Source organism: Macaca nemestrina, chromosome 14 (genome assembly GCF_043159975.1).
Source record: "Macaca nemestrina isolate mMacNem1 chromosome 14, mMacNem.hap1, whole genome shotgun sequence".
Lineage (NCBI taxonomy): Eukaryota > Metazoa > Chordata > Mammalia > Primates > Cercopithecidae > Macaca > Macaca nemestrina.
Window position 1 is genome coordinate 77,758,415 of NC_092138.1, and position 67,805 is coordinate 77,826,219.

The 67,805-nt window shown below is 42.4% G+C and overlaps 1 long non-coding RNA gene and 1 pseudogene across 4 annotated transcripts; both read right to left on the reverse strand.

The window, feature by feature from the left end:
- Positions 1-18,066: 18,066 nt before the first annotated feature.
- On the reverse strand, positions 18,067-60,620 carry LOC105481033 (uncharacterized). 4 transcript variants are annotated; one of them, XR_011613089.1, is made up of 5 exons: positions 60,406-60,611; positions 60,021-60,098; positions 53,956-54,361; positions 52,163-52,366; positions 18,067-18,965 (listed from the first exon to the last, which is right to left on the reverse strand). It is a non-coding gene; the product is annotated as an uncharacterized lncRNA (long non-coding RNA). The 4 variants fall into 4 exon arrangements; XR_011613088.1 differs by lacking the exon at positions 18,067-18,965 and having other exon boundaries at positions 50,922-52,366; positions 60,576-60,620; XR_011613087.1 differs by lacking the exon at positions 18,067-18,965 and having other exon boundaries at positions 50,922-52,366.
- Positions 32,259-33,999, reverse strand: LOC105481035 (importin subunit alpha-1 pseudogene; annotated as a pseudogene).
- Positions 60,621-67,805: the final 7,185 nt, after the last annotated feature.

The window sequence follows — 67,805 nt, forward strand, 5'->3', positions numbered from 1 at the left end:
TGACCTTTGGGCTAGTTGCTTAACCTCTCTGAGCCTCAGTTTCTTTATCTGTAAAATTTACACAAGAATGTTGACTTGCAAGTTTGCTGTAAATATTAGGCAATAAAATGTGTAGAATGTTTCAAAAGAGTACCTGGCACCCAGTAGGTACACAGCCAACAGCATCTAATAGGAATAGAACTCAAAAGAACACAGAATATGTGGAGTTAATATTGGTGACACACTGTAACCACTAGGGGGTGCTCAAAAACCCCTTTCACTCTGTCCCGAAGGAAAAATATCTAATCTTTGTGAGACTAAGATCACAATTGGACATTGCCTAGGAGATTAAGTCTTCAGTGGAAGGAATAGAAAAGTTTAAACCTTCTATGTCAAAGCTTCCATGTCAAGAGATCTGGGTCTCGGATCTCTCTTTTGGGTGTCTTTTCTCGATCCCCTCCCATATGGCTGGAGTAGTCAGAGACCCAGCGCAGTGGTGTGCTACAGACCAAGGACTGTTACATTTTCAGGAATTCTGTTTAACAGCTATTATTAAATACTAAATCATATAAATTTACAAGTAACTAAATCATTATAACAAGAGTAGTAAATACTCAAAAATCATTATTTCACTGTGTTTTACTGTCAGCTCTGATGTTGAGGTCACGTGTATTGTATCTTTATGGTGGAAATATTACATAATACTGTGCTACTGCATGTCTTCCCAGCCCAACATTCAGTGAGGTCATGCTGGTAACTTGAAATTGGCCATGGTGGGAGTATTTGCACCACAGAAATTGGCAAACACTACAAACCAGGGCTTGATTTATTGTTCTGTTGATTATTTCGGGCAGGGGCCAATAAACTACATTCCATGGGCCAAATTTGGCCCACTGCCTGTTTTGTAGAGCCAACTGTGAAATCACAGGCTAGCACTGTGAGCTGCAGAGACTAAGCTGGACATCCCCCTCTGCTCTATTTCCCCTTTGCTCCCAGCACCTGCCTCTCTGGCTGGTGACCACACATCACCACTGCCTAGGATCTATGCTGGTTGCCATCTACACATTGGAGACTGCTGTTGGCAACTGCTGAGCACGATGCAAGTAGAATCTCAGGCTGGGAGTTGGTAACTTGGCGAGTCACCCCACCTCTGATCAGCTGCGCAAGCTGAGAAGAATGGACTCTCTGAAAGAAGAAAAGGGAAAACTGGGATCTGGATGTCACTAGGGCAGACGGTGAGATTGATCTTGGCAGTCAGCATGAGCTGCTGCCCTTGTTGCGGGCAAAGTCCTTGTGGAGAAGCATTGCTCCTGTGTTGGAGGATGGCCTCTGGCTGGGAGAAACATGGTCCAACAGTGACTACAGTTGGTTTTCTGAAGCTCTGAGAGTAGCTCAGGCTAGCAGGCAGATAAATTGTAACCAAGTGAGTGAGTGCTATTAGGGACTCCCTAGGAGCTGTGAAAGTACACACAAGGGAACTAAAACACAGCCTGGGGTGAGGAGAGGCCAGAGAAGATGTCTTGAGAAGAACTCTCAGCTGGAGCTGAGAGCTGGGAGAAGAACAAGAGCTAGTGAGGCAGTTGAGAGGTAAGAGTGTTTGGGGTAGAGGGAGCACTCAGGCAAAGAAACGGGAGTCAGAACATTGCGGTCCATGACCAGGGGACCTCAAGGTGATCTGTGCATGAACAATAGGTGCCTGCGGGCGTGGAGACAAAGGATTGGCAGATCATACAGATCCCATGTCTTTCTTATTCTAAGAAATTTGGATCTTAAAGTATGATGGGGAGTTTCTCCAAGTGGATTTGAATTTTAGATATATCCCTTCAGCAGGAAACGTAAAGCAGGGGCCCCCAACCCCAGGACCATGGACCAGTAACTGTCCATGGTCTGTTAGGAACCAGGTTGCATAGAAGGAGGTGAGCGGCAGGTGAGCGAGCATTACCACCTAAGCTCCAGCTCCTGTCAGATCAACAGTGGCACTAGATTCTCATAGGAGTGTAAACCTTATTGTGAACGGCACATGCAAGGGATCTAGATTGTCTGCTCCATATAATAATCCAGTGCCCGATGAAACCATTCCCCACTCCCCTGTCCGTGGAAAAAATGTCTTCCACAAAATGGTCCCTGGTGCCAAAAAGGTTGGAGACCACCAACGTGGAGGACTAGTGTTGGGGGGAACACTGGAGTTAACGAGATCATTAAGGAAGCTGTTGAGTAGTTCTAATAAGGGATGCAAAGACTCCATAAAATTGTGTGACAAATGAGGTAGCATTGCTTATTGGTTGGGATACAGGCTAAGCTATTATAAGAAAGAGGTCCAAATACAGTGGCTTAAATGAGATATGAGTGTATTTCTTTCCCACAATTCTGGCCAAAGCTAGGTGGGTGGCTGACGGTGGGCAGACATCTCTGCTTTGCAAAAGCATCCAGAAATCCAGCTGGCTAGCCCGCTCTGCCAAACCCAACATGTGGCTGCCATTGCTGGATCCAAAGCTGCTACTGCAGTTGTTGCCATTCCCCAGCCAGCAACAAAGGGGAGAGAAAGTCCAGGGCAGCAAGCAGCCTTGGCTTGAGGGAGATGTGGTTGTACATATCACTGCTGTCATGCTTAGCTCCAGGAAAGTCTAGGAAATGTAGTCCATGGCAGGGTGGACATGTGCCCAGCTAAAACTCAGGGAGTTCTATTATCCAAAGGTATATGAGGGGAATAGATTCTGGGGTGGAGTTGGCAGTCTCTTCACCACGGAAACAGAGAAAAGATGTCAGAGTCAAGAGATATGTTAAAAATCAAATCAACAAGATTTTTCAGTCTGGATTCTCAACTGCAAGCAAGAGAAATGGACTCAGACGTAAGCAGAAAAGGTATTTAAGAAAAGAAACATTGGATGTTTACAAATCACTGGGAAGGCTAGAGAACTGGTTCAGAAAATTGGCAGGCGCCAAGGACGGCTAAGCAGACAAGATATTCAGGAATAGGTGCTGCCCGAAGTGAAACGCACTGCTGCCAACACCAGGTATGGGGTGCTGTGCACCAGCGCTGCACGCCAGATGCTGTCATGGGCACCATTGCCACCACCCGTTCCCTACTTCTTTGCATCACTTGAAAAAGTTAAAGCCAGGTGCAGTGGCTCACATCTGTAATTCCAGCATTTTGGGAGGCCAAGGTGGGAGGATCACCTGTGGCCAGGAGTGTGAGAACAGTCTTGGCAACATAGCAAGACCCACTCTCTACACAAAATTTTAAAATTTGCCAGGCATTTTGTGCTCACCTGTAGTTCTAGCTACTGGGGAGACTGGGGCAGAAGATTGCTTGAGCCCAGGAGGTCAAGGCTACAGTGAGCTAGGATTATACCACTGTGCTCTAGCCTGGGTGACAGAGTGAGAACCTATCTCAAGAAAAACTAAAAGTCGGGAAAATGGGGAGCGTAACTCCTCACTCCTTAAGTACATGTATGGCATGGAGACTTCCTTCCAAAGAGTACAGCATGGAAAGGGGGGCAATGGTTTGCTTTGCAGTGGAAAAGCTGAAGAATCACAGAAAGTGAGGTGTAAGGACAAGGTAGGAGTTAAGGTAATGCCCAGGTTACTGACTCAGGATACTAAGTGGATGGTGGAGCCATTCCATAAAATGAGAAGCCCAGCAGTAGAAGCCACTAGAGGAAGAAATATAAGTTCCACTTTGGATATGTTGAAATTGGGGAGTTCATGGAAATGTCCCATAAGGAAATAAATATATGCATGCGGATCATGAAGAAATGGTCAAGGCTGAAGATGAGATTTTGGGAGTTACCAAAGATTGGAGTGAACGAGATCCCTAAGGAAAGCACATTGAAAGTAAAGAGACGCTGGGTGCGGTGGCTCACGCCTGTAATCCCAGCACTTTGGGAGGCTGAGGCGGGTCGATCTAGGTCAGGATATCAAGACTGTCCTGGCTAACACGGTGAAACCCCATCTCTACTAAAAATACCAAAAATTAGCCGGACGTGGTGGCGGGCGCCTGTAGTCCCAGCTACTCTGGAGGCTGAGGCAGGAGAATGGCTTGAACCCAAGAGGCAGAGCTTGCAGTGAGCTGAGATCACACCACTGCACTCCAGCCTGGGTGACAGAGCGAGACTCCGTCTCAAAAAAAAAAAAAAAAAAAAAGAAAGAAAGTAATGAGAAAGCTGGAGACCCAACTCTAAAGAAATCAACATTCAAATCCTGAGGAGCGGGAAGTTCACAGTCCCTTGGAAAAAATGAAACGAGGAAAAGATGGATAATCAGGACACAGGAGTGTCACTGAGGCCAGTTGAGGGGACACTTTGAAGGAGTGAGTCGTCAACACTGTCCATCGCTACAGAGAAGCCAAGTCACCTAGAGTTTGGGGAGGGCTCACCAGGTCTGGAAATGGCCAATATTCAAATGGAATATTTCAGATGAATTCCTTTGCAGGCAACTGCGGTGAGTTGAAACCCTAAGAGACTAGATAACCCTTGCCCAAAGTCTGGCTATGAAGGAAAAATGGAAATGGGTGTTTCTAGAATGAAATATCAGCTTGAACGAGGATTTTTTAAATTAGAAAACACCTCAATAAATTCTGTGTCGAGAAGGAAAAGTTGGTAGAGGAAAGAAGTTGAAATATAGGAGAAAATAAGGTGAGATGCTTGCTGGTCCTGGAAGAAGGGTCGGCAAGTGGGCACTGGTAGAGGAAATGGTCTTCCAAGGTGATATGGTTTGACTCTGTCCCCACCCAAATCTCATCTTGAATTGTAATCCTGTTGTATTGACGGAGGAGCCTGTAATCCCCATGTGTTGAGGGAGGTGATTGAATCATGGAGGCGGTATCCCCCATGCTGTTATTGTGATAGTGAGTTCTCAGGAGATCTGATGGTTTTATAAGTGACAGTTTCTCCTTCACAGGCTCTCTTTTCTGCCACCTTGTAAAGAAGGCACTTGCTTCTTCTTTACCTTCCACCACAATTGTAAGTTTCCTGAGGAACTGTGGGTCAATTAAACCTCTTTCCTTTCCTAATTACCCAGTCTCTGGCGGTTCTCTATAGCAGTATGAGAACCGACCAATACACACGGGATGAAAGAAACTTGTTTCCCAGAATCAGGAGGGAAACTAGGCAGAAAGGCTGAGAACTCTGATGAAGTCACAGTTGAGGATGGAAGGAGGATGTTGGGGGGGGTTTCTTCTTCGATTTTCTTGGCAAAGCAGAAAGGAAGGTCTCAGGAAGAGTGGGAAAATTTGGGGACAGCCCCTGTGGGGAATGGGAGAGGTTTCATGGAAACCTAGGCCACATGGACAGCTTCCCAGGAAGTCCTAAAAGCCCATTGGAGGTTGGGGATCATGACTCCATAGGAGAGAGCATGCCAGTGGCTGGCTGGATCCAAAGGCAGGGCTAGCGAAGGGGAAAGCCACCAGGGAGAGTGGACACGGGGTTCTCCATGGAGTTCTCGTCTGCAAGTCACGTGGGCCAGGCCCCAGTGTTCAAAAATAAGCACTGTCTCAGAAGGAATGTTCTTTTCCCCATTTTGGAGGACAGCACAGGATGCTGGAATTGGGCCAAATCCTGGCTTTGTCTCCCTTCCCAGGACTAATTAATGGCCTCCTAGAAGTATTTTTGCCCGATACCTCTCTGACAAAACCATGTGAGGGTTCCTAATAAAGAAACGGAAGCAGAAGGCCTCCTTCCACAGGAGGGTTTGTTGACCAGGAGAAAAAAGCTGGGCTGGTTCATATTCTTCATGGTTCTGTAAAGCCATTATAAAAGCCCAGGGCAAACTCCAGGAGACTTGGGAGTGAGAACCTAGCCTGCCCACGTCTCAGAAAGGAGAGTAATTACCTTCTGTTTTGAATATGCTGCACTTCCTCTTCCTTATAGCCTGGAAACAACCCTTTAAATTGGCGTTATATATTTCCACACTTACCTAGCTTGGCATGGAGGAAGGAGCATGAATTCTAAAATTAGATCCAATGTACCTCCACCGTTTGCAAAATCCTATATAAACTGTTTCTCATATCTCAGACTTCAATTTCTTCATCTGTAAATGGGGGTTCATTAAAACTACCTGGTGGGGCAGCAGTGAAGTTGAAATGAAATAATACATGAGAAGCCTGGGATGTGCAAAGCGCTTGCTACATGGTATCTATGTGAGCTGGCTCACAAAAGCCAATTGTGAAATATTCAGGAACCTTGCCAGCCGGTGGTTAAACCATTAGTAGCCTGAAATCAGCCATGGCGTGAGTCCTTATACCATAGAAATCAGCAAATGCAACACATCAGGACTTTTCCTTTTTTCTGGAAATCTAGTTTAAAAACCACTATTATTATAATTATTATTATTATCCTTCCTCTTCCTTATACCCTGGAAACAATCCTGTGAGGTAGTATTATACCCACTTAATGGAAGAAAAATGAGGGTTAAATTAAATGACGTGCCCAACATCAACAGTAAGTGAGAAATATCTGATTTTTTGTTTGTTTATAAATCTTGTGCAGCCTCCAGTCCACCATGGCAGTGTGAATTCAATGCAGTGCCATTCTAAGTAGGCACAGATTCTGTGTTGGTTTCTGGTTCCCCTCTTCCAGCCACTTTAGTGGTCATGTGACCTTTCAGGACCTGCAGCTTTCCCCTGGACAACTTAGTTACATCAGAAAGCCAGAGCTCTGTGCCTACCACAGAAAGACCCAAGGAGTTTCGCCTCATCTTCAAGGTTTCGCATTTGCTATTTTCACCAGGTACTAATCACTGCATTTCTATACACACTTCACTCTCTAGATGGCATCTTTATGTAAGTGGCTTTAGGGGCTCCAGAAACACGAGCTCATTGTCCCTCAGCATCCCGATAGTGGAGAGAGTCAGAGATCAGAGAGAGCCCTTATTTTTTTATGGGGGGAGGGGTATTAAAATTTGCTTTGATTATTGATGATCTCTTTACATTTAGAAATCGAAGGGGTACATATCAAAAAGCTTTTGAGACATAAGAGACAAGTGGTGGGTAATAAAGACAGGGGTGGAGGGTGTAGAATGTAGTCATTATGTCAGAAATACTCTTGAGTGAGGGCCCTGGATGTGGGCACACACTTATTTCAGAGGTTCCAGACAACAAGGGCAAAAGACACACACAGTAAGCCACATAGACCTCATTTTTCAGTAAAAAGGAATCATTGGTTTGAGCGTCAGTCATGTCAAGCAACATTTGAATAAAGTTTCAATGGCAATTTTGTTAAAAGGGCAAAGACCTTGTTCATAAAGGCCAATTCTTATTCTGGCCTTTACCAGTAAGTTGAGAGATCAGAGCCCTTATTTAACAACTGAGAAAAGTGACTTGGCCCAGGTCACCTAAGGAATTGGAGGAGTGGCAGCCAGCTTTTCTGCTCCAGCCAAGGCTGGTCCACTCGCCTGCTCCAGCCAAGGCTGGTCCACTCACCAGCAAAGGGCTAAGCAGCAGCTGTAGCCTCTCTCCTGAAGGAAGAGAAAATGTCAAGGGCTATTAAGACTCTAGCTGCAGGGCATAAACTCATTACCAGCTATGGTTAAGGATTAAAAAAAAAAAAATCTCTGTATGATATACTACCATCCAATTATGAGCTTCACCCAGGCTTGAAGCAGTTGACATTGTCCACAATAAAGATTCTAAACCGAGTCTGGATGAGAACATGGTTTGCATTCTCTGGCTACAGGGTGATACTAAGATAGATTTGGAAAAAAAAAAAAATAATAACATGGAGAGAGTTTCACACTGCCAGATTATTCGAGCTGACATTATTACTATCACGCCCAGTGATTAAGAAGAAAATAAAGGCAGAGTCCCACTTGTCTAATTTGATTACCAGAAAACCTCTGTGTTGATTACTAACGTCTGCTTGCAATTGGGGACAGAAAAAAAAGGTATCCAATCAGCTGAAAGCCGGGAAATCACACACAGGAGCCTGAGGTCTGTGTAAATGAAATTTAATAATAAATGGGATGTGCTCCCAGATAAAGAGGTAAATAACAGGCAGAGAAAAGGGAGGTTCATACTGTTTAGGCAGGAAGGGGATTCTCAGCCAACCTGGAAAATGTGGAGAATTGGTGTGCATTGAGAGGGGAAGACACGCTCAGGGCGGGAGCAAAGTGAAGGAGGCAGAGGGATGGAAAGGAAGACAATGAATTAGAGATGAGACTACAGTGTGGATGTGGTCTCAGGAGAGGTGATTATAAGTACTGTTGAGGGTGTTGTACAAGAAGGCTTCTGTGTATACAGGAGAAAAAATGTGGCCAAACAAGGAGAATCTCGGAGCCAAGCGGAGGAAGATTGCATGATGAAGGGCCAGCATCCAGTTGAAACCCACTGGCGCATTGCATAGGAAAGAAAGGGGCCAGCTCAGAGGCTGCTCAGTTTCAACATTCAGGAAAGAACCAAAGCAGCTGGAAGGTAGGAAGGACCTAGCGGTCCTAGGTTGGGTACCTAGCAGTTCACAGCCCTGCACAAAGGCTCTAGCGGTAGCCATGCCATTGCCTGAAGATATTTACATGTGCACAATCAAATGGCCCCAGTGGAAGCACTTGGAACTGTTGAAGTGGTGCTGATACTAGAGGCAGGGGGAGAAGCTAGGCTTGAAGTCAGAAGACCTGGCTCTGTTCCTTCCCACCTGTAAAATGGAGATAACAATATAGTTCGCCCTTAGGGTTGAGGGAATGGGGGAAAAAGGCAATTTAAAATAAGGAGACTGAGGTAACCTTCTGCAGATTAAAACTGTAAAATCAACATGTTACAGATCAAAGCAGAGATAAGCAAAGTCACATGAAAGAGACAGAAAAGTGCCCAGGCTGAGCAAGAGTTTGATTAAAAGTATTAAAAAGGCTAGGTACGGTGGCTCCTGGCTATAATTCCAGCACTTTGAGCAACTGAGGCAGGAGGAGCTCTTGAGCCTAGGAATTTGAGACAAGCCTGGGCAACATAGTAAGACCCTATCTCTACAAAAAAGTTTAAAATTAGCCAGGTGTGGTGGCACACACCTGTGGTCCCAGTTACTTGGGTGGCTGAGGCAAGGGGATCACTTAGCCTGGGAAGTCGAGGCTGCAGTGAGCCATGATCATGCCACTGTACTCCAGTCTGGGATCAAAACAAAAAGAAAAAGAGAAAAGTACTAAACAGATCCAAAGAAGGAGATGGTGCAACCAAAGGGGACTTGATGGGAAATAGCATAATGAAAAGGTGGACCAGAGGCAGTGGCTCTTCCAGTAAATTCAAACAAGTCTTACCACAGGCCTAGAGGATTCTGGTCCCATGGGCAAGATCATACCTATTGTGGCCGCTTAGGATGAGGCCATTAACTATTCCAGCCATCTAACTCCACACCTTGGTTCTGCACTCAACAACGTCACCTTGTTTTATTCTATGGGGCAAATACTCTGCTTAATGTAGAATTTCCCCTGGGTCAGCCTCCGAAGATTGTATTGTTCACTGAGCTTCTCCCAGAGGAGCAGGAAGAGAGGAGCCCTGCTGCCTGTGCAGCGAGGTTCTTCTCTGCTCTACCAGGCTCCAAGGTAGGTGCACCAAACATCTTTGCCGCCAAAGAACCTGTCAATGGGGAAGTCAGGCATACGAATAATAGAATGTGGTAAATACCTGTAAAGACCTGTAGTTAAGCCACTCTGTGCCTCTGCATCCCATAACTCTAAAATAGGTAATGATATAAATGAGTTTATACATGGAAAGCTCTTAACACTATGCCAGGCACATAGCAAGCTTCCGATAAATGCTCAACACAAGCAATTACCGGGCACAGTGGCACGTGTCTTCACTCCACTGTGCCTACTGTCCTCTTGACTTTGCAAACTTATTTCTTCATGCCATTTTAAACAGCTGTAATGCGCTTCCTTATTATTAGTAGGATATGATTATCAGGATATAAACACTATGCTACATACGAAGGAAAAAAACTGCTTTGTTCAGACTGAAACAATCCTTTATAAAGTAGGGAACAGAAAGATCTTCTAACACATTCACAGGTTATTTTAATACATTCCAAATAAATGCCAAGGAAGGCAGTGTTTATAAATAGCATTCAAAACAGCCCCCTCCACTTTCTTGGTGAATGTGCACCAGCTTGTCAATGTCCCCATTGTGCAGGGCCCAGAGCGGGATATAATTAAATCCTATTACCAAGGAAAACTTGCGGCATAGTTGGTCTGACACATTTAATGATTTATTAACTCAATATGCAAATGTAATGAGAAAAACTGTGCCTGGGAAGTGGGGGATGGATGAGATGGTATGGTGCCATCTCGGTCCTCAAAGAGCTTATAATCCAGTGGATAAGATAGATATGGAAATGGCTAAATATAGTCTCAAGCACAAATAAGTGAATACTAAGTACACCTTCAGCGGTGAGAAGCACCAAAATCTCTGAACTCTTTCAGGGCAAGGTTTTGTCTATGCCCCTTCATCTGGAGTGAGAGACAGCTGGTGCAGTGATTGGAAATCTGAACTCCGGTGTCAGACTGCCTGGGTATGAATCCAAGCCCATACCCTTGCCTATTGTATGAATTTAGTTGGGTGAGATGGTTAACTTCTCTAAACCTCTGTTTCCTTATCTTTAACATAAGAATAATAATAGTAACTATCTCAAAGAGACGGATGAAGGTTGAGATAATGAATATAAAACACATATTGTAATACCTGCCACATAAACAGTGTTCACCTTAGCTCACTTTTCCCCAGCAGCGATCATAGAGATCACCTATAGTAGGTACCACTACGGGATGTTTACAAGAATAAACAATATGTGAATAAAATAAAGAGTGAATGAATTGTTTAATTAAGGTGAATATTGTGTGGCAATAAATGTGAAAGTGGAATTATCCTCGATTAGGGAAACAGGAGGTTTCTTAGAGGAGGCAACATTGGAGACAGCCCGAGAGGCTGCAGTTTTACAGCATGGGTGGAGCGGGGTAGATGTGCATTACATGAGGTCAGAGCCTTGGAAACATTCCAAGCACTGTGTAGTACATTTTGGGGAGAAAGAAGAACCAGTAGAGGTTTTACTAGAGGGGTTTGACGTGATAGCAATTTTTTAAAGTGCTATTCAGGCCACACACAAGCAGTGAAAGAAAAGAGCAGAAGCTGGGGAGCAATCAGGAGGCCACCCCAATAGTTCAGAGACCATGGGAGTCTGCACCAGGGCAAAGGTTGTGGGAATGAGGAGAAGGAGTCCAAAGGGATGGAATGTCAGGGCCAGAGGAGAGGGAGGAGTAAATGAAGAGGCTGAAGTTCCTCACCTGGGTCATTGGCACATCCTTTATTATAGAGAGAAATCATCATTAAACCATAGAGAGAAAATGGCGCGTAAACAATTGTTCAGTTATTTCTCCTAAATCTATAATCCTAGATTATCATGGTGGATGAGACCAGTCCCCCAAACATTCACCATCTGCTGCATCAATTTTACTCATCTGCGTCCTAATTCCAAAGCAGCTTCAGGACATCTCTTATTCTTAGAAAGGTCAGCCTTACACTAAGTTAAAATCTGCTTTCCCATTATTTCCAGCCTTTGGTCCTGGTTTTAGCTTCTAGAAACACATATCAAGTTTAGACTCTCTTCTCCAAGATGCTTTTGTTTTGTTTTGTTTTGTTATGTTTTTCCTTTGGACCCATTTAGCTGGCTAAACCAGAGTGCCACCATTATTTTTCTAATTTGTCTGTAAAAACAACATGAGGTACCTCATCGAATGGTCTGCTGAAATCACAATACACTGTGTCTGCCTCCCGCTGCTCTATTAGTCTATTAAACTTGACCTTCTAAAAAATGTGGAGAGGGTCTAATTCTGTTTGTGGTGACAAACTGGACACTAATGACCATCAATTTTGGTCTAAGTGCATATGAACAATCTGTTTCATCCTCTATACTGGAATATTCCCCAAGATCACCAAGTTGATGGTCCAAGTTCAAATGCAATAGTATTGTAATGGAAAAACTCCTCTGTGAATCTCTCAGAGCCACCATCACTCTTGGGAAAAGCTTCTGCTGCTTTCGATCTTTGATCACACCATGACAGATCTCCCCAGCTGATTTTTGCATTTGCTGATTCTTCCATAACTTACTGTTTGTATAACTGGTTATTTCTTGTCACCTGGGTTTCAGCCCAAATATCCCACACCAGGGAAGACTTCCAAACCACCTGATCTAGACTCAACCAATTCCCATTCACTGTCCCATTACCCTGCTTCATTGTCTGCATAGAATTTAAAAACGATCTGAAATGGTTTTGTTCTTTGTTTGCATACCATCAAGTAGAAGCCTCTTGAGGGTAGGGATTTTGCTTTGTTCTTGTAGTACCAGCATTAAGGATGCTGCCTGGCCCAGAGCCTGTGCTGAATTAAGAACTTGCTGAATAAGTGTATAAATATCACTTCCTTAGAATTCTAACTGCCCAGCCTCCCATTCTTTCAGCTTTCACAAACCCCAGAATGACGTTGTTCTTCTCTCCTGAGGTTCATGACACATCCATTTTGCCAAACAATTTTTCCTGTTTGATCAGAATTAGGTCCAGAACAGAATTTCCCCAAGTCTCTTCTGCTTCTGGCTGAAAGATGAAATTATCAGCCAAGTCAAGCAAGACAAAATGGATCAGATGCCCTGTGTGAGGCTGAATGAAGCTCCCAGCAGTTACTGCCCCCACATCATTCCTCACAGGGAGAGGCCACATCCCCCAGCTGTCTCCTTTCATCATAGGAGCTCCCCAGCTTCAAGACGGGGCTGGATCTGCTCTGGCATTGTCAAAGCAAGTTTACCATGACCGACTGACCTCCTTCTCCTCTCTACCTTGAGTTCTTGACTCCTGGCTTTAACAACTGACATTAGGCCAGACTCTGATAGCAGTTCCAACCATGGAATTATAATCAATGTGTACCATTGGTTGCATGGGTCAGAAACCCTCAAACTGAAAAAAAAAAAAAAAAAGGGAGTAAATGAAATTCAACAGGGAGTCTCATAGATCCCAGGGCAACAGGCAGGCCACTATTGTTATTGTTATTGTCTCTGTCTCTGTCCCCTGTCCCCTCTGAGGCCACATGCTCTTGAATCCTTTTTTCTTTCTGCAGTACTGAGTCATGCTCCTTTGTTTAACAGCTGGCTTTCACTCCTGGATCATGGTTTCTCTGTTCTCCAAAAACTTTGAAGTACATGTGCTTTGGCTTTCCCTTTGTCATGTTGGAAACTTCCCCTCAAGTCTCTATGACCTTTCAGCTCTGATCCACCACTGATTTACTATAGTCTTTAGCCTGCTGGTTCAAGCCGACCAATGAATTGTCTTGTATTTTAGGTACTTATCTTTGGTCCAATCAGACATAGCTTGAGAGGCCATCATATGGTTCATAGAGATGCTCCCCACAAGAGCAGTGAGTGGGATTTTCTGAGGTAGAATGTAGGAAGGGAGATATCTCAAGACATTCTAATTCACACAGCATGATATCCTTGCTAAGGTGAGTATTTCTTGCTTGGTGCTGTTTTGTTTTCCTAGATTGGAGCCCAGAACAAACTTTTGTACATTCTAGACCCGAACCTCTCTTCCAAAGGTGGAAGGGGACCCCATCTGTGCGGCAGTTAGCAGTTCTCATTCTGCTCTTACTGCTGGATTTCAGTTGCTTCTAGAATAAGCCAAACATACTGTCATATCTACAGACTAACACCTACTGCACTAGATATAGTTGGTCTCAACCATGAGTGGTACCATCACCACAAGGGCGGTACGGAAATGTATGGGAGTAGCTGTGAATTGTCCCAATGACTAGTGTTAGCTGCTGGTCTTTAATGGGAAGGGGCCAAAGATCCTTAACCTCTTGTGGCATATAGGACAGTCCCTCTCAACAAAGATGTGCTAAAATGCCAGCAGTGTCCTTATTGAGGAACACAAGTCAACTGACAGCTCAGCCAATCATCCATGCTTATGCTCAGTACCTTTATTGTCAACTACTATGTTAGTCTAGGTATACAAAAATAAGTGTGTACACCATAGTCCCTGCTGTAGGTTCTCATAGCCTGAAGGAGAAGGGAGTCATATAAACAAACAATGCCAAATGTGAAAATGAAGGAAAGAATTATTTCTAGATTAAAAATAGTCGTATAAGAAAGGTAGCATAATTATAGTACACTATTTGACTCAGCAATGAGAGCTATGTAATCAGAACAAATATCAGTATAACTAAAAAAAGTTATATATCTATTTTGGGACTATGCAGGGAATGAGAAGCGGGGTGGACTTTTTATTAAAAAATGGGATAGTCATCTACTATAAAAGAATAGATGATTCTAAGAAATTGCAGCATAGCTGTATAAGCATATTATTTAGAAATACAGAGAAAAATTCCAGAAGACTTAACTGGAAGAACTGCATTGGCTGCCTCTGGAGGATAGATCGTAAGAACATGTTTGGGTTTTTGGTAATAAATCTTTTCAAATAATGTAATTTTTATCTATGCATATGTATTATCCTTTGATATAAAAATTAACTTTAAAGTTAATATAGAATGATAAGGGCTATCTTGGAGGAATGTACAAGATGCTATGTATATATTCTTAATGTTATTATGCCTCTGACTGGTGAAGGTATGAAAAGGTTTTACTAAGCTAAGTGTGGAGGCCTGTGAAAATATACCAGCAATCCCCAACCTAAGAATGAGTCATGTTCCGAAAGCTTATTTATGTATTCATTTATTTATTTATTAGAATCTCTGTTGGAAAATGCCCTGATTAACATACCTGGAGCAGAGAACTCCAGAAATCCCAGCATTGGCTGCCACTTAGGGTATAGAGGAAATACAATAAATACCAGAGGGAAGGGAATTTGGAGCCTGGGAGAAATCTAGGAGACAGGAGGTCAGGAGAGAGAAAGGAGAGAGAAATGCAACTCAAGAGTAGCATGCAAAGATATAAATGCCTGTGAGGCCACCAGGTGACTTTGGGGTTTCTCAATTTTCCCAGTGTAACTGGTGATTTATCTGTCTCATCTTCCTCCATTTGTAAGTTCCCAATAGGCAAGGTCCACACCTCAATCACATCTGAATCCCCTGCATCTAAGAGGGGACCCTGCCTGTGCTTCCCTAAACAGCAGAGAGTGATTGCATGTTTATTCCTGACAGATGCTATTCTAAGTATTTTCTGTGTATGAACACATTTAGTTCTGACAGACACCCGGAGAGGTAGGTATTATTATCTCTACTTTGCAGAGGATGAAACCAAAGCACTTAGAGACTCAGGAGATCTGACTGAATCACATTGAGTCCATCTGAAATTTTAGCTCTAAGTCAAATACAGCCCCCATTCTGGAGAAACTTTGTTTCTCTGATTTGCAACCTCCCATATCAATATAATTCCCTTTCTTTCTAATTCTAAAAATGTAGTGGCATGAAAGAGAAAAAAAGAGAGTTAATATTTATTGAGCATTTTTTTTATATGCCAAGCATTTTGCATGTGTTATCTAATTAAAACCTCATGATAAACATTTGAAGCAGATGTTAATATATTTCTCTTCATTTCACTGGTGAAGAAATTGAAGGTCAAAAAAATGAATTCCCAGGATCCTATACAGTTTGTTAGTTGCAGAAGTGAAGTTTGAGCCCAGGTCTGTTTAATGACCATGCCTTTCAAGGTAGCCAGCCTCCAAGATGGTCCCACAAGATCCCACCTCCTGGCATGAACCTTTATGAAGTCTGTATTAGTCCATTCTCATGCTGATATGAAGAAATACCCAAGACTGGGTAATTTATAAAGGAAAGAGATTTAATTGACTCACAGTTCTGCATGGCTGGGGAAACCTCAGGAAACTTACAATCATGGCAGAAGGCACCTCTTCACAGGGCAGCAGGAGAGAGAATGAGAACCTAGTATAGGGGGAAGACCCTTCTAAAACCATCAGATCTCGTGAGAACTCACCATCACAAGAACAATATGGGGAACACCCCGCCCCCCCCCCCCACCGCCATGATTCAGTTATCTCTACCTGGTCCCTAATATGACATGCAGGTATTATGGGAACTATAACTCAAGATGAGATTTGGGGGTGGGGGGACACAGCCAAACCATATCAAAGTCCTTTTCCTGGTCATTGTATCAGGGTTGGTCTACGTGACCAATAGAAAAAAGTGGCAGTGATAAATTTTGAGTATAGAGACTATAAGTCATAAAAGACCTGTTGACTTCTATTTGTCTGTCTCTCTTTCAAATCACTCACTCAAGGAAGGGCCAGTTGCCAGGTCATGAGGACCACACTGCAAGAATCTAAGATCTCTTGCCAAGAGCCATCTGAGTGAGTCATCTTGGACATCTTGCAACCCTAGTCAGTCTTTCAGATGACTAGAGCCCCAGCTGACAACTTGAACTTAACTGCAAACCCTAAAAGACCCTGAGCCAGAACCACACATTTAAGCTGCTCTCACATTCCTGACCTTCAGAAACCACATAAGGCAATAAATGTTTTAAGTTGCTAAGGTTTGGAGTAATTTGTTACACAGCAATACATAGCCAATATATCTTGTTCTTCCCTCCGAGGAGGAGTCTGTGAGCCATGCATTTGTATCACTATGGCCTCCTCATCTTCCTGTGACCACTCCCTGGTCTTCTTGAGCACAGAGCTAATACCTGATCTCACTCAGTAGCCATGAAAGAGTAGCCACACATCTGTGATGACTTCTTACTCAAGGTAAGCACAGAGCTGGCATTGAGCACATCAGCACGAGAGAAAAAGAAAGCATTTTCAACTTTTGCCATACTGACCCTGGTTCTGGGGAATGAATTTGGTGACCTACAGAAAGAGATCTCGTTCATCCTGCACACTTATACTTTTGCCACTTCGAGAGAACCACACAGAATGGAATAATTTGTGTCTTGGTAAAACTCGGGGAGTTAAATTTTCAAGGGAAATGAATATAATGCATTTAATTAGGGTTACTGTGACCATGGGCAAACCAGAGCACTTTCCCAAGCCTATTACATTCCTGCTATTGTTGCTTCCAATTTAAACAGCACAAGGAACTGCAGAGTGGGTCTACTCATACTTAAACCATAATCAAAAGAGGGCTGTTTGTCTCTTAAATCAGGAGCCCAGGCAGAGGAAGGAAGAGAGAGAGCAATTGGAACAACCCACTCCCTTCTCTGCCCAGCTCCCTACCCAGCTCCCAGTGGAAAAAAAAAATCCTGGGTTGCCACAAAAGAGGGTGAATTTTCTGTTTGTTAAGATCCTACTTGGCACCAAGCCCTGTGGTCTGTTTTCTCATCAGCAGCTCACCAGAACCCGTTAGGTAGGAATTGCAGTCACCATGTTGACAGACAAGGAAGCGAGGCTCAGGGAGGTGATGCCCTTGTGGGAAGTCACACAGGTCAGTAGTGAATTAGAATTCAAATTAGAAATTTTGCTTAACCTCCCCTTTCCTCCACACACACCCTTAGATGCCCACTGAAGAGATCTAGGTATGCAGGGTTTAAAACCCAGACCCTACCCCCAAAACCAGCAAACTGAAGTCTTCATGGAGCGGCAGGAACAGGCAGTGGAAAGTTGTGGGTTCCCATTCTAAGACCTCTTTGGCTACTTACTATCTGCATGGCCTTAAGCAAATCTCTCAGCCTCCTGCTCAATAATCTTAGGGTTGTTGAGATGATTAAATGAGAAAATACATGTAAAGTACAGAGCAGAATGAATGATTGATTGATTGATAGATAGATAGATAGATACATAGATAGATAGATAGATAGATAGATACATACATACATACATACATACATAGATACATAGATACATAGATAGATACATAGATAGATAAAATGCCTTGCAAAGCGAACAATTTCCCCCTCCTCATTCCTGCCTCCTTGAGTTTTAAGAAACCATGACATAGCACTAGAGACAGAAGTGCCTCAAAGTCCTAAAATTTCCCTATGGAAGAACCCAGAGCAGGAATATAATATGTAGGAACTTTCCTTCCTTGGGACCAGCTACCTCATTCATCAAATGGGCCCGAATTAATTCCCACATCACAGGGTTGCAGTGACAATCAAAGGGAGCAATGTATGTGACAGTAACAGAAAACTCTAAGAATCTTAAACAAGTTATGGCTTTTTTCCTTTATTGTTTACTTTTGGATCTCTATGGCATCACTCCAGTTAAATGTGGTCAACTTGCTATCAGGTCCCATCCAGACCCAGGAACAACTGGGAGGACACACAGTTCGCAAGCAAAAACACACGGGAACCACTCCATCCAACCTTTACCCAAAACCTGACCCCACCCAAATAGGACTGTACCCAACCAGGCCTCCCATGAGTAGGGAAGGTGTATCCTTAGGGACAAGCTAGGTTTTAAGCCTTGGCTTGCCTTTTAACAATTTCTTTTGATGGAACAGGCACAAAATTTGGTTTCAGGAGCCTTCTGTTTCAACCCCAGATCTGCCACCTACTGGCTGTGTAACCTCAGAGAGTCACCTAACCTCTACGAGGCTTATGGTTTTTATCAGGATTTAGTAAGCTAATATGTTTGACTGGTTAAGAATTATGGCCAGGGATAGAGTGGTCCCTTCAGAACTGATTCAAGGAGTTTCAAACTTGAGCCTGGCCTGACATATACTTTGTCCTTTTTACCAAGATATCCAGCACACTGCTTTTTATGACGTTGCACCTCATCCTCTTGGAGATGCTTCCTAAAAAGACCTTCAAAGCCCTTGTGGGATGCTCCTATGGTGTGTCTCTTATTCAGGTCAGAGTACCTTCCTGGACGTCCTGAAGCAAGTCAGTCCAACTTTGCCAAGCTAAGGCTGGGCAATCAAAATGCTGTGAAATACCAGCTTCCAGTGGCCAAAATTCAAGAATCTCTTCTCTTCTCACCTGTGATTTGAAGAGTCTCAGAACATTAGTGGAGTGACCACCTCCACATCTAAATTGTTCCTTCCAAATGTGAAATTCTCTGGGCAGTGAGGACAGTCTCAACCTATGGAACCATGGTGTTCTGCAGACTGGACCAGGTGTCAGCTGCAAAAATAACGGCACAGCAATCACTTCCCAATTCATGGAAATACATTAAGTCAATAGCTGGACATTTTTCAACTTCAAATTTTTTCTTATACCTATGTCACCAGCTAGTGCTTGTCCATGCTAGAATCTGGTATTGAATTATGTCATATATACTGAGCTATTTCAAATTTCATATATCAATATTTTATGGTTTTCAACAAATTATGCAATTCAAGACATAGATCGTGTCAGCTCCCCTGCCCATCTCTGCCTGCTCACAGGTTGAGATACATAGTAGCTGTGAAACAAAGGCATTGACTCACAGATTTTCTTTTTAAAAGGGGAAAAAAGAAAAAATGGCCATATCAACATTTCTTTCTAAGTCCAACTCCTCAGTTTGTAAAATGGATCTCATTCATTCTCATCTACTCAGAGTTCACTCCTGTCGATCTAACGTTCCATTTTTCAGGTCCTCTTTGTAGAAAAACTCTAAAGTAGATCAAGTGCTGAAGCTCACTTAGCACTTGGTCTACTCCTTTTCTCTCCTGAAGTCACTGTAATCAGGTTTTTGGTCCTGCTGTTCTGCTGGAAGAGCTCTTGCAAGGTCACCATGACCTCCATGTTGCAAAATCCAGTGGTCAATTCTCAATTCTCCACTTTCTCAAATTCCCAGCTCATTTTACTCCTTCTTGGACCACTTTCTTCACTTGGTTCCCAAAACATGACTCCTGTGGCTCTCTTCCTGCCTCACCTCACCTCACCTCACCTCACCTCATTCTCAGTGTCCTTCCCTCACTGCCCCTTGTGCCCCAGAGCTTGATTCTTGGGCTGTTTCTCTTTTTTGTTACTCTGTATCTGTTTTTTTTCCTGGAGAATGATGATGATTTTAAAATACTCTTTAAATGCCTTCTGTACTCTGACAACTCTCAAATGTACAGATCCAACCTGGCTCTCTCCCGGAAATCCAGGCTTTTATCTACAACTGCCTCATTGACGTCTCCTCTTGGATGGCTAAATGACATCTTAGACCTAACAAGTTCAAAACCAAACTCTTGTTTTTCCTGTTTTCAATTTCCCTTCCACATTTTTGCTCGTTTTGGCACTGGCAGCTCCATTCTTCCAGGCATCCAAACTCTGAATTACCCTTGGCTCTTCTTTCTCTCACATCCAATCCATCAACAAATCCTGCAAGCTCCATCTTAAAAATGCATCTACCTTTTACCCCATCCACCGTGTCCACTCTTGTTGAAGCCGCAACCATTTCCATCTGGATTCCAGCAACGGGCTCCTGACTGAGCTCTCTGCTGTCACCATGCTCCTTTCACTCTGTTCTCCCCCCAACACCCAGAGTGATCCTGTGAAAAGGGTCTCACATCATATCCCTCCTTTGTCCGATATCCTCTGCATGCTTTACTCCATTGAGCCCTCTGTTCAAATGACATCTTACCAGAGAGCCCTTCCCTGATCACCTTATTAAAAATTACTGATCCCTATTGACCCACTGCACTCCTTTATTCTTACCCAACTTTATTTTTCTTCACAGACATATTTTAAATTCCGTATATCAATATTTTATGGTGTTCCACAAATGGTCTGATTATGTATATCTATATATGTATATAATATTGAGTACCTATAGATGCTAATGCTTTGAACACTTTTCCTTTTTATATTCACTGCTTTATCCCTAGCACCTAGAACAGTGTTTGACTCAAAGTTGGTCAATAAATACTTGTTGAATGAATGAATGAAGTGAATGAATAAATGACCCCAATACAAGAAGTGCCAAAATAGAAGATGAACACAGAACAGGGCATGATGATCTGACTGTAGAGGAGGTCATAAGGGCAGCCTCCTGGGAGAAAGGGATCTGACATTGAGTTGTTTGGCATAAGTTTGAGAACCACTGTCCAATAACAAAGTAGAAATTATGCCCATTGAAGCTTGAACTTGATTCCGGCTCAGACATCACCATTCATAGGCATTCTTTTCTTTGGTAAGGGGACCAGGTGTGCCTGACTTCCAAACACCTTTCCCATAAGAGATCCTGCCTTTGGGTCTTCTTCCCAGTGCCCAGCAGAAATGGGGGCTTGCGACTATCAGTACAAGGCAACTTTAGTGTCCATGGTTCAGCCCACATAGAAAAGGGGCAATAAAGAAAATTTGCTCCAAAATTTTTAAGAGCACATTTGGCCAAATTAGACCTACAGGAAGTGTAATGTTGCTGGAAATGTCCTGTTCTCTTGGAATGGCTGCAACCAATAATGCTTTGAGAGAAAAGAATCACATCCATTCACAGAGGAGGCTCTGGAGAGAGCAGGTTAATTTCAGCAGCTGCCACTAGAGGTCTGTTCACAGCTAGAAATAAGAAGAGGCATAACTCCTGTAGCCTTTTCGGGACTTCTGGAGAGAGCCTCCTTCCCCAGAGTCTGCCCCCAGAACACACTGAGCTCACATCACACCTGCCAGTGCCTCTGCTGTGGTCTTTTTTTTTTTTTTTTTACCCCTCAGAAACCCCATGTTGGGCCTCCCCCAAACATCATGGAAGGACAGAAAACCCCTTAGAAGTACTGACTGTCCTGAGCCATGGCTTGAAGGTAAAGAGATGAGAAAATGCTTCCTGGTGACTAAAAAAACATTTCTACATTTAGTGGTAGCATTTGCAGTTACCCAAAGCAGGTCTTCTTCTTTCATGCAATAAATGTTTCCCTAAATGCCTATCTAAAAATCAAGTTGTTTTCATGCAAAAGAGTTGAGAGCTCACAATCTGAAGAAATACTTCAAGAATCCTGTGAGTAGTGACTTGATAACTCTGAATAATATATCTATTTGATAGATTCCTGCCTTGGGGTTGCTTTAAGTGGCTCTAAGACTTGTCTGTAGATGAGTCTGAAGTATCAATCCTGTGTGCCGTAGAGTTTGGTTATGCATTATATGCAGATCCATTATGTATTTTTTATCAAGGTAAAATTTATTTAGCATAAAATTTGGCTGGGTGCAGTGGCTCATGCCTTGATGTCATTTGGCTGTGTCCCCACCCAAATCTCAACTTGCATAGTATCTCCCAGAATTCCCCTGTATTGGAGGGACTGGAGTGGGAGGGGGGCGTGTAATTGAATCATGGGGGCCAGTCTTTCCTGTGCTGTTCTTGTGATTGTGAATAAGTCTCACGAGTTCTGATGGGTTTATTAAGGGTTTCTGCTTTTGCTTCTTCCTCATTTTTCTTCTGACTAGATTTTAGAAGATATATGGAAACACCTGGATGTGCAGGCAAAAGTTTGCTGCAGGGGCGGGGTCCTCATGGAGAACCTCTGCTAGGGCAATGTGGAAGGGAAATGTGGGGTTGGAGGCCCCACACAAAGTCCCTACTGGGGCATCACCTACTGGAACCGTGAGAAGAGGGCCACCATCCTCCAGAACCCAGAATAGTAGATCCACTGACAGCTTGCACCATGTGCCTGGAAAAGCCACAGGCACTCAACACCAGCCCATGAAAGGAGCTGGGAGGGAGGTTGTACCCTGCAAAGCCACAGGGGCAGAGATGCCTAAGACCATGGGAACCCACCTCTTGCATCAGTGTGACCTGGATATGAGACCTGGAATCAAAGGAGATCATTTGGAGCTTTAAAATTTGATTGCCCCACTGGATTTCAGACTTGCATGGACCCTGTAACCCCTTTGTTTTGGTCAATTTCTCCTATTTGGAATGGCTGTATTTGCCCAATACCTGTACCCTCATGGTATCCAGGAAGTAACTAGCTTGCTTTCAATTTTACAGGTTCATAGGCAAAAGGGACTTGGCTTATCTCAGATGAGATTTTGGACTGTGGACTTTTAGATTAATACTGAAATGAGATAAGAATTTGGGGGACTGTTGGGAAGGCATGATTGGTTTTGAAATGTGAAGACATGAGATTTGTGGTGGCCAGGGCCAGAATGATATGGTTTAGCTGTGTCCCCACCCAAATCTCAACTTGAATTGCATCTCCCAGAATTCCTCCATGTTGTGGGAGGGACCCTGGGGGAGGTAACTGAATCATGGGGGCCAGTCTTCCCCATGCTATTCTTGATAGTAAATGAGTCTCATGAGATTGGATAGGTTTATCAGAGGTTTCCACTTTTGCTTCTTCCTCATTTTTCTCTTGCCACTGCCATGTGAGAAGTGCCTTTCACCTCTTGCCATGATTCTGAGGCCTCCCCAGTCATGTGAAACTGTGAGTTCAACTAAATCTCTTTTTCTTCCGAGTCTCAGATATGTCTTTGTCAGCAGCATGAAAACAGACTAATACATGCCTGTAACCCCAGCATTTTGGGAGACTGAGGTGGGTAGATTGCTGATGCCCAGGAGTTTGAGACAAGCCCGGGCATCATTGCAAAATCCCATCTCTACGAAAAAATACCAAAAATTAGCTGTGTGTGGTGACATTTGCCTGTAGTCCCAGCTACTCGGGAGGCTGAGGTTGGAGGATCACTTGAGCCCAGGTAAGTTGAGGCTGCAGTGGGTTGTGATCTGTACTACAGCCTGGGTGACAGAGCAAGGCCCTGTCTGAAAAAAAAAAAAAAAAAAAAAAAAGAAAACATAAAATTAACCATTTTAAAACGTACAGTTCAGTGGCTTTTAGTACATTAATGATGTTGCACAACCGTCACCACTATCTAAGTCCACTATCTAATTCTATTTTCATCACCCCAAAAAGAAACCTGTACTTATTAAACAATCACTCCCCATTCCCCTTTCCCCCAGCCCCTGGAAACCACTGGTCTACTTTCTGTCTCTCTGAATTTTTCTTTTCTGGACATTCCATGTAAATAACATCATACAACATGTGGCTTTTTGTATTTGGCTTCTTTCACTTAGCATAAAGTCTTCAAGGTTCAGCCATATTATGGTACTTATCAGAACTTCATTCCTCTTTATGGCTGAATAATACTTTATCACATGGCTATATCCCTTTTTTTGGTTTGTTTATCCACTCATCAGTTGATGGACACTTGAGCTGTTCCCAGCTCTTGTGTATTAAGAATAATGTTGCTATGAACATTTTTGTACAAGTCTTTGTTTGAACATCTCTTTTCAGTTCTTCAGTATACATATCTGGGAGTGGAATGATTATTCTATTCATTTTTGCATTCAATACTGAACGCCTACTCTCTGCGAGGCATCAGAGTACAAAGAGGAATAAGACAAAACCCCTCCCTCCCCTCAAGTAAGCTTCCTCCATGTTTTCTGCATGCTATTCATTTGTTCAACAAACACATGCCAGGCACTGGGAGTATATCTGCGATCAAGACAGACAAAGGTCCCAGCTGTCACGGAGCTCACAGTTGAGTGAGCCGATGGGAATGAAGCAAGTAAACAGATGAACAAATAAGATAATTTCAGGGGACAGTGCAGAAGGACTACTTTTAGCTGGATGGCCAGGGGCAGCCTCTCTGAGAAGGTGACATTTGAGCTGAGATCTGAATAACAAGGAGCCAGTCATATGAGAATCCACAGATAAAGCCATGAGGACATGGGGGGAAGCGCATTCTAAACAGAGGGAACAGCAATTGCAAAGACCCTTAAGGGGGTAAATCTGACATATTCAAAGAACTGAAATTTTCTCTCATCCGTAGCCCTCCCTTCCTGCCTCCTTCCTGTGCAGCCAAAGCCTGATCCATGTCTGCCCACTCATGGACCTTACTCCATCTGCCACATCCTATCTCTTCTGTATTTCTTACCTATCCCTCTCTACTGGTCTCCTTTCAGCCATAGTTAAATTAATCTACCCTTCAGTCAACAAAACTAGAGCCCTTTATGGTTCTCTCTGGCCATTGTACCATCTTTTTTCTTCTCTTTAACAATGGAGTGTATCAAAAGAGTAATATACACTTGAATTACCACTTTTCTACTCTCCCTTATTCTTCAACCTTCAGCTATGTGGCTTCAACCCCCACAAACTCATGGACATTGAGTTCCTCAAGGTCTCCTCCTGTTTGTAAAATCTAGTGGGCACTCCTTACCTTAATTAACGCTTAATTATGATGGATACGCTTGAGTACTTCTGTTCTTGAAACTTTGTATTCAATGGGTATTAAACCTCACTGTCTTGCTCCTCTTCATAAGTCTTCCTTCCATGTATCTTTTCTGCTGCCCACTTACCAAATGTATTCTATGGGTATTAAACCTCACTGTCTTGCTCCTCTTCCTAAGCCTTCCTTCCATGTATCTTTTCTGCTGACCACTTACCAAACGTCAGTGCACCCAGGTCATATTTTAGCCTCTCTCGCTCTCATTCTAATCCTTCTCAAAGTGACATCAACCAAACATTCATGGTTTTCAATGCACTGCATCCTCATTATTCAAGAATTTCCCTACTCACTAAAATTTATTTGTAACCACCAAATCAATACTCTGGGCAGTGTCATGGTCATTCATGAACATGAACAGAGCAGCTAAGGTTGAACAAGGCAGCACTCCTCTTTTAGCTTTTATACTGCAAACAACTATCTTTCATAATCTATTTAGGACACCCTGTCTTTTGTTTTGCTTTTTGTTTGTTTTTTTGTTTTTTTGCATTTGTGTGCATTTTGTTGGTGATTTGACTGTTCAAGATGGCCCTCAAGCACAGTGCTGAAGTGCCAGCTAGTGTTTATAAGTGCAAGATGATTATGATGTTCCTTATAGAGAAAATATATGTATTAGAAAAGCTTCAGTTAGGCATAAGTTACAGTGTTGTTGTCCATGAGTTTAATGCTAGTGAATCAACAATATATATTAAATAAGGCATCTTTAAATGGAAACACACATAAAACAAGATTATGCACTGATTAGTCGACAAAAATATTACAACCAAAGGCTCACAGGAACCTAACCCCATATTTCCCCTAGGAACAATGGCTCAATGTTCACTAATTCAATGTTTTTGGTGACTTTGTAGAATATGACTACCTTGAATAAAGAGAACCAACTATGCAATCCAAACCACAATGTCCCTAACGGCACTTTATCTTCAGCCCAAACTTCTCGTCTTTTGTAAACCCAAATATTCAGTTGCTTACTGAACAGGTCTCCTCAATTGTCACGAAACACTTTAATTTGGCACATGGAAGCTAGACTTGCATCTTCATCCCATTCTTTCCCCAACTAACCTATTCACCTTCCTAGTTTCCTTGTCTCTACTATCGACCTATCTAACCAGTGATTTCAGCCACCATCCCAGAGTCCTCCTCACTGTCCCATCTCCAAAATCTCTGCATCAAAGCAGTCTCCAAGTCTTCTGCATTCTTCCTCCCATGTCTTGAGTCGGTCTTCTCTGTCCCATTACTCTTGCTTCTGCCTCACAAGAGTACTATATGCCTGCCAGACTACTATCATCCTTGGATTTCTGAAGGGCCTCCTACTTCTCCTCTTCTAATCAAGGCTTCATCTTTCTGCCAGAATTACCTTTCTACCATGCCAATTCAATCCTGTTGGATTAATCTTACAGTTTAAAATCTTCACTGGCTTTCCATTGCAAACAATGTCAAGTCCAAACTCCAGCCTGGCATAAAAGGACTTCCCCCAGCTGGGTTCTGACTACCTGTCCTGCCACCTCTCCATCTGATCCTCACATCATCTTTTCTCTAGCAGAAATGAATTTCTTTGCTGTTTCCTAAGCATTCTATAGTTGCATGTTGTTCTCTCTGCCTTGAATATCCTTCTTTCTCTGACTTGACCTTCCATTCTGATATACTGTATCCTCTTAGAAGACTTCCTATTCTTTTCCTCACTCCTACCAGACTGAATTAAATGCAGTCTTCTGTCTTCTCCAAACTTAAGTGGGTTAGCAATTACCTTTACTGTTCTGCAAGAGAGAATGGGCACATGTCTAGTTACTTCTATATCCCCAGGGTGGCACTCTTCCTAAAGGTATACCCTTGGACAAAAATGTTAGCTCATCTGAGCCTCAAATTCACTTTTGCAAAAATGGATTAGTCCTACCCTCCTCAAATGGCTCTTGTAAAAACAAAATGAACAGTGCCCTAAAACAAAAACAAACAAAAAATTGCCCAGAATTTAGACCCCAAAAAAAAAAACCCACTCAAATCTTGCTAGTACTTTTGCCTCACACATTTCAGCAAGAATTCCCCATCATCATCCAACTATGCCCCAAAAGACTTCTCCCCAAGACGTCTTTATTTTCACCAACACCATCCAAATTACTCACACTTTAAACCCGTCTTTTCCCCATTTCTGCCTATATTCATTTGTTGTTCATGGAGACTTGTTGAATTTTTCTTTCATATTTCTAGCAACATCTTCTTGTCCATTTCCAATGCCACCTGTCCTACTTTAAGAACAAATGGACTCAGTCTTGTACTATTCTTTGCAATCTTCACTGGTCATCCTGCTCCCACTTCCCCCAATCCTCTCCATTCCTCCTGGTGCTTCAAGTTGCACCATGGCAAAAAGCTCCCCATCTACTCACACAGGAGTGAAATGTGCAGGGTGTGATGGTAAACAATTGAGTGTCAACTTGATTGGACTGAAGGATGCAAAGTGTTGTTCCTGGGCGTGTCAGTGAAGGTGTTGCCCAAGGAGGTTAACATTTGTGTCAGTGGACTGGGAAAGGCAGACCCACTCTCAACCTGGGTAGGCACAATCTAGTCGGCTGCCAGCACAGCCAGAATAAAAGCAGGCAGAACATGGAAAGACTAGACTGACTGAGCCTCCCAGCCTACATCTTTCTCCCATACTGGATGCTTCCTGTCCTTGAACATCAGACTCCAACTTCTTCAGTTTTGGACTCTGGGACCTTCAACCACAGACTGATGGCTGCACTGTCGGGTTCCCTACTTTTGAGGTTTTGGGACACAGACTGGCTTCCTTGCTCCCTAGCTTGTAGATGGCCTATTGTGGGACTTCACCTTGTGATCATGTGAGTCAATACTCCCTAACAAACTCCCCTTTATATATACATCTATCCTATTAGTTCTGTCCCTCTAGAGAACCCTGACTAATAAAATGGGCAATAAATTGAAAGCAGTCCAACAACCATGACCAAAAAGCATTGCTTGATGACTTCCTGAAGCTGGAGAGATTATCTTTTTCCATGTGTCCAGTTCAACATTTGGCAATGTTGTGCATGAATTACAGAGAAGTGATGTTAACCAAATTGCATACAACAAAAAGAGGAAAAGCAAATACAATAGGTGCTTTTCCAGCCTTCCAGAATGTTGCATAAGAATGAATAACATGTTGTGAGTAATGACAAATTCACTTTTTATTCAGATTCCAAAAATCAAATACTAGACCAGAGTGCTCTTGCTTAAAAATATTAAGAGCTCTAACCAAGTCAAGCCTGTAGCTAGGAATACAGGCACGCGCCACCACACCCAGCTAATTTTAAAACCTTTTATAGAGAAGGGGTCTTGCTATGTTGCCCAGACTGGTCTTAAACTTCTGGCCTTATGTGAACCTATAGGGTAATATGACTACGAAAAAAAAAAAAAGTGTGTCCCATGAGCATGGTGTTGCAAACTCAGGAAGTAATAGACCTATTGTTTTTAGCTCCAAGCAGACAATACCTGGAATGTATGGGACCACATTTGAAGAGGAACATTGGCCAATTGCAAGGTATCCTTGAATGAGCAATCAACATAAAGAAGGGTGAAAATATCAGCAATGGAACACATACAGCACCATTTATTTCAAAATTGTAGAGTAAGCCTCAGATGAATCTGTGTTACATCATTATACTAAAGACCAATTTTGTTCAACATCAGTAAAAAGCAATCATTTGAAAGACAGATAATATGAAGAGTCGCTTTGGCTGGCTTAAACGTGGCACCTCACCCTTGCCTGTAACTCATTGCAATTGCTTCTTCATTTGCATAAATAGTCATTGAGGTTTTTTTTTTAATTTAACTGAAAATGTAAAAAAAAATCAACCCTGTTGTCAATCAGACTGTAATAAATAATGTTTCTATGTAAACAGAGTCAAGGCTACATTAGAGCTAAAAAAGTTACCTCTGGGAGATTACTATTATTACTTTTTTACCAATGACATCCCAGTCCTATTTTATTCTTCCTGCTTCCTCGGCAAGAATTTCTCAGATACCAAGTTGCTGAATTGTCCTCACATTCTAATAACATCTAATACAAAACTGGCTCTTGTTTCTCTAGTTTTTCCTTACAATCACCTAGCCTAAACCCAAATCCTTCAATAAGCCCCTCCAGTGCCCGCTGATTGAAAAACCATGTGCTCTTCCTTACTGCAGCAAGATCAATAAACCTACATGTGTTTGACTATAGGTGTGTTCCTGGCAGTCTTTGACTAGTGGGCTTCAATACATCAAATATTTATTGAGCATCTACTATGTGCTAGGTACTGTAGTAGGTGATGGGAGAAAGTAAGGAGTTGATTAAAGATTAGAAAATGGAGGAATCTGGGACAACTCCAGAGCAACTGATGACAAGAAGGGAAAAAAGAAATGAGTAACTAACCCAGAGTAGTAGAAGTTGAGCCAACTGTGTACAGGGCATCTGGCCTTCCCTTATCTCCCATTGCAGGTCCCTGCTGAGTAGACACAGACTCTGTACCAAGTGGCATGGAATAGAGGTAGACATCAGCCCCGGGTGGGAACTGTCTTTTAGACTAGGAGCCCTTGACTTGTGTAGCCTTTATCGAAAAATGATGAGTTAGGCCTATTATATTCCTATGTAGGATGTTGAGCTAAAATTCACATAGGCCAGTTCCCACTGACAGTGAAGTCAAAAGGACTATGAAGCATTGCCCCTCTGTAGAGGGAACTGGGTGGCCATTATGGACTGTCTGCAACTGAAGGAGGAGAAAACAGATCAGTAGACAGGCGAGACTAGAGATCATGTGCAGAGAGCATCAGAGATGTCTAAAGTGAGGTCATGAAGCCCTCAAGAGATAGAGCAGCCTTTTTGTGCAATGATATTCCCATTCACATCTCCATGGGGTCTGAATGAACTTGGGTTCCTTTCTTGAGTCTTATGTGCCCTGTCTTTACAGTTGGTACCCCTTTTGTTGAATTAGCTCTTATTGCCACAATAAGAGCCCTAACCAAGTCAAGAAGGAACAAGAGATCTTTGCTTTTTTGGGGACAGGGTCTCACTCTGTCACCCAGGCTGGAGTTCAGTGGTATAATCATGGCACACTGCACCCTTGAATTCCTGGGTTCAAGTGGCCCTCCCACCTCAGCCTCCCAAGTAGCTAGGACTACAGGCACACGCCACCACACTCGGCTACTTTTAAAACATTTTGTAGCGATGGGGTCTTGCTGTGTTGCCCAGGCTGGTCTTAAACTTCTGGCCTCAAGCAAACCTCCCCTCTCAGTTTCCCAAAGTGCTGGGATTATAGGTGTGAGCCACCACACCCAGCTGAGATTTTTAAACATTACAAGACTAGTAACCTAAAAGAGGAGAATGAAGGGAAGTAGAGTTCACACAGCAGCCTCTGAGTTTAGCGTGGAACCATCTAGGGACCGGAATAGATGATGAAGGCAGGAAGAGGTTGGTGGTGGAACTAGTGATGTGCTAGGTGGTATCAAGCCTTGTTGCTGCCATTGTCTTGCCTTTCAAGATGTAGCTTGGGAGTCAACTCCCTGGGGAAGCCTTCCCTTGCGTCCTCCAGTCTGAGATGAGAACTTTCTTCCCATGTTCTGACAACACCTTGGTTTACCACCTCAAAGCCCTTACCACTCTGCATTCTGATTACTAAAATTAATTCTGTCTGAATGTCCTCTAGCCCGATGGTTCCGAACTGGGGGCAAGTTTGCCCCCTCAAGGGCTACTTTACAATGTCTGGAGGTATTTTGCTTGTCATAACTGGGTGAGGGGAGTTACTGCTGATAAACATCCAACAGCACACAGGACAGCCCTTGACAGCAAAGAATTATCTTGCCAAACATGTTAATAGTGCTGAGTTTGAGAAACCTTGCTCTAGGTCAGTACTATTACTTTTGGTGACAATAGAAATGTTCTGTTATGTGTGCTGTCCAATACAGTAGCTGCTAACTGCATGCGGCTACCATGCCCTTCACATTTGCAACTAAGGAGCTTTTTCTTTTTTTGAGACAGGATCTCACTCTGTTGCCCAGGCTTAGAGTGCAGGGGTACGATCCCGGCCCCACTGCAGACTCGACCTCCAATGCTCAAGCGATCGTCCCAAATCAGCCTCCCAAGTAGCTGGGACTACAGGCACGTGCCACCATGCTTGACTAATTTTATTTTTATTTTTTGTAGAGATGGGGTCTCCCTATGTAGACCAGGCTGGTCTCAATCTTTTGGGCTCAAATAATCCTCCTGCCTCAGCCTCCCAGAGTGCTTTAATTTTTTTATTTGTATTTAATTTTAACTACAGTCATGTGTCACTTAACAATGGCATCGCATTATGAGAAATGCATCATTAGGTGATTTTGTCATTGTGAGACCATCCTAGACTGTACTTAAACCTTGATAGTATAACCTGCTATACACTTAGACTATGCAGCGTAGCCTATCGCTACCAGGCTACAAATCTGAGTAGCATGTTACTGTGCTGAACGCTGTCAGCAACTGTAATACAATGGTAAGCATTTGTGCATCTAAACATATCTCAACCTAGAAGGTACAGTAAAAATACAGTATCATAATCTTATGGAACCACTATCATATATCTGGTCCTTAATTGACAAAAACATCATTATGTGGAGTCTGGCTGTTATTTGAATTTTTTTTTTTTCCCCCTGAAACAAGGTCTTGCTCTGTCACCCAGGCTGAAGTGCAGTGGCTTGATCTCAGCTCACTACAGTCTCCACCTCCTGGGTTCAAGCAATTCTCCTACCTCAGCCTCCTGAGTAGCTGGGATTACAGGCACTTACCACTATGCCTGGCTAATTTTTGTATTTTTAGTAGAGACGAGGTTTCATCATGTTGGCCAGGCTGGTCTCGAACCCCTGACCTCAGGTGATCTGCCCGCCTCAGCCTCCCAAAGTGCTGGGATTACAGGTGTGAGCCACCACGCTTGGCCTTGTAATTTGAATTTAAATGAGCACTTGTGGCTAGTGGCTACCGTGCAGATCAAGCCTCTCCTTCCTACTCCTCCAAGTGGCCACTCCTGTCTCTCAGCAGCACTTGCTATAGCTACATTTTTACACTTGTGTGAGCATTTGATCCTTTATCCCCCTCAGTAGATTGGAAGTTTTCTGTGGGCAGGAAACATGCTAACTTGTTCACCTATTTTGTTTTTTGTTTTTTTCCTTTTTTTGGAGGGATGGATTTTAATCTTTATTTACAGCACACTGCAAGATATGAAATTCCACAAAGAAATAAGAAACCCATTCAGAGGACAAGCTTTATACAGTATATACAGGTTGGAACTGTTCAAGTATAGTTTCAGTGTAAAAAGTGCTACAATACCAAACCATATTTAAAAGAGTTCTTTGTAGAGAAGCGGTAAGACAAACTTATACCAAACGTAGTACACAACAAATTTATGCCTCAGCTACATGATCTAAAAGTTAAAGTTCCCAGGAGTCCCATCCTCAACTTGGAAGGTATAGCCTTCAAAGGTAGTTTCTGGCACCACATTTTCATCTTCCTCTTCCTCTACAGAGAAATCCTTAATAAAGCTTAACAAAGCCTTATACACACTCATTTTCATGGTTTCGTAGAGCTTCAATTTTGTCTAAGCCCCCACATTCTTCAATCATCATACTAAGTTTCTCAGTTTCACCTCGTTTCTCAGCAGCCTAAAAGATATTTGAAATGGCATCCAGGATAAGCAGAATAACCTTGGTATCTTTCGCATTTAAGAGTTTCATCAGCATGCCACAATGAATGAGGTACACAATCTGTTCAACTGTTTCGCCACTGATATAGTTGGTCACAGCTCATACAGCTTCCTTTTGTGTCCTAAGATCTGACTTAGAACACTGGCAAGGAATAGGACTAATCCGTGATTCACAACTTGCTGTATCCGGTCCTGACGGCCAGCTGTGATGTTTGACGTTGTCCACGTAGCTTCCTTCCGAGTGTTAGTTTTGGGGTTGGTGAGCAGGCTGGGAAAGACAGCAAGTGCTCCCGCATCGATCACAACCTGAGTGTGTTCATCTGTTCCAGTGACAATATTCCCTATGGCTCTTAGTGCAGGAGTCACAATTGGCAATTCAGAAGCTCCTAGAAGCTTCACAAGTTAGGGCACAACTCCTGTTTCCATGACGATGTCAATTCATTCATTTGGACCATCAGTCAGGTAGGAAATAGTCCAGTAGGTATCTGCTAATACTTCAGGATCATCAAGATGCAGGAGTCGAACTCAGGTAGGAAGAATTTCCTCAACAGCATCTAACACAGGTGCAGGATTCTTGTTGCAGCAAAGATTTGAAAGTGTCCAGGTAAGATTACGTAAGTTACCACATGCTAAAGATGACATATCAGGAACTGCAAGAAGAGCCAACGGTAGGTCAACTGCACCGTACTTAGTAACCAAGTCTTGGAAAACTGAACTATCACATGCAATGTTTCCTGGAGCCGATACAACTTGTCCACTGATGTGAGCATGGGGAGATGCCAACAGAGAAATGAATGCTAGGATGGCACCTCCAACTACCACAACCTTGGCTTGTTCTGATTCCCAGAAGCAATGTTAGTGAGCGCCCAGGCAGATTCAAACTGAATGGGACTACTATCAGTTCTGCCCAAGAAAGACACACATTTTGGAATCAAACCAGCCCAGATTAAGTTGTCTTTGCAGCGGGGGTTGGGCGGGGGGGGGGGCCTGTTTTCCTCTAGAAAGTAGTTTCCTGGCAGCTTGAGTCTCTTGGAGCTGACTTTCCACATTGTTGCTATTTATGCCTTTGACAATGTCATCAACAGACCAATTTACAGCGCTCTGGTTGTTGTGGTTTTTCTGCAGCAGAGAAGTAGCATCATCAGGAAATGAGCTTACATTTCTCCTCTTCAGCATCTGGTCATCCTTAGCTTTCCTCAGCTCCAGATTGACTTCTATTCTGCAACACCTCATTTCTGTATGTCTTTTCCCTTGTTCTTGAATCTGTAAAGTCAGGCAGCTGGGTTCATCTTTCTATGTTAATGCCTAGTACAGGGCCTAGTACTAGATGGGTTCTCAGTACACATGTGTGAAATGAAAGCATAGCCAAAGGATGAATGGCCAGCCAGGGAGTATGTTAGTGACAGTTCTCCAGAGAAACAGAAGAAATGGGATATTTTACAAATACATATATGCACATAATATACGTATTTTATATACACTATACATATATATGTTATACACACACACACATATACATACACATATATATAAGGGATTTATTTTAAGGAGTTGGCCCATGTGATTGCAGAGGCTGAGAAACCTCCAGATCTGCAGAGTGAGTTACCAAACTAGCAGTGCGAGAGAGCTAATGGTGAGCTTCTAGGCTGAAGACTGACAGGCTTGGGACCCAGAGAGAACCATTGTCCAGTTTGAAGAAAGTACTTAGGTAGGAAGAAGTCTCTCTTATTTGGAGGAGGGAGAGCCTTTTGTTCTCTTCAGGCCTTCAACTGATTGGATGAGGCCCATCCACATTAGGGAGGGCCACATCTGCTTGACTCAGCCTATGGATTTAAATGCTAATCTCATCCAACAACACACTCACAAAAGCACCCTGAATAATGCTTGACCAAACATCTGGGCACACCATGGCCCAGACAAGTTGACACGAAACTAACCATCACAGGGGGTGACAATTTTCCTTGCTGAGCTTGTGTTTAGGTAAAACTTTATTATAATTAGGCAAATAGTTTAAAGTTTTTTTTCAAAGGACTTACGGATCCTAAATTTCCGTGGGCTTAGCCCTGATCTCTTTCCCTAGAGACAGGAAGGAGCAAAGAAACAGTGTAAATACATCAACCCTGGTTCAGCCCCTGGTGTTCCTCATGGGACACGAATTCCACAGTGGCTGCTGGGGTGATGGGCTGCCATGACCTACTCAGGTATAAAGTGGGAGTGAGAAGACCACCAGGGGCTGGGTGCCATGTCCTTAAAATTCTGGACCATAAAATTCTGGGTCCCCGGTCATTTCTAGATATGGTCATTGCTAACCCTCAAATTGTTGTTTTGCACAAAAGCAAATGTGTTTTCACAAACAAGAGGGTTTGCTATTTCAAAAACTCAAAGACTCTGCCCTTCTAGCTCAGAAAGCTACCATCCTAAGTCCACCTCCGACGCTCACGCTCTTTATGCATGGAACCAAAAGTCTGTGGCACACTCCTGCCACCTGGTGGCAACATATGAAAAGTCATGCGAAGGCTTAACCCTGAGGTTCTGATATGGCCAAAACACAAGACAGAAAGAGCAGGCTTGGAGACTTGCATTAGTGAAACAAAATTATAAGTTAATAGGACCATAAACCTGGAAAGAAATTTAGTGATTACTGAGTTCAACTATGTCAATTTCCAGATGAGGAAACTAAGGTTTAGAGATACTTTGTGACTCACTTGAAGATATTTCAGAGCCACGGCCTCATCTTCTCCCATTAAATGCAATTTCCCCTTTAATCCACCTCTTAAAAAAATGTCCTTACTTCGTGCAAGTGAAGTCTTGATTAATTGGCAGAATGGTGAGCAATTAAATATAATTGCAAAATCAACCAAAGGGACCAATTTCTGTTACGACCCCTGTTTTGTAATGAGCAAAGGTCTTTGTACAGACACTTGTTCAGAAGTGACAATTCTGCCAGAGATGGTTTGCAATGAACTTACTCTTTCAATTTGAACAGAGACGGATGTGCATCAGCAAAATCAAGGAAGTGATCACTCCCCTCTACAGGAATGGGATATCACCTTTTCATTTTCATGGATCAAATACAGACTAAATATTGCTGTTTCGCTAGCTGCTGTGCTAGGTGCTGGGAATACAATGAGGAGAAAACCAGAAGAGAGTTTTGCTTTCATGGAGCTCACAGTCTGATAGGGAAGACGGATGAGTTAAAATGCAACTACAGTTATGCATCACATAACGACATTTCAGTCAATGAGGAACTATGTATACAACAATGGTCCCATAAGATGATCATGGAGCTGAAAAAATCCTATCTAGTGATGGCATAGCTGTTGTAATGTCATTACACAAATGTTTGTGGTGACGTTGCTGTAAACAAATCTACTGTGCTGCCTGTCATATAAAAATGTACAGTAGCCGGGCGCTCTGGCTCACACCTACAATCCCAGCACATTGGGAGGCCAAGGTGGGTAGATCACTTGGGGGCTAGAAGTTCAAGACCCTGGCCAACATGATGAAACCCCATCTCTACTAAAAATATAAAAATTATCCAGGAGTGGTGGTGCACACCTATAGTCCTAGCTACTCAGGAGGCTGAGGCACAAGAATCGCTTGAACCCAAGGAGGCGAAAGTTGCAGTGAGTCGAGATTGTGCCACTACACTGCAGCCTGGGCAACAGAGTGAGACTTTGTCTCAACAACAACAACAACAAAAGTATAGTAATGTCCTAGGCTTTCACACTCACTCACCACTGACTCACCCAGAGTTGCAAATTCCAGTCCTGCAAACTTTATTTATGGTAAGTTCCCTATATAGCTGTACCATTTTTTATTTTTTATACCACATTTTTACTATACCTTTTCTATGCTTAGATAAGTTAGGTACATACATACTTACCATTGTGTTACAATTACCTACAGTGGTCAGTACAGTAACATCCTATACGGGTTTGCAGCCTAGGGGCAATAGGCTAAACCACGTAGCCTAGGTTTCTAGTAGGCTGTATCGTCTAGGTTTGTGTAAATACACTCTAGGAAGTTTGCACAACAATGAAATCACATAATGACACATTTCTCAGAACGTGTCCCTGTGGTTAAACTATGCATGACTGTGCTGTAGAAGGTGGTAATGAGAACACTGTATGTGGGACCAGGGATAAGAGTTGAGCTAGGACTGGAGAAGATAGCTGTCAACAGAAACAGAATCAACTACAGTCCCTGGTACCAGACAGGGAGCAGTGTCTGATGGAGCCAAATTCCAAATGTGGTTGATGCCAGACCAGCCAAGTATATAGTGGCAGCACCGCCAGACTGGAGAGTACAGTGGGAGTGGGCATCAAGAAGACCCATACAGCCCATTAGGCTGCTTGGTTATGGGGGGCTGGCCCCTGGCATGCCACGTGCTGGATGTGGTAGTCACCAGAAATAGAGGGGCAGAAGGAGGCAGTAGCAGAGGCTGGACTGCTGAGTCCCTGCTTGGGAAGTCCCACAGCCTGGCTGAGGAAGACAGTGTTCATGCACACCCCGTTTCTGTCAGGATTGGCCCAGGGACTTGCACTAGGCTGAGCCAGCAGGGAGTGGGGCAGCCGGCACAGGCAGCCTCTGTGTGGTGAGGGCGCCAGCAGGGCCCAGATGGAAACTCTGACTGTGGTGTTAATTCATTCGTCTGTGGTTTTCTGTTCAGGCAAATACCAGTCTCTTGTGGGTTTGTTTAGCTTAAAGCTATTGGCTGTGTGGGGCTAAGGTTCTACATCCTTGATTTCCAAGTCCCTGTTCGGCCAAGTTTAAAGGAAGGGATGATCAAGGTGCTGGCTACTGAGAAGGACATCATAAAGCTTCGGAGAGCAGCTGGGGAAACCCTACTTATTTACCCCCGACCTGAGGTACAACCCGGCCTGGAAATGCATTCTGTCCTGCTCATAATACAACACAAGTGTGTGAGGTTTCAGGGCGGGCCGTGAGCCTATGTCCTCTAACATGTCTAATGCAACATCTTCTTGGGGAGAATATTGACTCTTCCAGGTGGAAAGCTGGCGTGGAGCCAGGAAAGGTGGCAGATGGAGCTTGGTTGATTCATGGTACCATAGCATCTTGTCCGTTTGTTGGATTGAGTATCCCCTGAAGAATTTTCCACACCCAAACCTGCCCTGGGACATTCAGTTCAACCCTCGGCAGTGAACTTTGGCCCAAATAGCAAGAGATTTGCTTCCACCGAGGCTTGGCCACAGACCAACCATGTGACTCTGAGATAGTTCTCGCTCCGTGACTCAATTTCCTCGGCTACTCTTAACATGATTTTCAACACCGAAAAAATAAGAACTATTGCCGTGGCCAAAAATAAAAACTAGATATTAGTTGTGCTAGATATTAAATGCCATCCAAGAGACAGTAAATGTAATGGCCCCAAAGTGGTTTCAGGTCTCTGAGAGGAATTTACTCCCCAGCTTTGGAGAAGCTAAGTGCTGCCCTTCTATTTCTGTCCTGCATTCGGAAAGTCATAAATAGTTAACAGCTTGAGTCCTTTTTTAAAACCTCCCAGGGGCATCTAAAAATAGACTCTGGGGGCTCCATGCCTATTTCCTCAGGTCCTCCTCTTAATCTTTCAGTATAGGTGGTATTTATTGTTACTGTCACCTATGGATTCACAGAGACAAAAGCAGTGAGGCTGGAAGGCAAAGAGAGGAAGCTTTTCCTGGGGGGAGGGTCTCTTGGGAAGTGGAACCTAGCATCGATACAGGGATGAGACATGTCACCTCTCCTTTCCTTGGTTTCCCTGCTAGTAAAAGGGGAGAGAAGGAGAAGTCTCGCTCCCCAGGGTGCAGTAAGAATCAACCCTCAAGTAGAAAGCTTCAACAGACAAAGCAGAACCTGCCAACAGCCAAATGCTATTATGACAAGTTAAGTCCACACTCATTACATGCCTTTGCAGTACATGTCACCCCTGCCGTTTCCTATCTCCAGGCCCAAGTGGGGCCCTCCTGCCAGTTTTCCAGCCCAGTGGCATGACCAGAGGCTGACTGTCCATCACGAGCTTGATGGACAAGGGGGAGGAACAGCCAAGCCCAGCTCAGCTGCCTGTCTCTTCTTTTCAACCATGCTTCTGCTTCCCTGATGCTTAACAACAGCAAACAGCACCCCTCTGTGACTCTCAGCCCATCCCCTTCAGGCAGGCATCCTTGCAGACAGACCATCAGCCCGGGTTGCTCCTATGGACTTAGAAGGAAGGATAGGGCAGGAGCTTTCCTGGTGGCCTCCGTGGCCTCGGTCCTCTCTCCTAACAATGCATGGTAATTAGTTGCATCTCGGGCCCTCTGACACCCCTTAACCTGGAAAATCAGGCAGACTTGTGCGACAGCAATCAGATCCCAGACACATCCAGCCGTAATGTGATTACGCCATTTACCAAAATGCAAAGAGAGATACTTGAGGCGTTTCTGATTAGGGCTGACATTATCCCTCTGATGGGCCACCGCATTAATCAAAGCTGTTGCTATGACTGGCGATGGTGGGGAAATAACCCCAGCTTGATTCTGGGCCTACCCAATGCCGCCAAGGAAAAGGTCAGCTTTTGTTAGGGACATAGCAGAAGAATCGCTTCTTCCTGCTTAAGAAGGGCTTTCTATTGAAATCGCACCAGCAGCCAGAAAGACAGGCCTCTGTTTTCTTTCATTACGCTGGGATTTTCTGGTGCCATTGCTCAAGATGACTCGATAGTATTGTTCTGGGAGGGACTGCGATGTGTGTGTGTGTTGGGGGTGGGGATATGGAGGCTGATTTGTGGGGCTGTCAGAGCCTTCTGCTCTCCAGAACTGTATCTTAATTGCTGGGTGGCCCCCTGGGAATCGTGTAGGGCATGAGAACCTGGGGGCGGGGGAGAAGGATGATCTGTGGAAAAGCCCAGCTTTTCCCATGGCATAAACACTCTGGGCTTCTGCTGCTTTCTCCATTCCAGAGCCACTAAAGCATTTGGCAGAGACAAGCTTGCACCACACACCCTATGACAAGGCAGATGGAAAAGCAGGCGGGAATGAAATGGATCTGACAAGCCTGCGTGGAAAACCCCCTGGCCTCTGCTCCGGGCTGTGGAGAACCCATGAACTGCAGGGGAGGGCAGGGAACACCGGGTGATGGGCGCTGGGGACGGGGTCATCAGAACTCCATGATGGCCAGATAGAGGTAAACTGTTCCCAACACCAAGGCAGCCTTCTCTCAGGTGCAGATACTGAAAGGGAAATTTAGAGGTCAGTGATGTGGCACAGCTTCTCCCCCCAGCACAGGGATAGAGCAGTGTAGAAGAATCAAGGAATCTGGTTCTAGTTCAAGTCCTTTCTAGAATTTTCTCTGAGCCTTGGTTTCCCCATCATCAGAGTGGGGACAATGAAATCCACTCTGCTGTCCTCATAGGGGCGTAAAGGTCGGTCAGATCACTTCCTTTGGGGGAAAGTGATTTGTAAACTCTGGAGCGCAGATATTCAAACTTGGCTGCATTTGGGAGTCACCTGAAGAAGTTTTTGAAGTTCTGAAGCCGGGGCCCCGGCATCAGACATTCTGGTTTCATTGGTCAGAGAGGCGTCAGGGCATGGGGATGTTTCAAAGCTGCAGGGGATCCTCATGCACAGCCCAGGTTGAGAACCACTGCTCGCGAGTGCTATAGGGAGCCATGCCCTGCCTTTGAGCCTCATTTCCTATATCTTTTAATGGGAATAAAAATTTTTTCGAGTAAAAGGCTTTCATGAGAATAAAAGGAGAAAAAATGTATGTGAAAATGCATAAAGTCGTATATCCTGGATTCCTAATTAATGTTCAGTTCCCTCATTAGAGGCCATCGCCTCTGTTTCAGGGGAGTCTCATCCCCAGGGTGAGACCCTGGACAGCACCTTCCCCCTTAGCTGTGTGATTGTGTTCAACTTACTGAATAGCAGCAAGCATTTACAGCACCTGAAGCCTTTCACGTGCTTGATCTCACTTAATTATAGCAATAACCTGGGGAGGCGGGCATAGATCATTGTTACCACCCTGTGAAGCAACATCATAGGTGACTCAGGCAGTCAGTGGTGGAGCTGGGATTTCAGCCCAAATTTGTCTTGTTCCGAAAGCGGAGTTCTTTCCATGACCTACTTGGTTAGAACTGACCTGAGTCAATTTTGTCATTCACTATGTAGATGCAAGAGGTCTTGGGGCCGTAGGTCTCTGCATGTTGTAATGAAAGCAGGTGTCAGATAGAATTCTGCCGTACAGACTTTCATTTATTAGCAAAGCAGGTGCAAAAACAGGCATGTGGCTTGCTCTGTGAGCTCAATGACATCCCGAATCATTGTCCTTTTAGGTGCCCCAGTAGCTCCTTGCATGAAAGCCTCACTCAGGGCAGAGGTGACATTTATTCAGCACCAGGATTCAGCTAACCTTGTCATTGAGTCATGAGAAAAAAATTAGCTGATAATCAGCCTAACAAACACAGAATCCATTGGAATCATAAACTTATGGCACTGTTCCATTTAATAAACACAGGGAGACCAGTCAGAAGGCTACCAGAACAGTCTAGCCCAGAGTTGACAAAGGCCTTTCCCAATGGCTATGGGGAGGTAGGAAAGGGGTAGGATCATTCACTGAGTCAACCAAATATGTTGAGCACCGTACTAGTTTCCTAAAACAAAGTACCAAAATGAAGTACCACAAAATGGGTGGTTTACAACAGAAATTTATTTTCTTATTCTGGAGGCCAGAAGTCGGAAATTAGGGTGTCAGAAGGGCCATGCTCCCTCTGACACGTCTAGGGAAGGATCCTTTCTCACCTCTCTCCTGGCTGCTGGTGGGTGCAGTAATCCTTAGTGTTCCTTGACTCATTGCTGTCATCCAATCTCTGTCTCTGCCATCACATTACATGGCTTTCTCCCTGTGCATGTCTGCACCTCTGCATCTCTTCCTCTTCTAATAAGGACACCAGTCATATTGGATTTAGGGCCTGTCCTAATTCAATATGATCTTAACTAATTATATCTGCAAAACCCTATTTTCAAATAAGGTCACATTCTGAGGTTCTGCAAAGACATAAGTTTGGGGGGACATTATTCAACCCAGTACAGGCACCTACATTATGCCAAGTGCTGTGAAGAAAGAAGATAAATGTGAATAAGCATTTTTCTGCACTTCAGTTGCTCAGCCCCCAGCGAGGGAGACAAGCAGGTTGGTGCCTACTCTGAGAGCAGTAAACACACGTTGCTGGTACAGGACAGATGAAGCATCTCACCCCAAATTAACAGGGTCATGGAAGCAACCTCTGAGCTGAGTTCTGAAGGCCTGGCAGGAGGTAGCCAGGGCAAGGAGGGCAGAAAGGCAACAGAGACAGAGGGAGCGACATGTAAGTCCAAGGGTCTGGTTGTAGAGGGAGCAGGATGAGTGCATTGAGGCAAGAATGTGGGGTCTGAGATGGACAAGTGGTGATGTGTGAAGCCAAACTGTTAAGCAAGGGCAAGGTCAGGAAGCAACTCATGTGCCAGTCTAAGAATTTTTTCTGTGGACCACAGGGAGCCATTGGCATAGTTTAAGCAAGGCAGAAATGTAGTCATATTTGCATGTTAGAACAATCACTCTGAAGCAATGAAAAGGGTAAACTGGAAAGGTTAAGAATGGCAATGGGAAATGTCAGTAAAAGGCAATAAATAATAAGGTCCTGGCATATGGCCATAACCATGAGGATGGGGAGAAGGGAATTGATTTAATATTTACTCAATACGAGGGAATCAGCAGAGTTTATGGATAAATCAGATGGTGGGCATGAAAAAGGAGTCAATAATAACATCCAAGCTGCTCTGCACTAGGTTTTGTTGAGCTCAGGTCCTGAGGTCATCCGTGAGATATTTGGAAGTGATCAGAACAGAATGCTGGAGAACTTCAACATTTCAGAAGCAGGAGGAGAAAACCCAGCTAGTAAATAATTCAGAGGAAAAAAAAAAAGTCGTGTGACAGGAGAAATGGAGTTATACACAGGGAGCATTAAGAAGAGAGCCACTGGGACCCAGGTGGAATTAGCACCCAAGTAATAATGTTAGCCCAGTGAGGTGACTCCCAGGGAAGGAAGAACTCTGGGAAGCTTAGAGACCCAGAAAAAAGGCAGAGTAGGGACGAAGACCACATGTCTTTATAGTAGGCAAATTTCCCAACTTCCTATTAAGCCTGGATGTCGCCAAGAACAGTGGGGTCCAGTTCAGTTAACAGGGGTGACCAATGGTCAGGTTTGCCCAAGTCTGTTCCAGTGGAACCCTGAGGGCCTAACGTCCTGAGAAACCTTTCTGTCCTGGGAAAACCAGGACACTTGGTCACCCTGATTAACAAACACTTCCTGAGCGTCTGCTACATGCCACATGCTATATTGGATGATATCAAGATTAACAGTGCACAGAGCAGGCCCTTTTGCAGCCCACAGCCTGGTAGGGGGAAATAATGGATTACAAGCTCCCAAAACCTGTAGAAGAATAGGTTGAGATTCCTATCCTTCACTGCCAAGGGCAAGTTAAAGGAAAATGGTTTGGATATAACTTAGCCAGGGATGAAAAAATGCTCTCTTAACAAAATAAGGCTGTGGTGCAAGTTCATAAGTGTATGTTAATAGGAGAAATATTAATTTCTTATATCAAATTGAGAAGGGCAGAAGTTATGCTTATTCTGGTTTTTTTTTTTTCTATAATAAAAGAAATGTGAGTTTTCAAGATAGTTTTGCTAAAAGGAGAAATAATTTCTCTTGTAAAGCTAAGTACAGTTTGGGGCCAGAAGGAAGGGAAGATGTCCACACAGGATAAAATATGCTTGATTTTAGATGTTGCAGGAAAGAACTAGTTACAACTCAAAAAGAAAAACCCTATTGGGCCCTCTTTGGTCCCCATGCCTAGATAATTTTCCCAGGGCTGCTGTAACAAATTACCACAATCTACATGGCTTAAAATAACAGAAATTTATTCTCTCACAGTTCTGGAGGGCAGAAGTCTAAAATCCAGGTGTCTGCAGAACTGCACTCCCTCTGGAGGCTCCAGGGAGATTCTGTTCCTTGCCTTTCCAGTTTCTGGTGGCTACTGATGTCACTTGGCATTCCTTGACTTGTAGCTGCATCAACTTCAATTTCTGCCCCCATCTTTGATGAACCTTCTTCCGAATATTTCTTTATGTGTCCTCTTCAGTTTATCTAATCTCCCTCTGCCTGACTCTTATAAAGGCATTTGTCATAAACTCAGTGTAAGTTGAGGAGCGTACCGAATGCATATCACTTTCACACTTAAAGTTGAAAAATCAAATGTAGAGAGATGTCATCAAGATTGCTTACTTGAGGTGCTCTGCACTCACCTCCTCCGCAAGGAAGGATGAAAACAACAAATAGATAACCACATGTCAAATAAAATGTCTAAAGGAGAACACCAGAATTCAGCAAGGAAGTGACAAATACCTTTTGAGACAGAAATTCAGGACAGCAACATGAACAGGGAAGTACAGCACCCAGCCAGGTTCAGCTCAGGGCCGAAAGGAACTCCCCAGTGTGGGGGAAAGGTAAGCAGGAAGTCTCCAGCAGTCCACATTCTCACTTCACATGCCTGCAATCTTAGTTACACGAGAGCTCTATCACCTTCACAGGCCCTAAGCCCAGTGTAAGGAGAGGGCCTGGAATCAACATGATTGCATTATTCCAGAGACCAAATTCACACAGAATCACCCTCTACTCCCCAGAACCCAGGCTGCTGCAGCACAACACAATTTTGAGAGCAGAGCCACCACCAGAGTGCATTCTGCCCTGAGGATCAATAGTCTCTGCATTTCTCCATCCCTGGAGCTCCACTGATATCCCACCACATTTACCCAGAGGGCTGCAGAGTCAAAAGACCAGCTGAAATTATCAGTGTAGCCATATTCCTGGCACCAGACCCCACGCAGTACCCTACATCTTGGGGAACAGGCAGTTCGGCACAGTTAAGGAGCTACCCTCAGGAGAGAGGGAGCTGATGTACACACTCTCCAGAACCTGACAGCCATTTACCCAAGGCCCATTGCCATCAGCCCTGCTCTCTCCAGCATCAAAGCTGCCAAGGACCCATGTATAACCACCAGGAGCCCAAGGACTGGCCTGCCCAGGACCTGCTGCTGCTGGTAACCACGCCCTCTTTAACAGGGAAACCACCATGTGCAAGTGAATGCCCCCCAAGGGCTCAAGGACTGGCCTCCCCAGTGTTCCCATGCCCACCAAAGCCATAGCAAAGCTTCCACAAACAACCATAACCTAAGCTGCTGAGGCACTTGCAGACACTGCTGACATTGATTATAGCCAAAGAAATTATACAGAGACTGTACTACTACACCCACCCAGAACCAAAGCCAAAGCCCCCTATACAATCAATACGATAGGACACATCTACAGAAAAAAAGGTCTTACCCTACAAAAGCTACTCCATAATATTGGAAGAACCAAATGTTCCACCAAATGTCAGATATAAACGGAACACAGAAAACTTGAAAAACCAAGGAAGCATGACATCTCTAAAGAAACACAATAATTCTCCAGTAACAGACCACAAAGAAAAGGAAACCAATGAATGCTTAGAAAGGAACTCAAAATAATGACCTTAAGGAAACTCAGTGAGATACAAGAGAACACAGATAGACAATTCAACAAAATCAGAAAAACAACTCATGATCTAAATTTTAAATTCAATAGAGAAAAATATCATTTTAAAATGAGCCAAACGAAAGCTTTGGAACTGAAGAACTTAATGAACAAAATTAAAAATATAACTGTCAGCTTTAACAATAGACTGGATCAAGCAAAAGTTAAAATTTCTGAACTTGAAAGCAGGTCTTTTGAAATAACATCGCCAGAAAAAAAAAAAAAGGAATAAAAAAGAATGAAGAAAGCCTACAGGGCATATGGTATCCTATTAAGCAAAAAAAAAAAAAAAAGAAAGAAAGAAAACAAATTATGAGATTTCAAGAAGACATAAGAAAACACATAGAAAACCTATTTAAGTAAATAATACCTGAAAATTTCCCAAGTCTTGGGAAATATCAGGAGATGCAGATACAGAAAGCTCAAAAGATTCCTAAGTGGATTCAACCCAAAAAGATCCCCTCAAGGCACATTACAGCTAAACTGTCAAAAGTTAAAGAGAGATTTCTAAAAACAGCAATAGAAAAGTATCAAGTCACATATAGGGCAGCCCACATCAGACTAACAGCAAGTTTCTCAGCAGAAACCTTACAGGTCAAAAAAGAATAAGATGATGTGTTCAAAGTGCTAGATTAAAAAAAGAAAAAAAAAAAAACCTAACAGCCAAGAATACTATACACAGCAAGAGTATCCTTCATAAATAAAGGAGGAATAAAATCTTTCAGAAAAACAAGCAAAACTGAGGGAATTGATCACCATTAGTCTTGTCATGCAAGAAATGTGTAAAAGCTGGGCATGGTGGATCATGCCTGTAATCTTAGCACTTTGAGAAGCCAAGGCAATAGTATTACCTGAGCCCAGGCATTTGAGGCCGGTCTGGAAAACAAAATGAGATCCCCATCTCTATTAAAACAAAACAAAACAAAAACCTAGCCATGATGGTGTGTACCCGTGGTCCCAGCTACTCCCAAGGTTGAAGTGGGAGGGTCATTTGAGCCCAGGCAGTTAAGGCTGCAGTGAGCCATGATCGTGCCTCTGCACTCCAGACTGGGTAACAGAGTGAGACCATGTCTGAAGGAAAAAACGTGTAAGAGAGTTGTGCATCTGGAAGTGAAAAAGCAATAGCTACCATCATGAAAACATGTGACTCCCAGGTGGTCAAGTGGTTAGCATAAAAATAAAAACACAAGAAACTATAAAACCCACTGGTGGAACAGATAAACAAATGATAAAGGGAATGAAATCAAATGACACCACTACAGAAAACCACAACATGGTAGAAATAATAAAAGGAAAAAAAGAACAAAGGGTATACAAAACAACCAGAAAACAACAAAATGATAAGAGTAAGTCCTCACCTATCAATAATAACTTTGAATGTAAATGGTTTAAGTTCCTCAACTAAAAGATATGTTCAAGGCCACCCTTATGGTCAAGAAAATATATATATATATATACATTTATACATTGGCTGAATAAATTTTAAAAAAAGAAACAAACAAAAAAAAGGACCAACTGTGTGCTGCCTACAAGAAACTCACTTCAACTGTAAAGAAGAACATGGACTGAAGGTGAAGGGATGGAAAAAGATATTCCAAGCAACATAAATGAAAAGTGAGCAAAAGAGGCTATATTTATATTAGATAAAATAGACTTTAAGCCTAAAGAAACACATAAGGAAACAAAGAAGGTCATTACATAATGATAAAGAGATCAATTCAGCAAGAAAATGTGACAACTCTAAATATATACGTACCCAATACCAGAGCACCTAGATATATAAAGCAAGTATTATTAGAGCTAAAAGGAGAGACAAACCCCTGTACAACAAGAATTGGAAACTTCAATGCACCCTGTCAGCACTGGACAGATCATCTGCACAGAATATCAACAAAGGAATATTGAACTTAAACTGCACTATAGACCAACTGGACCTAACAAACATTTACAGAACATTTCATCCAACAAGTGCAGAATACACATTTTTCTCATCCACATATGAAACATTCTTTAGGATAGACCATATGTTAAACTACAAAACAAATCTCAACACGTTTTTAAAAACTGAAATCCTATCAAATATTTTTTCAGACCACAATGGAATAAATAGAAATCAATAGCCAGAGGAACTTTGAAAACTGTATAAATACATGGAAATTAAACAACATGCTCCTGAACAACCAATGGGTCAATGAAAAAATTAAGAAGGAAATCCAAAAAATGTTTGAAACAAATAAAAATAAGAACACAATATACGAAAACCAATAAGATACAGTAAAAGCAGCACTAGGTTTATAGCAATAAATGCCTGTAGCAGAAAAGTAGAAAGATTTCAAATAAATAACCTAATGCAGAACTAAACAAAACAGAGACAAAAAATACAAAAGGTAAACAAATGAAAAGTTGATTTTTTGAAAAGATAAACAGAATCAACAAACCATTAGCTAGATGGCCTAGGAAAAAGAGATGTTCCAGATAAATAAAATTTAAAAAATAACAAAGGAGATATTACAACTCATACTACAGAAATACAAAGAATCATTAAAGACTATGATGAACAAACACTTCAGTTGAATCCAGTGAGATTCAGATCAGGGATACAAGGATGGTTCAACATATACAAATCAATAAATGTGATACATTACATCAATAGAATGAAAGACCATATGATCATCTCAATAAATGCAGAAACTTCACTTGATAAAATCCCACATCCCTTCATGATAAAAAGACTCAACAAATTAGACATAGAAGAAACATACCTCAACACAATAAAGGCTATATTTGACAAACCCACAGCAAACATCATTCTGAATGGGAGAAAGTTGAAAGTTTTTCTCTTCTAAGAACTGGAACAGTTTTAAAAAACAAGCCCACTTTCACTACTCTTATTCAACATAGTACTTGAAGTCCTAGCCAGAGTCAGGCAAGTGAAAGAAATAAAGCACATTCAAATTGGAAAAGAGGAAGTCAAATTGTCCCTGTTTGCAGATTATGTGGCCTTATACGTAGAAAAACCTAAAGACTCCACCAAAAGTTTCTTAGAACTTATCAATTCAGTAAAGTTGCAGGATACAATTTTTTTTTTTTTTTTAGACAGAATCTCGCTTTGTCACCCAGGCCAGAGTGTAGTGGCACAATCTCGGCTCACTGCAAGCTCCACCTCCCAGGTTCATGCCATTCTCCTGTCTCAGCCTCGCAATTAGCTGGGACTACAGGTGCCCACCACCACACCTGGCTAATTTTTTGTATTTTTAGTAGAGATGGGGTTTCACCGTGTTAGCTAGGATGGTCTTGAACTCCTGACCTCGTGATCTGCCCACCTCGGCCTCCCAAAGTGTTGGGATTACAGGCATGAGCCACTGCGCCCAACCTATGATACAAATTAATACAAAAATCAGTAGCATTTCTATGTACCGATAACAAACTATCTTTAAAGAATCAAAAAGTAATTTCATTTTTAGTAGCTACCAAAAAATAATATCTAGAAATTAGGCAAGACAGTGAAAGGTCTCAACAATGAAAACTACAGACACTGATGAAGGAGATTGAAGAGGATACAAAAAAGTGAAAAGACATCTCATGTTCATGGATTGCAAGAATTAATATTATTACAAAAACCATACTATGCAAAGATATCTACAGATTTTATGCAGTCCCCATTAAAATACCAACAACATTCTTCACAGTAATTGAAACAACGATCCTAAAATTCGTATGGAACCGCAAGAGTCCAAATAGCCAAAGCAATCCTATGCAAAAAGAGCAAAGCTGGAGGCATCATACCATGTGACTTCAATAAATACTGCAAAGCTATACTACAAAAACAACATGGCCCTGGCATAAAAACAAACACATAGACCAATGGAACAAAATAGAGACCCCAGAAGTCAACCCATGTATTTATAACCAACTGCTTTTCAACCAAGGTGCTAAGAACATACATTGGGGAAAGGACAGCCTCTTTAATAAATGGTGCTAGGAAAACTATCCATATGCAAAAGAATGAAATTAGACTGTTTCTTATCACATATAAAAATTAACTCAAAATGGGTTACAGACAGAAATGTAAGACCAAAAACTATAAAACTACTCAAAGAAAACAAAGGATATGCTTTAGTACATTGTTCTGGGCAAAGATTTTATGAGTAAGACTCCAAAAGCACAGGAAATGAAAGTAAAAATAGACCAATGTGATTATACCAAACTAAAAAGCTTTTGCATAGCAAAGGAAACAATTAACAGTGAGGAGACAAGCTGTAGAATGGGAAATAATATTTGCAGTATCTATCCAACAAGGGATTAGTATCCAAGAATATACAAGGAACTTAAACGTCTCAATGACAACAAAACAAATAACACAATTTTAAAATGAGGAAAGGATCTGAATAGACATTTCTCAAAAGAAGACACAAAAATGGCCAAGTATATGAAAAAATGTTCAACATCAGTAATCATCGGGGAAATGTAAATCAAAACTAAAGTGAGATATCATCTCACCCTAGTTAGAATTATTATTAAAAAGATTAAAAATAAGATGAGTGTGGTGGCTTATACCTAGAGTCTCAGCCACTTGGGAGGCTGAGGCAGGAGGATTACATGAGTCCAGGAATTCGAGACCAGCCTGGGCAACACAGTGAGATCCCATCTCAAAAAAAGAGTTAAAAAAAAATGCTGCTGAGGATATAGAGAAAAGGGAATTCTTACACACGGCTGGTTGGAATGTAAATTAGAACAGCCATTTTGGAAAACAGTATGGAGCTTCCTCAAAAAACTAAGAACTTTCATACGATCCAGTAACCCCACTGTTGGATATTTACCTAAAGGAAAAGAAACCTGCACTCCCATGTTTATTGCAGTACTCTTCACAATAGCCACAATATGGAATCAATCTAAGTGACTATCAACAAGTGAATGGATAAAGAAAATGTGATGTATATACATATATATATGTATATATATACACATTCACATACACAATGGAATACTATTTGGCCATTAAAAAGATGAATTCATGTCATTTGCAGCAACCTGGATGGAACCAGAGGTTATTGTGTTAAGTGAGCCAGGTGTAGAAAGACAATTATAGCATGATATCACTTATATGTGGGAACTAAGAAGGGTTGAGCTCATAGAAGTAAAGAATAGATCATAGTTATTAGAGGCTGGGAAGGGTAGTGGGGAGGGAAAATTGGGAGGGGGTCTAGTGAGAGGTTGGTTAATGGATACAAAATTACAGCTAGAAGGGAGGAATAAGTTCTAGTGTTGTATAGCACTGTAGGGTGACTACAGTTTATAATGTATATTTTCAAATAGAGAAGAAGATTTTGAATGTTCCCAACACATAGAAATGATAAATGTTTAAGGTGAAGAATATGCTAATTTTCATAATTTGATAATTATACATTATATATGTATATCAATAAATCACTCTGTACCCCATAAAATATGTATACCCTATAAATATATATAATTATTGCCTGGCAATTGAAAATAAATATTTATCACTGGATATAGGACACACTGAGATCACCCAAGATGATCTCATCTCAAGATCCTTTAGTTAATCACATCTACAAAGGTCCTTTTCCCAAATAAGGCCACATTCACAGCTTCTGAGGGTTAGAACTTAGATCTTTTGGGAGCTACAATTTAATTCACTACACATCCATTAAAATAATCTGAGTATATTTTCTTTTCTTTTGTGTTGCAAGGAGCAAAGAGAGACCGCTACCCTGACAAAGCGTCCACCTTCCCTTAGTCCCAGCTGTACATGAGCAGAAAAGTCATTGATAGCTTTTCTCTACATATGGTTGTCTTATTTGTGTACTGCTCAATCCCTTGGCTAAGGGGTAATTAGGAAGGGATACTAAGATCCAGCTTTCTCTCTGCAGGTCAAACCATATGCCTGGTCAGCACTGCATCCACTGGGAAAAAATAAGCAATTTTTTTCTTCCCACAAAGATGCTGCTCACTTCCCATGCAGTGTGCCCACTCAAAGGGGGTTCCTTTTTCTGACTTGGATAAAGACAAAGTATAGGCCAGGAGAGACTCTCACCATCGACATTCATGACCTCAACTGTGTTTGCTGGTGGCCAATTAGAGGTGATGGTATAAAGTACTTGCTAAAATTGTTAGGACCATGCAAAATTTGCCAGACAGTAAAAGAAATGGAGAAGGGACTGACAAAAAGCAGGGGTGACACAAGGAAGGAAACAAGGGGAACAGCAGGTAGTGAGTTAAAGTGAGTTTCTAGACGCGGAGGGAGGGAAGGAGTGGATGTAGAGGTCCACCAGACTTAGACAGCCTTATGTGAGCACACCCCCATGTTCACCACCCCCACCACAAGCAGTAAGGCCTTGACTCTTTAGTGATAGGAAGGAGCAATATAACCTAGGCTGAGACCTGTTCCCCAAACCCACCTAGCTCTGCCCCCTGCTCTGTAAAATTTTGAAGAACTATCAGAGCCCCTGTAGTAAAGACCTGCTTGAACTTTCAGTGGGAGCTAATATGCCTTTGCTGTACTGTGTTTTCTGAGCCACATGAAGAAGGGCAGCTGGATCCTCATTGGGACCAGCTATGTCTCCAGCAACAGACACCCACAGGCAATGACCCACTTGGAGGAAGACCCAATCCCCCAAGACAACTGCCAGAGAGAGGCCAGACACCCATCTTGTAGAAGAAGAGGACAAGGAAAAGCTAGCCATGCCCTCCACTGACACTAAAATCCCTTAGGTATGTGCAACCCCAAAAGCCCTTCTATATCCACAGTTTTGTTGAATTCTTACAACAGTATCCCATGTCAAGCCCGTTTTACAAACCCGGAAGCTGAGTTTCACAGAGGTGAAGGTCTTGCTCTGATACAGGACTCTCTACTCGTGGTCGCTTTTTGCCATTCAGAGTGGTAGGTTTTAGTTTTGGTTTTTCCATGTGAGACACACTGGGAATCTGCAGCCTGGGTTGTCATCTAGATTCCCTCGTGCTAGGATCTCAGGCGTGCCACTTAACCCCAAAGTAGTGTTTTTCTGTAAATAAAAAAGAATAATAATTATCTTCCCCACGATGTCACTGTGGAACAGCCAATAAAAATTATTAAAAAGCAATTGCCAACAATTGAAGTCAAACACATCATAGGAGAGTAAATTGCTGTGTTCTACTAGCTTCTGTGGGAATTTTGATACAATTTTTTTAAAAAGACCAATCCCTGGATATCTACGCAAGTTAGAGGGAGTCATTATTAGCATGGAAAGAAAAGTGGTTTTATTTTCTTGGTGGTTTTATTAATAAGAAAAAGAGTAGATGTGTATTGTTTCTCAAAAAAAAATGAGATTTTTCGGGAGCATATGGCAAATTAGTCATTAAGACTCTCTTATGGCTCATACCCACTTAATATGTTCTCTGTGGTGTGTGTACAACAAACCTGCAAAATTACATTACAGTGACTATTAAATGATTCATCAGGGTCACTTCCCCAGTAGATTTAGAATCTGGTGCTTATTCATGTTTCTCCCTCGGTAAGCTTTATTATCTCAATTGTGTTTGCCAGTGGCTAATTAGAGGTGATGGTACAAGCTAATTGCTAAAATTTTTCAGAACCATCAAAGTATTTATTTTGAGAGCAGGGGAAAATTACAGTTCCATCTTTGCTGCCAAAGAAGGGATGCATTGTGATTTTAACAAATGGTGTGTCTGCTGGTCCTTAAGAGTTCAGTAGCAGTTTAATATGCAAAGTGATTGGCTGACAGTGTGAACCTGGAGCTGAGACGCTATTACTGCTCCCAGTACCTGGGAGTACTCTGGCTCCAGCTGGACTCATGCTTCATGGCTTGAAATTCCCACAGCCTGGGTTTGGTCTATGAAGACTTTCCCCCACCCCCTTTTGTAACTCTTAACCACAGCAAGACTGGGAAAACCATGGGGGTGACAAATTGAATTGGGCTCACAAAGGATGTCAGGGGAGGCCAGAGCAGACAAGCTCCAGGTGATAAGAAAAAGTGCAGTCTGATAGGAAACAGCAGACTTCAAAGAGCAGAGGAAAATTGTTTGCCAGTAGGGCACAAACACACGGATCCAGGAGAAGCAATGCTTAGTAACTCAGGCTGGCAGCCCTCAGAAGTCTGACAACCAATAGCCAAGTCACAAACCCTAGAATGAGGTCAAGAAGGAGACTGGCCCCTAGGGAGAAAGAGGGTGAAAGCCAGAGAAAGAGAAGATTCAAGGCTGGGTCTCAAACACAAAGCCTAGAGGCAAAAAGGATAAGGCTGAGTCCCAGAGAACAGGGGTTAGATAACTCACTTTTGATCCTGGGGGTGATGTTGGTTCTCTCAGAAATCAATTATTGGCCCCAGCTCACCAGACAGCCACAACAGTTTCCCCTTCATGATACTTTGAGATCAAGCAGCACCCAACTCACCCAGTATTCATTTGCACTTCTTGTGCGCCTTCCCATCATGTGTGTGTTGGGGGGCACGGGCGGGAGGGTGGGTGTTAGTGGGAGCTGGAAAAGGGAATTACAGTTTCTTGGCTCGCTTTTAGCTAGAGTTTGCCATGCAAATTAAATGCACTCATGCCAGCTCTGAATGTGGGAAGTGGAGGCCATTTCCCTGTTTTTTACCATTTCTCCAGGTAAGAAAAGTCACGAGGATATAGGGCTGTGGCAGCCATGAGAATGCACGTCTCACTTCTGCACTGCAAGGACTGGGGTTGACAACAGTCCCGCTACGGCAATCTGAAATCCATGCTCACATTTACCCCACCACGGCCATGCTTCTCACGGACTGATTCCAGCCAGTGACTATGCATGGCAGAGAGACATGAGCTCCTTGGATGGGTGGCTTTGGCTCAAGGATTCTCCATATGCTTTGCTGAACATTTCTAAGGTCTTCTGTCTTGCAGACTGGATTCTCCGGCATCAGTAGAAAGAATCTAATAGAACAATGTCTTTTTGCCGTCTGGTACATGCCACTGTGAACCTCTTGAGGGAAGGCGTAGTGGCCTACTCATTTTGTGCCTTACAAACTCTGTGAAAAAGACAAAAAGGTAAAGACTCTAACTTCTATTTTATTCATGTATTGTTTGTTTTTGAATTAGTAGTGATGATAGCCATTATTAGCTGAATACCTAATCCATATGCCAAACATTTTACATTATGCCCTACTAAATGTATTAGCTCATTTTATTGAATTCTCACAACAAAGCTGGTCTTATTATTAGTCCCATTTTGCAAACAATGACATTGACGTTTAAAGAGAACATGCAATTTTTCCCAAAGTCACATGGCTAGTAAAGGACAGGCTCTCTTGCCTGATTTTTGTACAAACATCACATGCCAGGTGCCAAGCTAGGATCTACCTAGAGTTTATTTAACGTATTTCTTACTATAAAGGTAACACCCACACCAGAAGTACAGCAGGAGCAGGCTTGATTTAGATGGAGCTGATTAAGAAAGGTTCATTGTTGGGTTCCTTTTCAATGTTGTCATATCTATAATAATGGAGATTGCCAGCTAAAATACAGGACACCCCATTAAATTTGAATTTCAGATAAATAATGAATAATGTGTTAGTATAAGTATGCCTTCAGCAGCATTTGGGACATACTGATTTAGTTGGGTGTCTTGTATTTTCATCTGCTAAAGTTAGCAACCCTAAAAATAATTAAGAAGCTGCTCCCAGAGATCACGGGGCATGTTGTTCAAAGCCATAATGCAAAAAGCCAAGCAGTCTTAGAAGAAAGATAATAATAACAATATCAACAACTGCTAATTTATTGAGTATCTTTTTACATGCTAGTCACTGTTCTAAGGTCTTTTCCACAATAACTCGCCCTAACCGTACAACAAACCAGTAGAATAGGCATTCCTGTTCTTCCTATCTTGCAGACAACTGAGACAGAGAAACTTGCCCAAGGACAGCCAGCCAGCAAGCAGCAGGGTTGGGATTCAAACCATGACTGTCATTTCTAGATACTACATGTTTAACCACTAACCTCATAAACAGTAAGGCTCAATTTGCCAAATTATAAAGCGAATATTCAACTCAGGTTTACACAAATTCTATAGACTCTCTCTTCATTTGTTCTTTCTCACTTACCAGAAATCTAGAACCCATTTTTCTCCTTATAGATACCATACCCTGGTAGGGCAGTGATCTAACCAGACACTATATTTTTAAAATGCAATTTTCCTGTCTAAAAATTACTGTATGTTAAGGTTTTGTAAATTTTGGAATACAAAAAAGAATACAGAAAGCTACAGAAAGTGTAAAGAAACTTAAAATTACCTTAATTTCCTTTATTAACATTTTGTGTAGCGTTTCAGTCTTCCTATGAACACATATTATTTGCTTTTTTAGACAAAATATGAATCATACACACTGTTTTGTGGCTTCCATTAACAATACATTGTGAACATCTTTCCTTTTTATAAATTGTCTTTGAGGATGCTATGAACTGAATCACAGCCCCCACAAATTTCATATGTTGAATCTCTAACCCACAATGTGACTGTATTTGGAAAAAGGAAGTAATTAAGATTAAATGAGTTCATAAGGGTAGGGCTCTGATTCCAAAGAATTCATGTCTTTATAAGAAGAGACACCAGACAGCTCGTTCACTTTTTCTGCCATATGAGGGTATAGCAAGAAGATAGCCATCTGCCACCCAGGAATAGAGCTCTCACTAAATGTCAACCTTGCCACACCTTGATCCGGGACTTCCAGCCTCCAGAACTAAGAGAAGATAAATCTCTGTTGTTTAAGCCACCCAGTCTATGGTACTTTATTATGTGAGCCTAAACAGACTAATAGTTTTTCAGGACTATAATACTCCATTGGCTGGATACACCAAAATTTATTCAACAAATTCCCTTGATAGGGCTTGCATCTGTGTCCCTACCCAAATCTCATATTGAATTGTAATCCCCAATGTTGGAGGTGGGGCCTGGTGGAAGGTAATTGGACCATGGGGGTGGTTTCTCATTAATCGTTTAGCACCATCTCCTTGGTGCTGTCCTCATGATAATGAGTTCTTGTGAGATCTGGTTGTTTAAAAGTATGTTGCACTTTGCTCTGCTTTCTCTTCCTCCTGTCCCAGCCGTGTGAAGTGCTGGCTCCTTCTTCGTCTTCTGCCATGATTGTAAGCTTCCTAAGGCCTCCCTAGATGCCAAGTAAATGTCAGCATCATGCTTCCTGTACGGCCTGCAGAGCTGCAAGCCAATTAAACCTCTTTTCTTTACAAATTACCCCATCTCAGGTATTTCTTTATAGCAGTGTGAAAACATCCTCATTGCTAATTCTATAAATTGCATTCAAATTTGCACTTTCATAAGTATCACCTCTAAGTAACCTTTCCCAGCCCTAACTTAGGATAGATTTTCAGAGACAGAGTCACTGGTAGAGTGACCGATTATCTCAGTTTGCATGAACTCTCCTGGTTTTTGCACTGAAAGTCCCATGTCTTGGAAAACTCCCCCAGTTTTGGCAAACCAGGACAGCTAGCCACTGGATTTCTAGGTCAAAGACAATGCACTTTCTAGGGCTTTGTTACACACACTGCTGGATCACTCTCAAAATGGGTGCTAATTTCCATTTCCATACCCACCATGTAAGAGGTATCTCTTCAGAGGTACCGTACCTTATCTGTAATTTACATGAACATACTTTAGCATAGATAGTGAGATATAGGAGGTGTAAATTAAAAGTAATATATACCCTAGAAAGAGTTGATTAATATGTGAAGTACCCTAATCAGGAATCCACATTCTAGAGATGGCTGGTTAGCATTTGAAAGACCCTAATCAGGAGCCCCTACTCCAACTCCAGCGCCTGCCACAGGCACTCAGACAAGTGCTTGCTTTAAATACCATTAAGTGAAGCTGCATATTGAGCTTGTTAATTAGCATAAGGGATATTAGAAATAATGTTTCATTGGCGAAATATGAGCTATTCAGAAAAACATTCTGCCTTGCATCAACAGAAGATTTTGAAAATTCTGGTATCAAAAACCAGCAGCCAAACAATTTTGGAGTAACACTTAAGGTGTGGAACTGTGTTTGATCCCATCACCCCTACATTTATCAGAGGATTAGAAAGGTTTGGAAATGGGGGAGTTGTAATTTGGGGGTTACCACAATGACTAGAGGGGTGGGAGAAGGATGGATAGCAGAATTCAGTGCCTGGGTAGAGGCTAAATGTCCTACAATGCCCATGCCCAGACCAGCCAAAATGCCATGGATGCTGGAAGAGTTTCCAGCTGCTGTTCAGAATCTTGTGGAATTTTTGCCTCAAAATTATCCTTCCAGGTTGGACAACCCCAAGAACAGAGGTTCCACACTTTACTGGTTTTAGAAGAGAAAGCAATGGTCTTTGTGTATTTTTGTTGTTTTACCGTATTGGGGCCTTTTGTTTATTTATTATTTTTGTTGTTACATGTGGCTGGGAGTTCAAAGGTCTGAGAACCAGGCACTCCAATGTTGAGGGCAGGAGAAGACAGATGTCCTAGCTCAAGAAGAGAGAGGGAGAAATTGCCCTTACTCTGCTTTTTTGTTATATTTTGCCTTCAAGGAACTAGATGATTCCCACCCACGTTAATGAAGACGATCTTCTTTCTTTGGTCTATGTATTCAAATGCTAATCTCCTCTGGAAAAACCCTCACAGACACACTCAAAAATAACCTTTTCCCAGCTATCTGGCCATCCCTTAGCCCAGTCAAGTTGACACATGAAATTAACCATCACATCATCCCACAAGGAGACCCACTGAGGACTTCTGCAGGCTGAGATGTGGGTGAAAGGAGCAGACTTAGGTTCATGACTTTAAAGGAGGTCTGAGATGAGGAGATGTGAACTGGGATTGGGAGGTTCAGGGAAAGAAAGGGAGTCAGCATTAGGAGATTGCCAGGTACCCCTGGTGGCCGGGGCCTGAGAATCTCCAGTGAGCTGAACCAGCCCCTGCCAACCCTCAAGGGGAAGAAGCACCTCACGCCACACAGGTGGAAGGGCCATGGGAGCTTCTCCTTCCTACACTCTTATATCCCAGCCACCTGCAACCATCCATGCATCACCTGTCACAATGGTCCTTCATCCTGGTTGTATATCAGAATCACTTGGAAATGTTTAAGATACAAGTGCTCAGGCATAGATTCTGATTTAATTGGTCTGGGATTGGTCTAAGCATCTTTTCTTAATGTTCCCCTGGTAATTCTAATGGACTGCCATGTACTAAGATAACCATAATTTTCTTTAGACCACCTCAGCACAGACTATATGGTGTTACTATGTTATAGGACTAAGCTGGTGGTTCTTGACCTGGGCTGTATGCTGAAGTCATCTGGGAAGCTTAAAAAAAATATACCAATGCCTGGGTTCCACCTTCAGAGATTTCAGTGTACTTGGTTTGCAGGTGCATCGACGGTTTTAAAAGTTCTTCTAGGCCGGGCGCGGTGGCTCAAGCCTGTAATCCCAGCACTTTGGGAGGCCGAGACGGGCGGATCACGAGGTCAGAAGATCGAGACCATCCTGGTTAACACGGTGAAACCTCGTCTCTACTAAAAAAAATACAAAAAACTAGCCGGGCGAGGTGGCGGGCGCCTGTAGTCCCAGCTACTCGGGAGGCTGAGGCAGGAGAATGGCATAAACCCGGGAGGCGGAGCTTGCAGTGAGCTGAGATCCGGCCACTGCACTCCAGCCTGGGCGACAGAGCGAGACTCCGTCTCAAAAAAAAAAAAAAAAAAAAAAAAAAAGTTCTTCTAGTGACTCCATTAAAGATCAAGAATGAGGCCCACCGGATCAAGTTCTAGCTCAGAAACTATAGTATATTTAAGTGTGCAAAGTTTGGGAGTGGTCAGGTGAATTCTAATCTAGACATTCATTCTTCAAGAGAAAACTATTATACATTCTTCTACTATCCTATCTCAATCAAAAAACAAATGCTTTGCAAATTAGCATACTGGACATTAAACATGGGTTTTTATTAAATTGCATGACGAATATAATGAATAGGTTGTCCACTGGTGAAATTGCAGTTAGATGATATATATACGTATTGGCTAACAATATTTTAGAGACACTTTCTACCTTTGCATAAATAGGGTATGGAAATTCAGTGAGGCCCACATTCTTTAATATTAGGGATACTATTTTAGAAATATTGCACTGGAACTTTATTAGAGATATATTGCCCTAAGTGAAATCTCTAAGTGGGTCCATGTTCAGCTGTGAATTCTCAAATGTGTTGGTTGCCTAATGCCATCTCTCAGGGTGAAAGGAACTTTGGCCTTCACCACTGTATTAGTCCATTTTCACATTGCTATAAGGAAATACCTTTCCAAGCACAGTGGCTCATGCCTATAATCCCAACACTTTGGGAGGCCAAGGTGGGTGGATCACTTGAGGCCAGGTGTTCAAGACCAGCCTGGCCAACATAGTGAAACCCCGTCTCTACTAAAAAGACCAAAAATTAGCTGGGCATGGTGGCACATGCCTATGGTCCCAGCTACTCAGGAGACTGAGGTATGAGGATTGCTTGAACCCAGGAGGCAGAGGTTGCAGTGAGCTGAGATCATACCACTGCACTCTAGCCTGGGTGACAGAGGGAGACTGTCTCTAAATAAATACATACATACATATATACATGCATACCTGAGACTGGGTAATTTAAAAAGAGAAGGTTTAATTGACTCACTGTTCTGCAGGCTGTACAGGAACCATGATGCTGGCATCTACTTGGCTTCTGGGGAAGCCTCAGGAAACACAATCATGGCTGAAAGTGAAGTGGAAGCAGGCACGTCTTACATGGTAGAAGCAGGAGCAAGAGAGAGTGGGGGGCAGTGCTACACACTTTTAAATGACCAGATCTCATGAGAACTCACTCACTGTCACAAAGACAGTACCAAGGGGGATGGTGATAAACCATTCAAGGGAAAACGTTCCCATGATCCAGTCACATCCCACCAGGTCCCACCTTCAACAGTGGGCATTACAATTCGACATGCGATTTGGGCAGGGACACAGATGCAAACAATATTAACCACAAATGAACCTTTGATGCAAAGTGCTAAGTTGAGCACCTGGGAGCAGGCTTCCTCAGGTATAGGACAGGTCATGAGAATCCTTTCATGATGACTTGCTAACAAGCATTTAGTTAGTAAAGGTTTGTACACCTGGCAGAACTGTCTCTGAGACTTGGTTTAATTAAAACATGTTAGTAAGGATGTAAAAGCATGTGACTCTCATCCACCCCACACTAGAGCAGCCCCTGATGGCTGTCAGCATAGAGCTGGCCTGGCTCTAATAGCAAACCCATGGTGTTCTCTTCTAGAACATAAGCAAAGCCTCTCTCATTGTTACAGAACAAGACGTAAAACATGACCACTCCAGAATCATGTCCCAGCACAAGGACAAAACCACCAGCCAAACCATGAAAATGGTCAAACACCTTCTACCAGCTACTAGAGTGACTGGTGCTTCTTTACCTGTTCTAGATTTGGCTCTACTCTGTTCCTCCCACCTCCTAAATAAAACTTATCTAGGAACTATGTGATCACAGAATAGCCTTGCTTCTGATAGCACCCAAACCAGAGCAAAATCATATTCCCTTGAACTCTTCCCTGAATCACCTAACACAACCCTACATTCTGTAAAAAGCCTCTTCCATAACTCCCTTGCTGAGATAGACCAAGGTTCTCCATTTTGTTTTGTCTCTCTTGTACAATTACCTATTCATATTAGTGTTCTGTTATATATTAGTACATAACAAATTATCAGAAATTTAAATGCTTAAAAACAGTGCATATTTATTATTTCACATTTTCCATGGGGCAAAAGGCTGGGTTTGGGTAGCTGGGTCCTCTCCTCAGACTCTTACAAGGCTAAAATCAAAATGTCAGCTGGGGCTATGTTTTCATCTGCAGCTTGGGGTTCTCTTCCAAGCTAACTCAGGTTGTTGGCAGAATTCAGTTCCTTGTCGATATAGGACTGATGAGGTTTGGCTGTGTCCCCACCCAAATCTCATCCTGAATTGCAGTTCCCATAATCCCCACATGTTGTGGGAGGGACCTGGTGGGAGGTAACTGAATCATGGGGGTGACGGTTTTATAAGGGACTTCCACTTTCACTTGGTTCTCATTCTTCTCCTTGCTGCCTCCATGTGAAGAAGGATGTGTTTGCTTCCCCTTCCACCATGATTGTAAGTTTCCTGAGGCCTCCCCAGCCATGCTGAACTGTGAGTCAATTAAATCTCTTTCCTTTATAAATTGCCCAGTCTCGGGTATGTCTTTATTAGCAGTGTGTGAATGGACTAATACAAGAACTGAGGTCCTATCTTCTCACTGGCTGTTGGCCAGAGGTTGCTTTCTGCTCCTACAGGCCACCCTCACATCTTAGCCCCATAAGCCCCCTCCATAGGCAATTAACAACTTGCTATTCGTTTTCTTCCAAGCTGCCAAGATGATCTCTCTGATATTTCATCTTCTTTGAGGAACTCACCTGATTAGGTCAGACCCACTCTATATAATCTACTTTTGACTGTAGTAACGTAACCATGGGAGTGATATTCCATGTATTCACAGGTCCCACTGAGATTCAATTTAGACTCAAGGTGAGAAAATTATACAAAGCATGTTCACCAGGGAGCAGGAATCTTCAGGGCTATCTGCCCACCACAACAAGAAACCTATATTTGTTCAACTATGCCCTTAACAGTCTTTGGCTAAAAGACACCAACACTTTCCAACTATTATTTTCTATCAAAAGGAACCAAAGACTTGTGCATGATCAGACTACAACAAGTCAGTTTATAACATCAGGATGGGAAACCACTGGAGGCAGACTTGTCGGAACACTTGACTGTGTGCCAGTCAATCCATCTGGGTGATCACTCCCCCTTTTCAATAGCAAAGGCATTCAGAAACCTCTCTCACCAACAGGCAGGTGGAGCTTGATACACAGAGGACTAAAAGAAGCTAGTTGCCTAATGTAAACTATTTGTTCAATAACCTATTATCCAAATTTGGACTACCTATTAATGATCTATTCCCAAATTTTAACTTTAGTCATTTACTGAAATTTATCTTAAAAATATTCTTGAAATCTTAAATAAATTTCAGAATATTCTGTTAAAGATAGAAATAATGTATAGCACTTCTCCCCTTCTATTAGAAGCAAAGAACACTTGCTAAGTGAGCAAATAATGGTATTTCTATTATCTATGATTTTGAGCACTTTCTGTCCCAGGAGTCTAATTTAAATTATCCTTTCAAAAGAAAATACCAGAATGGTAGGGAACCTGGAATTCACACCCAGTGGAAATGGCTCTATGAACCAAAACAGGTTGATTTGCCCCCTGAGGAGGTGTCCTTACAACCCCAATTATCCTTTAATTTATGCGAATCCTCTGATTTCTTCTTTTAGGCTTTTACTCAAATTATCAGGATCATTCATTCATTCATTCACTGAATAAATACATTTGAGCATCAACTATGTGCCAAGTGCTCACTATGGAGATACAGCAGTGGATCTTAAAAATTTGCTTCATGGAACTTCATGGAATTTTCAATACAGCAGGAACACAGGCATTCAACAAATAATTTGAAAACGAATACATAATTACAAACTCTGATGACTAGTTGGAAGGAAAAATGTAAGAGGAAGATAAAACCCTATGGTTATCATGGTTATTTTAACTATGGGGTGAAAATTGTGAGTTTGAACATTTTCTCTTAATTACTATTCCTACAAATATTGATTAGGAAGACATCTAGACTCCCAGAAAATGAGAAGGGCAAGTAGGAATGTGCTAAGGGGTAAGGAATCCACTCATCCCTTTCAGGGATTAAAAAACAGGTCAGCTGGTAATATGGTTTGCCTGTGTTCCCAACCAAATCTCATCTTGAATTGTAATTGCCATTATCCCCACATGTCCAGGGAGGGACCCAGTGGGAGGTGATTTGATCATGGGGGCAGTTTTCCCCATGTTGTTCTTGTGATAGTCAGTGAGTTCTCATGAGACCTGATGGTTTTATAAGTGTTTGGCAGTTTCTCCTTCACATGCTCTTTCCTGCCCCCTTCTGAAGAAAGCACTTCTTCTTCACCTTCCACCATGATTTTAAGTTTCCTGAGGCCTCCACCGCTATGTGGAACTGTGGGTCAACTAAATCTCTTTCCTTTATAAATTACCTAGTCTCAGGTATTTATAGCAGTGTGAAAATGGACTAATACAGCTGGTGATCATAACCTACCACTCACTTCACTGTAACTGGAACAAGTCCTACCACTCAAAGATCTCTACCTCCTGATATTACTTGCTGTATCAATCTTTGTTACAAAGTCAGCTAAAGGAGAAGTATTTTTTCTATCTACGGCCGGCCGTACCACCCAGAACATGTCTGATCTCAGAAGCTAAGCAGGGCCAGGCCTGGTTAGTACTTGAATGGGAGAAATACTTTTTCCCACTCTGAATAAAAAGGTAAAGAAATCTACTTTGGATACACTTAACACCCATTAAAATTATATATGAAAATCAGGAGTACCTCATGTTTAAATATTTACCAAACATGGATAAATCTTAGATCTTATATAGAACAGTATAATCCATGTCAGTTTATTCATTCTAAAATAGGGATTCTCCATCATAATTATCCAGGTAAAGTCAGCTACTCTCTAAAACCTTCCTTAATTTCCCCAGGCACAGTTATTAATAGTGTTATGTCCTCCTCTCTACTCCCACAAGACTTATATTACAGCTCATTTTTGTATGGTACCATAAATATCTTGAGGTCTTTAAAGTTATTTTTCTGCCTCTCTTACTCAACTGAGGCCCTTAAAGAGAGCAACTTGGTCTTATTCATTTGTGTGCCCTTAGCACCTAGCAGAGTGCCAAGTTTACAGTAATAAAATCGATAAAAGTTTGAGTGAAAAAAGAATAAGGTTTCTACAAATTAAGTCTCATTATGATGAATGGAGGAGGATGACTTGACTTTTGACTCGGGCCCTGAATGAGGAGACAGACATGCAATATCTAGGCAGGAATAGCAGTCAAGGGAGAACTGCAAGTGCCAAGACATGAGGCAAGCAAAAATGATACAGAAAACAGGCACCTGGGGATAATAAAAGAGAGTGGAGAAGCTGAGATCAGAGTAGAGAGGTAGAGGCTAAATAATGTAGGTCAGGATAAGAAGTTTGGAGATCCAAAAATAAAAATAAAAAATAAAGAAGTTTGGTAAGTGTATTATGTACAAAGGAGTCATTTTCAGCAGAAGAATTGTGTGATACAGTTTATATTCTGAGAAGATTACCCTGGGTATCGCCTGGAGGATTCATTTCAGAGGTGCGCGCTTGGGAGCAGGGAAACCCCAGGATACTATGGCAGATGTCCAGGCAAGAGGTATTGATGACTGGTTCTAGAGCAGTAGCAGTTGAAATGGACAGAACTAGCTGGACTTGAGATATCTTTTAGAGGTAAAGGCAACCAGACTTGGTAAATTAGATATGAACAGGGCTATTATTTAGCTGGTGAATCCCTAGAGAGCTCTCCCAGTTATTAACGTATTGAAATATTTTTATACCTTTTGGAAAACAGTCACAGCCAAGGGCCCCCAAGTGGGGCCTCAATTGCAACACCCCAATACTCCTAGATTTCCCTACAAGCAAAAACAAAAATATTAATGCCTGGCATGGTAGAGACCCCTCTAGACAGCTCTATTCCCTGCCTCTGTTCTAATTGATGAATCTCATTCTGTACCATTAGCTAAAGATCACAACTGGCTTTAGAGGAAAAGAAAAAGGAGGAATGAGGAACACCCAGGGTTTTGGCTTTGAGCTGTTAGATGCATGGTGTTGCTATTTACTGACATGTGGAGGAATTGGAGAGTAACAAATTTGGTAGGGGGAAAATAATAATTCTGTTAAATTTGATACTTGTTAGACATCTTAATGGAAAAGGACAGAAAGACTTCATAGGCCAAGTGAAGGTTTCCAGTCACTACCCACACCAGCAAACCTCAATGCAACAGAACTCTAAAACAATAAAACTTTCAAATAACCTTAAGAATCATTTTACTGCAAATAAATTTAGAATTTACTACAAATAAATTGGTAATGCTCTGGATTCTATTAAAACCATGAAGTACCTCCAAGCCCTTTATAAATCCAGGTTCTAACAATCCATATGGATAGCTGTAGTAGGCTGAATAATGGCCACCCAAAGATATTAAGTCCTAATTCTGGTACCTGTAAACATGACCTTATTTGGAAAAAGGGTCTCTGTAGATGGGATTAAGAATCTTGAGATGGGACTTTGCTGAAGTTGCTTATCAGCTTAAGGAGATTTTGGGCTGAGACAATGGGGTTTTCTAAATATACAATCATGTCATCTGCAAACAGGGACAGTTTGACTTCTTCTTTTCCTAACTGAATACCACAAGCATTCTTATACACCAGTAACAGACAAACAGAGAGCCAAATCAGGAATGAACTCCCATTCACAATTGCTTCAAAGAGAATCAAATACCTAGGAATCAACTTACAAGGGATGTAAAGGACCTCTTCAAGGAGAACTACAAACCACTGCTCAGTGAAATCAAAGAGGACACAAACAAATGGAAGAACATACCATGCTCATGGATAGGAAGAATCAATATCGTGAAAATGGCCATACTGCCCAAGGTAATTTATAGATTCAATGCCATCCCCATCAAGCTACCAATGAGTTTCTTCACAGAATTGGAAAAAACTGCTTTAAAGTTCATATGGAACCAAAAAAGAGCCCGCATCTCCAAGACAATCCTAAGTCAAAAGAACAAAGCTGGAGGCATCACGCTACCTGACTTCAAACTATACTACAAGGCTACAGTAACCAAAACAGCATGGTACTGGTACCAAAACAGAGATATAGACCAATGGAACAGAACAGAGTCCTCAGAAATAATACCACACATCTACAGCCTTCTGATCTTTGACAAACCTGAGAGAAATAAGAAATGGGGAAAGGATTCCCTATTTAATAAATGGTGCTGGGAAAATTGGCTAGCCATAAGTAGAAAGCTGAAACTGGATCCTTTCCTTACTCCTTATACGAAAATTAATTCAAGATGGATTAGAGACTTAAATGTTAGACCTAATACCATAAAAATCCTAGAGGAAAACCTAGGTAGTACCATTCAGGACATAGGCATGGGCAAAGACTTCATGTCTAAAACACCAAAAGCAACGGCAGCAAAAGCCAAAATTGACAAATGGGATCTCATTAAACTAAAGAGCTTCTGCACAGCAAAAGAAACTACCATCAGAGTGAACAGGCAACCTACAGAATGGGAGAAAATTTTTGCAATCTACTCATCTGACAAAGGGCTAATATCCAGAACCTACAAAGAACTCAAACAAATTTACAAGATAAAAACAAACAACCCCATCAAAAAGTGGGCAAAGGATATGAACAGACATTTCTCAAAAGAAGACATTCATACAGCCAACAGACACATGAAAAAATGCTCATCATCACTGGCCATCAGAGAAATGCAAATCAAAACCACAATGAGATACCATCTCACACCAGTTAGAATGGCGATCATTAAAAAGTCAGGAAACAACAGGTGCTGGAGAGGATGTGGAGAAATAGAACACTTTTACACTGTTGGTGGGATTGTAAACTAGTTCAACCATTATGGAAAACAGTATGGCGATTCCTCAAGGATCTAGAACTAGATGTACCATATGACCCAGCCATCCCATTACTGGGGATATACCCAAAGGATTATAAATTATGCTGCTATAAAGACACATGCACTCGTATGTTTATTGCAGCACTATTCACAATAGCAAAGACTTGGAATCAACCCAAATGTCCATCAGTGACAGATTGGATTAAGAAAATGTGGCACATATACACCATGGAATACTATGCAGCCATCAAAAAGGATGAGTTTGTGTCCTTTGTAGGGACATGGATGCAGCTGGAAACCATCATTCTTAGCAATCTATCACAAGAACAGAAAACCAAACACTGCATGTTCTCACTCATAGGTGGGAACTGAACAATGAGATCACTTGGACTCAGGAAGGGGAACATCACACACAGGGGCCTGTCATGGGGAGCGGGGAGGGGGGAGGGATTGCATTGGGAGTTATACCTGATGTAAATGACAAGTTGATGGGTGCAGCACACCAACATGGCACAAGTATACATATGTAACAAACCTGCACGTTATGCACATGTACCCTACAACTTAAAGTATAATAATAATTAATAAATTAAAAAAAAAAAAAAGAAATACTAAAGGCAAATCTTCAGGCAGAATTAAAAGGACACTAGACTCAACACTCCACTCAACATGAAGAAATAAAGAGCACTGGTAAAGGTAATTGCATAGATAAATATAAAGAAAGAATGGTAAAAGTAAAAAAAAAAAAAAAAAAGAATCTTGAGATGGGTCGATTGCCCTGAATTATACAGGTGGGCCCTAAATGCAATCAC